At 35.6% G+C, this 72,089-nt stretch overlaps 3 protein-coding genes across 5 annotated transcripts; 1 reads left to right on the top strand and 2 right to left on the bottom strand.

Moving 5' to 3' along the window:
• Window positions 1-30,651: 30,651 nt before the first annotated feature.
• Window positions 30,652-34,222, top strand: LOC113321621 (polyamine oxidase 1-like). Its single transcript, XM_026569521.1, has 10 exons — window positions 30,652-30,694; window positions 30,785-31,034; window positions 31,125-31,212; window positions 31,310-31,391; window positions 31,483-31,637; window positions 31,839-31,985; window positions 32,676-32,825; window positions 33,362-33,616; window positions 33,693-33,774; window positions 33,897-34,222. Exons 1-10 carry the CDS (start codon window positions 30,652-30,654, stop codon window positions 34,139-34,141), a joined length of 1,497 nt encoding a protein of 498 aa, XP_026425306.1. The 3' UTR covers window positions 34,142-34,222.
• Window positions 34,223-35,632: 1,410 nt separating this feature from the next.
• LOC113321620 (insulin-degrading enzyme-like 1, peroxisomal) lies at window positions 35,633-48,468 on the bottom strand. 3 transcript variants are annotated; one of them, XR_003346806.1, is made up of 27 exons: window positions 48,238-48,468; window positions 48,067-48,142; window positions 47,600-47,667; window positions 46,745-46,836; window positions 46,573-46,646; window positions 46,430-46,473; window positions 46,220-46,271; window positions 45,877-45,999; window positions 45,686-45,798; window positions 45,360-45,522; window positions 44,020-44,112; window positions 43,770-43,855; window positions 43,586-43,672; window positions 42,390-42,493; window positions 41,283-41,385; window positions 41,068-41,163; window positions 40,789-40,978; window positions 40,523-40,584; window positions 39,594-39,698; window positions 39,075-39,276; window positions 38,769-38,977; window positions 38,269-38,393; window positions 38,136-38,187; window positions 37,956-38,042; window positions 37,753-37,875; window positions 36,424-36,771; window positions 35,633-35,918 (listed from the first exon to the last, which is right to left on the bottom strand). XR_003346806.1 is itself a non-coding variant. In XM_026569520.1 (26 exons), the coding sequence occupies exons 1-26, from the start codon at window positions 48,358-48,360 to the stop codon at window positions 36,517-36,519; spliced, it is 2,907 nt and encodes a 968-aa protein (XP_026425305.1). In that variant the 5' UTR covers window positions 48,361-48,468; the 3' UTR covers window positions 36,199-36,516. The 3 variants fall into 3 exon arrangements, 1 of the variants encoding a protein (XP_026425305.1); XR_003346805.1 differs by lacking the exon at window positions 35,633-35,918 and adding an exon at window positions 35,939-36,250; XM_026569520.1 differs by lacking the exon at window positions 35,633-35,918 and having other exon boundaries at window positions 36,199-36,771.
• Window positions 48,469-55,741: 7,273 nt separating this feature from the next.
• On the bottom strand, window positions 55,742-56,810 carry LOC113324351. The gene is made up of 3 exons (XM_026572668.1): window positions 56,560-56,810; window positions 56,294-56,461; window positions 55,742-56,141 (listed from the first exon to the last, which is right to left on the bottom strand). Exons 1-3 carry the CDS (start codon window positions 56,808-56,810, stop codon window positions 55,742-55,744), a joined length of 819 nt encoding a protein of 272 aa, XP_026428453.1.
• Window positions 56,811-72,089: the final 15,279 nt, after the last annotated feature.

The raw sequence follows: 72,089 nt of genomic DNA, 5'->3' as shown, positions 1-72,089 counted from the left end.
TCAATTCACAAATGTCGTTGTTGACATTATAATAACAAAGCTAATACTCCCCCTAAAGGTAAGATAGGTAGATTTTATCAATCTGCACGTATTTGTTATTCCTTTGTAGTTCATATAGCTACAAGTATCATAAGATATGCTACTCCCCCTTAGCTTATGCCTTACTCTTTCGTTAGATAAACGTTTAAGCACCAATTTCCTTTCCCTTAGTGATACCAATCAATATAAATCAATACCAGTATCACTTGTTTACTCCACATATTTCTCCCCCTTTTGTCACAAAATGACAAAGGTACGGGAAAATAAAGGACAAACTAAAGGAACTTACAAATCTCAAAATAGACATGCAAACCTATAAGAGTTAAGCACGAGGGTTACACACACCATTTTTGATAACCAATATCAAAACCGAAACTACAAAGTAATTTTGTTTTGAGATGTTACGAACGAAACAATTGCCCGAAGAAATTTTCCCTAATAGTTTAGCAATCCAAAAATCGACTAAGCACCTTAGTTCCTTTGCTAAACCGATTGTACAAATACAGTCGCTTGTTCGATAAGACCAAAATAAACATCACTCTATTTTTCTCATCAGGTTCTAATTATCCATATAACTTAGACCTTTAACTTTTAAAGAAGACAAGTACTAGGTTAGTTAACTAGCATTCCTTGTTCAGGCATTCGATTAGACTTGAATAACCGCCACCTCCACTTTGCTAAGTCTAACTAAGATCAGAGTTAACTTAGTTTCTCTTATCCGGAATTGAATTGGACTAAACAATTCATCCCGTAAACCTTTTCTTTCGTTAAGCCATAAAAAATTCATACAAACCAAATAAATCAACTTGCATAATTATTTACGTCAACTGGAAGCAATTGAAACAACATAGACATTAAAGCACCGCAATTGCACCGAAATTTTGTAAGCCTAAACAATTGATACCAAACAATAAAGCAAGATAACAATAGTTTTCTTAACCGGAAACAATTGAATTACACACATATCCATACACAAATAATGGAATAAAACATCAATTGTACCGAAAATTTTGTTAAGCAAAAGTAATAAATATACGCAATAAACTCATGATTTTCTTAAACAGGAAAACGATTAACTAACAAAGCCATTACCTCAAATTTTGCATCCTCTTCTCCAATATGTTTGCATCTTCTTCCATGGAGAATTGATATACAAATATCATTATGTTTTCATCCTTATGAAAAACAAAAGAATAACAACAACCAACCTTTACCAGAGAAAGATTGAAAACCGGTTTTAACTATTGCAAGCAAAAGTTGAAACCACATATGCTTTTATGCTAAACCAAACGATTCAACATATTGTGACTTTTTCACATATTGTTTCAATCAGAACCCTTCATGATCCTTTGATAAAGCCTACCAACATGGGCTAGAACTTAATCCTGCTAAACCAAAAAGTCACCCAAACCATAAGGGTTCACAACATATGAGATCGAATATCAAGGTTAAAAAAACAGAAATCAAACATCCCATACACATACATAGCAATAAGATAAAGCATTCAAGCACATGCTATGTAAATCAAGAACTATCACAAGAAAAATTATAAATCAAATAATTTTAATCATAATAAGATAGTTTTATTCATAATAGACTTTATTGAAAGAAATCAAAAACTATTGTCTATTTTCCTATTTCTCAGTTCTTGTGAAGATTGCTTTAAAAAACTAGATTCAAATTATTTTGAGCACTTCCCTTTTCAGCTGACGAATTGTTTATCTCAATCAGTTGAGAATGATGATTAGCTAGTACTTCTTTTGAATCCTTTATCATCAGCTCATAATATCTAATGCAACCTTTAACAGAAAGAATCTGTTTTCTTAGAGAATTTTGAGAGTTATCATGAAGACAAACATCATGAGTTTTAGTCATAACTGATGCACAAAGTGCTAAATCATCAAGAGATGATCCTTCTTTTACGGATTTCTCCATTGAAATAAAATAGTCTTCTTTCAGACACGAAGAAGGTATATAAGATGGGAGAAAATCAAGGAATAATTTGGTTTATGGAAACTGAAACTATTTTTTCCAAAATTAAAGATATATATTATTTTTCACTAAAGAAACAGATATGAACAACTTGCCCATATTTATGCTTCCTCACAATCAGAATTTTGGGCAACAAGTGAGGATGCATGATTCAACACAATCAGTCTGTGTTGAGGTGAGAATTATTCTCACCATAGTTAACAAAGACATCCTTAGGATGGCTTGTAAACACAATAGACTGTGTTTCCTTTTGTTCTTTCGTTCTCTTGTAATTGCAAGAGTTTGCAATTTCCCTTTTAGATCTCATAAAATTATCAGTCTTCTTTATCCCCTTGCAAAGTGCTTTGATAAGTTTATTTCCAAGGAAGATTGCGGTGTGATTATTTCTGTCACATGAAGAACTTATCAAGTTATCAGAAATATTAGTTTCTGATTCTCTTGGTTTTTCACCCAATTTTTCTTCTTCAGATTTTACCATACGGGTTTTATCTGAAAGGAATTTCAAAAGGTTTTCAAGAACCTGGCTTAACCTTTTATTTTCCTTAATATCCAACTCAAGCTTCTCTAGGAGTTGATTAGACTCACATGATTCATCATTGTTAGAGTTGGCAAGAAGTGCATTACAATCAGATATTTATTCATTGGATTCTTCCTCAAGAATACCATCAAGAATGGAGACATACGCCTTGTTGCACTTCTGAGTTATTCTGATGGAACAATGTTTTGTTATATGTCCGAATCTACGGCACTTGAAGCATTGTACATCATCATTACCCTTTTTATGGAAAAGCAATAATGTATCAGGAACATGCTTACCAAAAGATAAGATGTCCTTAATTCGTCGCGCTAGAAGCACAATAGTTGAGTCAAGTTCTTTTTCAACAGGTACCTTGTCCTCTTGGCAACGTTTCTCAGTTTGATTCTTCAGCAGAATTTCTCTACCAAAGATCTTTAACTTCCCTACAAGAGAGCTTTGGGAAAGTATAGAAACATCATTTCCTTCTATTGTGGCATGTTTCTTAGACTCGTATATGGATGGTAACGATCTGAGAATTTTGCATACTATTTCCTTTTCAGGTATGGACTTTCCTAGGAAGAAAGATGCATTAACAATCTCATAAAGTTTAGAGTTAAACTCCGCTAAAGTATCGTTATCATCCATTTTGAGGTGTTTCCATTAAGATGAAAGGGAAAGAAGTCTAGCTTCTTTTTCAGATTCATCTCCTCCGAATACAGTTTCAAGAATATCCCATGCTTCTTTAGAACTTTTACAAGTCAGCACATGAGGTAGAAGGTCATGGCTAACTGCGTGTATAATGACATTCAATCCATCAGAATTCTGCTTTGCAAGAATCCTTTCTTCATGAGTATAAAACGCTAAACGTTTGAACTGTGTTTCCGAATAATCCATCGGTTGTTGATATCCGTCTTCGATTAATAGCCAAGTATTAAAATCTCGGGATTGAAGAAAAGCTTTCATAGCAGAATTCCATAATGGGTAGTTTGTCCCATTAAATATTGGCGGTACGTTAATTGAAGTCGATTCATGAGAATTCGAGTTCATTCTTATAGTTTGGATCGCACCAAACACAGATTGTTAGATCTTTTCGTGTTTGCCTGCTCTGATACCAATTGAAGAGACGAGGGTACCCAAATATACCTCAATCTAATACTTTTCCACCTATAAGTCCTTTCTCCAAAAGTGATTGTCTATGGACTGAGTCGAGACAATACAACTAATCGGTTCACACTAAATGTGATCATCTATGGATAAGAGATCCAGACAATACACCAATGAAGTATGTTTACTTGATAAGAGGTTCGTACTTAACCAAACACAATAGGATTACTATCAATTAAATAGGAATTAACGTCTGTGTATTTTACTTCTAATTATAATAAAAAAAATTATAATTGCGGAAATAGAAAAGTAAAAGACACAGCAAGATTTTGTTAACGAGGAAACCGCAAATGCAATAAAACCCTGGGACCTTGTACAGAATTGAATGTTCTCAGGATTAAGCCGCTATACAAAATCAAACCAACTTCGTATAGTTGAGACCGAGCAACTAAACCTATAGTTCACCTAGTTCCGTATGTATTCCCACGATTCTAACTTGTAATAAGTCACGTACTTAGAACAATTCCTTTGGTTCATATTCCAAAAAGTAAAGGAACATCAAATTTGTTTGGTATCAACTATTTTCAACCAAGTGATGTGAGTTCGACAAAAGGCTCTTCCGTTTATCACAATAAACTCCTTTGTCAGGTCCTTAGATCTATCTACTAACAATTACCGAGGTAATCATCCAGATTTTGCAATCAATACTTTGAATCACAAAGAAACGTACTGATTCCGATCTACTCAACTAATCAATCCAATCTACCACAAGGATAGACTGATTATAGTTGGATCCTCTTTAACCGAAACAAGTATTGTGCACACCAAAGATTATGAACCCAAATCAGAAATCTTCAAAGTCTTCTTTGTCTTCAAATCTTCTTAGATCTTCAATAAACACCTGCAAACAATCAACTTGAATATCTTGTGATCAATCACGCACAGAACGGAGTCTGTTAACAATGGATTATCACAAGACGTCTTCAGAACTACAAACAATCTAAATATCCCCGTCGAAACTTCGACCTAGTTTGAGTGAATCTTATATCAAAAGAGAAGATTCTCAAGCATAAACAAACTAGGTGTAATCAAAGTTCAACAAACGTTAGTCAATCAAATCAATCGAAAACTAATAATAAACCGTAATTATCTAGTTTCCCACCAACGATACTAATAGAGCTTCTCAATCCCAAAGAAGTCTTTAAACCGAGCGGCCGTAAGAGATTCCGCCTAATTAGGTTACTTTCTTCTCCGAATAGGCGGCTCCACTAGTAACAACACAACTAGGTAGGTTTGCTGGCTCTGAGGATTAGTTTGCTAGAAATGCAAACTTTGGTATTTATAGACCAAAGAAGTTTGGACACCAAGGAATTTCTAAAACCGAAAATATTCTCAAGATTTGCAATATATTCCATATTCGGTTTCCATAATTCCTGGAAATGCTTTGTCCAAACATTGTGAAAAAGAGGGGGTCTAACAACCTCACTCAATATTTCGATTAGCAATCTGTATGGACAAACTCCAATATACTTTCTAGAGAATCAACTAGACAGTCAGACTCAATCTAGATAAAAGTATATCAAAGAGTTAATATCTCAATCTCTAGATTTGATCTTTACTCATGCAAATGAAAATCTGCGAGTCTTTATCAAATACTAGAGAGATAAACTTGGATGGTACCCAAGACCAATATCCAAGTGTCAATCAATTTAAATCAACAACCAAAGGTTGGATATTCTAATTGATTGATCTTAACGTACAAACTGTGATATTTCAATTATATAACAAAATATAACGCGGAATAGAAATAACACAGACTCCGGAAATTTTGTTAACGAGGAAACCGCAAATGCAGAAAAACCCCGAGACCTAGTCCAGATTGAAAACAAGCACTGTATTAAGCCGCTACAGACACTAGCCTACTACAAACTAACTTCGGTCTGGACTGTAGTTGAACCCTAATCAATCTAATACTGATTCAAAGTACAGTTGCGCTCCTTAAGTCTCTGATCCCAACAGGATGCTACGTACTTGATTCCCTTAGTTGATCTCACCCACAACCAAGAGTTGCTACGACCCAAAGTCGAAGACTTTAATAAACAAATCTGTATCACACAAAAAAGTATACGATGATAGATAAATCTGTCTCCCACAGATAAACCTAAGAGTTTTGTTCCGTCTTTTGATAAAATCAAGGTGAACAGGAACCAATCGATAACCAGGACTTATATTCCCGAAAAATAGCCTATAATTATCAATCACCTCACAATAATCTAAATCGTATGGTAGCGAAACTAGATATTGCGGAATCACAAACGATGAGACGAAGGTGTTTGTGATTTCTTTTTATCTTGCCCTATCAGAGATATAACTTAAGTCAATTACTCAATTGAACTTGTACGATAGAAAATGGTAAGATCAGATCGCTCAACTACAAGAGAAGTATTTTCGTCTGGCTTCACAATCCCAATGAAGTCTTTCAGTCGTTAACATACAGGGTCTCGAGAAGAAACCTACGGTTAAAGGAGAAACGACTCTAGCAAAACCAACTAGTATCACATAGGAGGTTTGGGGATAGTTTTTCCAGTTACTAGATGTCTCCTTTATATAGTTTTCAAATCAGGGTTTGCAATCTAAGTTACCTTGGTAACAAAGCATTTAATATTCACCGTTAGATGAAAAACCTGATTTAACCAAGCTAATATCTTTCAACCGTTAGATCAAAACTTAGCTTGTCACACACAAATGAAATGTATTTCATTTAGGTTTGAGTAACCCTACCTAAACGTGTACACTTAGTTGGTTCGCAAATAGTTTACCAATGGTTATCCATATGAGAACTTTCATATTAACCGTATTCATCTTCTTCACAACTAGTTCAAATGACTTCAAAAGAACTAGTTGAAGAGTTGTTCAATTGCTTAGGTCTTTATGAATAGACACAATTGAAGCAAAATCGGTTTGATTCACTTGAATCAATTCATGAACAATGTAGCCACGGTTTGGAAAGATTGCATTCCTTATTGATTTATTGTTTAAGTTCATGAACTTCCGATTTGAGAAATATAACCAGCTTGGGTACGCGTACGGGTACGTGTACCATAGATACCGGATTTGAGTTTAGAAACTCAGCAGAAATTTTCGGTCGAAAACTTCCGTGGGTACGCGTACCTAAGGTGACTGGTTTAACATTTTGCAAACTTACAAACTCAGCAGAACTTTTCGGTTCGAAAATTTCCGCTGGTACTGTACGGGTACGCGTACCCAACCTGTCTCCTTCACCGATATCGTATGCACACATATACACACACTTGTTTTCCGGCACATGGATTTATACACTAATGTGCGAACACACTATATATGCTTATATCCATAGTTGGTTACGTAATCTCAACTTTACATTTCAATGATTTAAACATTCTTCTATAATGTTATAAAAGTCGTTATTCACAACTATCGTTATCAAAGCTATTTTCAAGATTGAAACGTCATCATGACTTTCGTCACGGGTTAAGATGAAAAGTGGTTAAAGCGAAATCTTACCAACACATATTTCGAGAAAAAGATAGGCGAGTAAACTCGGCTCGAAATAGAAAATGTGTATGTATGAAAACTATCATACTTATACGACTTTGTCTCAAGAATAGGAGATAGAGAGATAGACTTTTGAGTGATAGATAAGTTCAAGTCTCCATATACCTTTTAGTCGGATGAAGTTCCACTGGTTCCTTGAGTAGTTCTTCGTCTTCGTAAGATGATCATCGTGGAGTCTGAAGCTCAACTACACTTAACTATCCTAGTCCGAGACTCAGCTATAAGTAGTCTAGAAATCAAGACATATAGTTTTGACAACTAAACTTGAAAAACATGCTTGAGATAGAAACGCATGCGAGTTCGACCGAGCAATGCTCTAACACATTGACCGAAAATCTCTTAGAAAATCTCTAATTAGTAAATGCACATTACCAATTTTCATTTTCCAAAAATAAAATTAAAAACCTTAATTAAAAGATTCTCAATTTATTTTTCGATCCGGGATTTTCTTTTAGCTATTAAGGAATATCTTTGAATAATAAAAGATAAGTGTTACTGTACATGTTCAAAGTATGTCGACATCTTTACTCTGTAAGTCCTCTTTCATACTTACAATCTTGAAACCGATTTTTCACACTTCCAAACGAGTTTAGAATTGGTTCATCTGACTTTCAAGAACTATGTGATTGATTGAGAATACTCAATCACAAATCATGGGTTTCACGGTTCTACCAAAACAAGTTTCGGTTCTACCTTCATGTAAATACTGTGCATAGTCACACTAGCTTTCCAAAAATTCGGTTGACTAGGTACTAGGATCGGTTCCCCATATACTTATGGTAACTACTTGTATTTACTGCACATGTCCATAAGATCGATTCCCCTTTCACTAAAACCTGTTGCACATGTTCATAGGATTGGTTCCCTCATCTACTAAAAACGTGTTGCAACTCTTACAAGGATCGATTCCCCTTTTGTGATATGTTGCACCTCTTCATAGGATCGGTTCCCCTTTGCCTAGAGTTGGTCATACCAATAACACTAAATCGATCATACCATCTCAGGTGATTACTTAAGATCGGTTTCACTAATAAAAGTCATACCAATACAAAAGTCAGGACTTGTGAATAGTTTTACCTAGAACATAAACAAGTCATGAGCGGTTATACTAATCACACATATTGGTAGTTCAAAATATATGTAATAATAACATTACCAATAAGCCTAGCGATTTCCCTTTCGATTCACGAAACAAGTTCATGAATTTACTTACTTTAAACTAATGTAAAACATTGTTTCCTAGGATGAAATCTTCACCTCATACCCGTACATAATTACAATAGCATTCAAACGATTATGTCGATGTCTTATATACGAAGTTCAAAAGATAAGGATTATACTTCGTATTGTATTCCTTAATACTACGTCTAGCTAGAGTATAATTCATGCTTCGCAGTTATGTTTTCAATATGCACGACTTGAAAGATACGTTAGGGAATGAAACATTTCAAGTCAAATATCACTAACCTCAAGTCTTCACTGACTAGAGTGTAATCATTATACTTCGTATTGTATTCCTTATACTTCGATGATGTTGTCGTCGTATATCCTTACTTCTTCACTTCTTCAAGTCTTCGCAATACTTGTAATATCTCATATCCTAATACTTTCAAGCTAACCTATACGAAGTTGACTCTAGTACATAATCAAACGACTCTTTAAATGAGTTTTGGTTCACTAAAATATGACAATCAAACTTGACATACCAACGCTTGGTGGGTTTAACCGAGCTGTGCTCTAACAGTTTTGATTAACTAAACTATATAACAAGCTTGACATACCAAAACTTGTGAATTTGACCGAGTACGGCTCTAATAAATCATAAGTTATCTTCAATAAATCAAACTTGTTTATTATATGGTCCTTATCTTATGATATAAGGCCATTCAAGTTTGTTTGAAGATTTGACTATCGCAGATTTAGTGATTCAGTATATGTGGAATATATTTATTAATTTAATCTTCGTTAGTAGACTCCACTCTGCGCGGTTGATCAATAGAGGAATCAATTTTTTTTGCAGGAGTTACTTTGAATATTTAAATTATAGATTGAAGATTTGAAGTCTTTTCTTTTTGGTTTTGATCTTGGTTTCTGTATTTACTTAATTCTCTGGGATTAACAAGTGGTTTACTTACTAAACGTAAGACTTGTGAGATCTAACAGCTTATCTATGATAATTAGATAGGTGCGCTTATCAAGATTGGTCACCTTTATAATCATTATATTGGTTTGATCTCTTGACCAAATAGTTTTAAACGGAAGATATTTACTCTACTTCATCGCTGGTCGAACTCCTGATTTGGGTGATTAAGATGTGTGTTGGTTGTTAAACAGTTGAGTCCTTTGCTGTTTCGGGATAGATCCAAAAGAAGATTGGCAGAGTGATCTATTATTGGTCGCGAAAGTCTTCAAAGCAGTAAAGTGACTCAAGATAATGGGCTCTGTCTTTGGATTCAATGCATTGACCGGATTGGTTATAAGCGCAGGAGTATTGAGGAAATTGAGTAGCTAGGGTATTAGATTTCTCGGTATCAACTACATGAAGTTGCGGGTCTGATTTTTGTGTAGCGGCTTAATTCTGAGAGTATTCAAAACTAGACTAGGTCTCGGGGATTTTCTGCCTTTGCATCTTTTATGTTAACAAAACGGTTGTTTGTGTGCTTTTATTATATTTGCAGTAAAGTTACTTTACTTGTAAAAGCATCATGCTAATACTCGTATGCTTTAAGGCCATTGAATTGAAAGGGTATAATCGATACTATTGTTCTTTAAAAACGTATTAATTCTGAATAACATCACCTACAAGCTCTCCGTGCATACGAAGTTGTGATATTTTACAAGCATCCAAAAGCGTGGATCGCATCTCGGCATCAAGGGAAGATAAGTTAGGGTATACTCATATAAACTTACAACAGTATAAACATAAGAACTTGTACTCCAAACGGGTATATCTATAAGATCATTCTGATGCCTCAATGAATTAGAGTTCTATGCATCTTTTATAGGGAGAAATAGAGAATGTTCACCTTTAAGTTGGAATTCCTACTTTATATTTTTTATATATTTGAAAATTGATAAACGCCACATTTTTAACCCGAAGTGTTGGAAGAACACAGTTCTGTGATTATGTCGTTTCTCGTATTAGGATGATTAATCAAATTTGATAGTTGTTCATTTTCCCATTTATCAACAATGATAGATTTGTTATAAATAAATAAATAAATAAACGGCTGCTCCAAGAGAAGTTTGGAATCCAAACTTGTGCATCCTTCCAAAATTGGTGTGCACATTCCGACTTCACTTATTGGTTAAGAAAATCTCAAAACCCGCCCATGTTCTCGGCTATACTATACTTTTATTTTTCTACCGGAACCCCCTTTTTCAATGTTCGATTAAATTGAACTCACCGTTCTTGAACATTCATCATCAGAACAACTAAAAATTCAAGATCAAAAACCAATCAAAATCTTAAAACAAAAGTAATTTGGGATTACATCAAATGCATCCGATTATTTTGTAATATTCTTTTAAGTGTGCGTTTGGCACCGATAGGGTGGAGCCGAGTTGGGGGAGGTAGTTGGAGGAGGTCGTCCAATTTAGTAGGATTTGGCATAACATTTTGAGGAGAGATTTTAATTTCATATCATTCCATTTTCCTTCACCCGATGGAAAAACTTTTCCTGGACTCATCGTTCCATTAACAATTTAGAACTGTCAAAATCTTAGGGTCTCCTCTAATTTGAATTTTGAATCTGGGTTTTGATTCAGTTTTTATTTCTGATAAAAAAATTAATCAGTGGTTAACTTCATCGAATCAAATTAATTTCCTTCTAAATGTTCACAACTTTCACTAAATCTCCACAAATCCACCAAGAACAACAATTATTTGTATGGGATGTGTAGAAAGAAAATTTCCCGGTGCCTGTGAAGTATCAAAATGGCATGAAAAGAATGCAACAAAAGAAAGCAAGCCACCCACATATAGCTAGATTATGTGCAGAAAGCGGGACGATCAATTAAAGCTAGACAAAAAAAAAAGAAAAAAATCTTAATGCGTGAAGGGGAAGAGCTTTGAGTTGCAGAGGAAGAATGAGGAGTTATAAGAAAAAAGGAATTAAAAAATAAATTATAAAAATAAAAGTACGAAAATGCTATTTGGCCAGCCGTTTAACAGCTACATGACAGCTGATTTTCACGTGGCAACCAATTTGGCAGAAAGAGATTGATTTTTTTGTTGCCATGTCAATGGAAAGAAAACAAGAAAAAGTTTAAGTAACCATCTTCTATCTTCGCTGATCATTTCCTTTCTCAGAACTTACATCTTTAATCTTTCTACTATGAACAAAATTTTGCTCATTAACAACTATGAATCAAACTGATTTCCACCGTCTTCCTTTTTCTTCCCTGATGATTATATTTTACCTCAACCATGCATATCAAATTTCAGTGGGAAAATTAGGGTAAACTTTTGCTAACCCTTAATCTATTCAAAAATCTTTCAGTTGTAGTCGACAAAGGTTTAATTAGACCCAATCTACACTAAATTGATTTGTTTATTGAAACTCCATTGCATAATCAGGATGTGTTTTATTTACTTGGAATAGCTTATGATTTGAATTGCATTGGCTTCTTGGTTGATTTTAGAAATTTTCGGTTAATATAAGAGGATCGTTAACCTCTGAAGAAGAATTTTAATCTATGAAAAACTTACCTCTGCGAAAAATATGTGATGTCTTCTCAAGTTCTAATAGATATCTAGCTTCTCAAAATATGTGATAGTTAATACGTGAAGGCATAAGACTCAAAATTAGAGCAAGAAGATATATGGTTCGAAGATCTAAACCGTATATAGACGATTCGATTGAAAAGTAAAAGCCCAAACAAAAGATTAAAAGTTCTTTCAAATTCAGATTCAAATGATAAATTTGGTATTTTTTTTAATTAATTATTTTTAATGACGTGTTTATGAGGAGTAATCACTTTAATCGCCACATCGAATGCCACGTAAGATCAGTTGTTATTCGGCTGTCAACCCGTTGTTCACCTAGCAGGGTTGATAAAAGTAAAGCGTAAAACAAGAGTGTTTCTAAAGTCTAAACCAATCAGAGCTTCTCCAATGGTTAATGATTTTATTTGATTTGGTACTATCGGAAAATATAACAAGCTCCATTATTCCTAGGCTAGTTGATACATAACAGTGGTTAATGATTTTAATGGTTAATGATCACCAATGGTTAATGATTTTATTTGATCACCAAGAACTTTTTTTTTCTCCTATCGAAGGATATTATACAACCAAATCTGTACTAAAAATGATTATAATTGTATGGCGATCATATTATTCTTTGATGGTTGTGTTAATTCTTGTGTTAATTCTGTTCGCGGAAACATTGAAAAATGCTGGCTTGACTTATGAATAAGCACATCAATCACAAACATACGACAGAAAAACCAAAATTAGTTTTATTAATTCCATAATAATTTGTAAGACTGATTATCTTCCCCTTGCAGACACTTGATTGCGTCACCTGCTAATGTGTATATGTGAACGATTTCCAGAGCCTGATCAATAAATAAAAGTTATGTTACCGTATCACCTTCTATCTTTTTCTCTCTATCTAGAGCTTAAAAATGGGGAAGAAAGGATGAGAAGAAGAAAGAAATTATGGAAATAATGATATTAGTTTTAAAATAATCCTTTTATTAATGGCATTTTTAATTAAAAAATGCTGATTAGGATGGATAGACATCCTCTTAGTGAACTATGAAATAAGAGGTTGAGCAATAGGATGTCTACATAAAACACGCCATGTCATCTACATGTTAGTTAGAGAGGTTAGGGTTGGAGATACATTTTAGGAAAAATAAAAGTGTATCCTATATGGATGAAGACATTTTACTCACACACATTCCATTGGAGAAGCTCTTATAGAAGACGGAATGTGCACCCCGGTTTTAGAGGGGTGCACATATTTGGACTCAGAATTTTCAATCTATTAACTAAAGTAAAAATAAAAGACTAGCTTTAAAATTGCATGCATTTTTAGGGGCCACTCAAAAAGAATTAGTGGCCAACAATTTATACCCAGCCAAGGGCACTAGTTAAGGGATACCCTATAGGACATTGAAGTTACCTAAATGCCCTTCAAGTAAAAAGAAAATAAAAACCAAATCAAAAACATTTCAACCCATTTGAACTAATCTTCTTCTGCTCTTCTCCCGATCGTGGAGGAAAAAAAATTTCCCCTCGTTCTTCAATTCAACTCATCGTCGTCGTGAATCGTAAAATTAAAACATTGTCGATTCTTTTTTCAACGATGTCTTCAAAATATAAACTCAAAAGAGCTCGGACGAAAAACGTAGTTCGCGGTGTGGATCCAAATATTGGAATTGCAGCAAGAAACAAAGAAATTGTTGCTGAAATGACGAAGAACACGAAGCCGCGGATGTAGTTGGTGGTGGCGGTTCTGATAGTCAAACACTCCGGCAACTTCAGATGGCCCCAATTAGGTAAGCTTTCATCAATTTCTGGGTTTATGTTGCTTTAGTTCGACGAATCGCTAAAAAACATATCTAGGGTTTTCTGAATTTTACCAGATTCGGGGGATATGTATGTATCTTAAACATCCGAATATAGTCGTGTTCTTCATTTCTGAAGAACATCGATAGTATTCGGGAGATAGTTGTATAGGTTTACTCCCGAATACGTTAGGTCATTTCTTCCTGTAACTTTAGATGGACATATTCGGAGGTTAAGTTTCATTTTTACTTCCGAATATATTGATGTAGGGACATAATATTCGGATATTCACTTACTACCGAATATATACAAAATCCCATTTTGGGGCAAGTATATATTCGGAAGGGAAACGTATGTGATATACTTTCAATTATAAAATGTTCAAACTGAAAACATTTTGGGGCCAGATTATATTCGGTAGAAAATATTATTATTTACGTCCGATTATATAGGCTGTAAAACTTAGAGTTTCCTGAACTCCAATTGATGCATATTCGGTAGACAATATTATGGATAACCGTTAGAATGTTTTGTATTCGGGAAAAATGTTTTTGTTGTTTCTGCCGAATGTTCACATTCGGGTTTTGTGTCTTTACTTTATCTTCTGATTGTCTAGTTTGTAAAACTATTGTTCTTTATTATGTTGTTTAGGCAAAGTCGAGCTAAGCAACCTGACTTAGGGACTCGTGTAAAAGGAACTAAGAAAGTGTCGGCTAGTGCTAGGAGAGAAAGGAGTGCTAAGGGAAATTCAAGTGCTCAAGAAGTTGTGGAACCAAGTGTTCGACAAGGCACTCAAGAAGGTGTACAAACAAGTGCTCCAAAAGGCACTCAAGAAGATCAAGAAACAAGTGCTCCACGAGGCACTATACAAGGTGAAGATACAAGTGCTCCACAAGGCACTCAAGAAGGTCAAGAAGCAAGTGCTCCACAAGGCACTATACAAGGTCAAGATACAAGTGCTCCACAAGGCACTTAAGATGAAATTGTTCCAGTTCCAAGAGTACAAGAAGGAGGACAACCAAGTGGTACCAAAAAAGGCAAAAAGGGAGGAGAAGTTGAAAATAAGGATATTGCTAAGAAAGCATCACATCTTGTCCCTAATCACTTGAAGGTGAGGATAATCCCAAAGGTGTAATCTTTGGGCTACCGGAGGATGGAGGAAAATTGTTATTTGGATACAAAGACTCCTGGGCCAGAGAGATATACGAAATCGAGGTAATAATAATCATATCCTTTTTATTATCGTAATAGTTGTATTAAGGGTTTTTTTATTTACTCTAAACATTTTTCGTGTGTTTAATAGTATCATCAAGATGTTGTTCATCTACTCAAACCCACCGCCGCATCAACAAAAATGCTTGAGTAGCCTTTGAAAGGTGAATGTGAGAGGTTCCAGAGGATTATAGACAACTCGGGGTTGTCTACTGCTGTCGAGAACTCATTGTTGGAACATGACAGTGTGGATACATCTGCGTTCGTGGAGAGATTGTATCCTGAGACTGACACCTTCCACATGCCTTTTGGGGAAATGACGATTACCCCGGATGATGTTGTGCAGATTCTTAACCTCCCTGTCCAAGGCACAACTGTGAAGTTGAACTACACAAAGCAGTTAAGTTGGACACAAATTTATGCTCTAACTAAAAAGTGCTTAGGTTGGGATGATGAGCCATCAAGAGTTGAGTTCCTGAGGCATCCAACTTACAGAACTAGACATATCAACATTAACCAATTGATGAATATGTACCGAGGCACCTTGGATAAAAAAGAAAAGGGAAAATTAACTGATGAGCAGGTTGAGCATGCGGACACAGCCTATCTCCTTTGTATATTGGGATGTGTTATTTTTCTCAATACTACTGGAAACTGGATCTACGCCAACCTTATACAACTTCTTGATCCTCTCCATGAAGTCGGTGACTAATCTTGGGGAATGACATGCCATGCATACTTGATGGAAGAGTTGAGAAAGGCGTCGAGGCGAGCAATCAGCCAAGTTGGAGGGAACGTGGCTCTATTGCAGGTTCTTATCATCTCGATTACTCCATCAATAATTATGCTTATTCGGTAGAAAATATGATTAACAACTTAGAGTTTTTTGAAATCCAAAAAATGAATATTCGGTAGAAAGCATATATTTTGGTCTTCCGAATATGTATAATCGTTAAAGAATTTTCCCCTTTCCCTCTGAATATTATGTATTCGGGAATGCATATTTACAATTGTCGTCCGATTATACAAGGTGAACAACTCAGACTCTCCTGTGTCTAAATGTTGTATATTCGGTAGGTTTATTTTTTGTGTGTCTTCTGAATATCGGGTATTCGGAAGTACATGTTTACATTTTGCTTCCGATTATTTAGGGTGAACAACTTAGACTCTCATGTGTCCAAATGTTTCATATTCGGTAGGTAAATGTTTTCTTGTATCTCCGAACACCATGTATTCGGAACAATAATAATTCATTTTTCATCCGATTATATAGGGTTCAAAATAGAGTTTCCTGAACTACAATTGGTGCATATTCGGTAGACAATACATATGATAATCCTCTGAATGTGTTGTATTCGTTGTTATAGTTTTGTTTATATTCAGCATCAATGTGTATACCTATTCTTCAGATTATGTACAATATTGTTAGATTCATTTTCCAAATACTTGTTTTTTATGTATACAGGCATGGATCTATGACCACTTCCCTATCCTAAAGTTGGCCAGCGAGAACCCGAGGTGGCGCAATGGTACTCCTAGAGGAAAAAAATGGATCTTCAAAGACAACCGTTCTAAGTCAAAAGAGAAGCAGTTAGTTCGTATGAGGGAGATTTTGGAAAAAATGAAGGCTTCAGATTTATGCTTTGATCCATACAAGAAAGACCGAGCTAATGGACATATAAACGGTCGGTCGGACTTGTCCCTTTATTTTGGACCGTTGTGGAACCCCACAGGGTATGTGATGTACAACCCATCAAGGGTGATGCGTAAAAACGGTTATGTCCAACAACTACCAATGGAAGCTATCAATGATCAATGCCGATTGGAGTTGGAAAAATACGCTTCTAGTGGTAACTCTATGACGATAGTTCACTCCGGCCCACCTTCCGTTATTGAACATTGGGATAACAAGCCAAGTTTCATTATCAAATGTGGTAGACCTGTCGCCCGAGGTGATGAAAATTCTCCAAGCTATTTTAGTTGGTATAGGAAGGTATCCCATCCTTTTGTTATCCGTAAACTTAAATCAAAGCCTACTTCTGCAGCGACCACTTATAGTTGTATCATCAAACAAAAACCAAGTGGTTATGATAGACTGGTGCGTATTCTTATGTTCTTTTCATTCAATATTATGGTTATATATCTTAGGTAATAACCGTTCGATGTAATGTCATGTATAAAAACAGGTGAATAGGTTCAGGCGTGTTTCCAAGATGTTAATTGCATGCATCAAGAGTGGACAGTCCGTGCCAGTTGAAAAGGTAAAATAGGCCAGAGACCTAATTGATAATATTGATAATGAAGATTATGCAACTCAGATTGGGGAGCAAAAGAAACCAGTAAAAAAGAGTCTTAAAAGAACTCGACCTTCATCGAGCGTTGAAGCTCAAACTGAAGGTGCTCAAGATGAAAGTGCTGAAGCTGAAGGTCGTCGTAAAACCCGTGCAGGTCTTGGAGGTAAACATGGTCGTAAAGTCCAAGGAAAGAAATAAATTGCAATGGTTTAAGTTAGATGTGTTTTATAGTTTGTGCTGGATTATGTGGTTTGGATCGGATTGTAAGTTCTTAGATTATGTTTATGGTTTGTGAATGACTAGTTTTATGGATTATGAATGGTGTTTTAGTTATCTTTATGATTTTATAGACGATTTATAGTGGAGTAAAATATAACAGCATGAAACCGTTTGAATGTTGAATCACAATCGGGCGATTATGCACTATATTTTTCTCCCGAATTTGTCTAATTGACAAAATCGGAAGGTTACCAAAAGATATATCTCCCGAGTATTACAAGTGCAAAACCAGAAAATTTTAGGTTTTTCGAAATTTCTGATTTTTGGGCCACCGTATATTCGGGAGTTTATGTATATGACTTAACTTCCGAATGTGACGGGTTCAAAACCAACCATGCCATGGCTCTAGGTGGTTCTAAAGGCCGTTATAGAAGGTTAGCCAACACACATTCGGAGATTTATGCGAAAGATATATCTCCCGACTATTACAAGTGCAAAACCAGAAAATTTTAGGTTTTTCGAAATTTCTGATTTTTGGGCCACCGTATATTCGAGAGTTTATGTATATTACATATCTTTTGAATGTGACAGGTCCAAAACCAACCATGCCATGGTTCTAGGTGGTTCTAAAGGCCGTTATAGAAGGTTAGCTAACACACATTCGGAAATTTATGCAAAAGATATATCTCCCGAATAATACAAGTGCAAAACCAGAAAATTTTAGGTTTTTCGAAATTTTTGATTTTTGGGCCACCGTATATTCGGGAGTTTATGTATATTACATATCTTCCGAATGTGACAGGTTCAAAACCAACCATGACATGGCTCTAGGTGGTTCCAAAGGCCGTTATAGAAGGTTAGACAACACACATTTGAGGATTTATGCAAAAGATATATCTCCCGAATATTATAAGTGCAAACCAAAAAAATTTAGGTTTTTCAAAATTTCTGATATTTGCGCCACCTTATATTCATAAGTTTATGTATATGACTTAACTTCCCGATTATGAAATTTGAAAGATATATATCATCCGAAAGTATGTCAGTATTGATCGTAAAGCGTACGTTGAATCCGTACGCTCTTTTACACCTCACCTCAATGGCCATTTTTTCGGGAAAAAAAGCCGTTGGGACTCTAATCTATAAAAGGAGGGTAACCCCTTCTCGTTTATGCACCGTACTAATATTATTGAGGTGAAAATAAAAGTCAAAAACCTTTTCAATGGCAAGTCCATCATCAATCGACCACACACTTCGAAGATGCAAGCGAACAACTACATCAATTGCAGCAATGGAAGAAAAGATACAAAAAAGAAACAAACAACAAAAAAAAAAATAAACCATCGTCAGTGGCAACGAAGGAGGAAGAAGAGGAAATCAAGGCAAAGAACTGAGGTCAAGAACAATTCCAACTAAGAGAAAGATTAAAACAAATTGAGGAAGAGACCGAATGGATAAAAAATTATTATATTGTAAAAGATCTACCCGAAGAACATCAGGATGAGAGTATATTTTGGATTAATGTTTCATTGGGTCATTTTGTTGGTAAGTATAAGAAGCCACACCATAATTATGAACCAGCCCATGTTTCTTCAAGGGTGCATCATGTTATGAAGTACAACCTTATTCTTGCTAGGCACAGAGACAACAGGTTTGCGGCACAAGATGCTTATACCAAGTGGAGAGGAGAGTCGTTACCACGTTTAGAAGCCGCGTTGATTGTTGCATCTCGGATTGGGAAAAAAAGAATAACATGTGATGTTTGAGTGTTTTAATTTTCTAAATTTTAATGTTAATCGGAGGTTTGTTGATATATTTATTCTCCGAGTGTTATTAATCGGTAGGAAGTGTTATAATATTTGTGTTCCGATTACATAATTTAAAAAATAAATAAAAATAGACGTGCCTCGAAATACCCACCAAATTGGTGATAGGTATTAATATTTTCTACAGAATATTTGTATTGAAGACTCTGAGTTCAAAATATATGTAATCGAAGTTGTTCCTCTCTTTACTAAACGCCGGATTACTGTATTCGGAAGGAATGTTGGTATACATATCAACCATTTATAGTGCATTATTGATACAGTGACACCTCATCTAAACGGCCATATTTTCAAAAAAAAAAAAGTTGGGACTCTAATCTATATAAGGAGGGTAACCCTTGTCATTTAGGCACCAAACTACACATATCTACTCTTGTGTATGCTACAAGAAAATCTTTCATCCTCTACTATTTCTAATTCATTTTATATCTCATATTCCAATCATGGAAACCTATGACACAGATGAAGATTTGGCAATTGTAAAAACATGGTACCACGAAACAAGACGTGAAGATGTTATAGCCGGAAGGTTAACACCCGAAATCTTTTGGGGGAGAGTGTATAACAAATATGTGCGAGCATATGGAAATCCAAAGCAAAGATCCCTCCAACAAGTTCATGATTGTTTTCGAGTTATCCAAAAAAGGGTAAATGATTACATAATGATACAAAAGAGGATCTTTAACACTAGTCACTTAAGCTTGTCAGTCCAACAATTTGTAAGTATTTGCATACTTGTTTTACAAAAGACCGGGTGGCTCTAGGTGGTTCCATAGGCCGTTATAGAAGGTTAGCCAATACACATTCGGAGATTTATGCAAAAGATATATCTCCCAAATATTATAAGTGCAAAACCAGAAAATTTTAGGTTTATCGAAATTTCTGATTTTTGGGCTACTGTATATTCGGGAGTTTATGTATATTACATATCTTCCGAATGTGACAGGTTCAAAACCAACCGTGACATGGCTCTAGGTGGTTCCAAAGGCCGTTATAGAAGGTTAGCCAACACACATTCGAAGATTTATGCAAAATATATATCTCCCGAATAATACAAGTGCAAAACCAGAAAATTTTAGGTTTTTCGAAATTTCTGATTTTTGGGCCACCGTATATTCGGAAGTTATGTATATGACTTAACTTCCAGATTATGAAATTCGAAATATATATATATATATATATATATATATATCATCAGAATGTAGGTCATTATTGATACTAAAGCGTACGTTTGAATCCGTACGCTCGTGTTACACCTCACCTTAACGGCCATTCTTTTAAAAAAAAAAGAGCTGTTGGGACTCTAATCTATAAAAGGAAGGTAACCCCTTATCGTTTATGCAACATACTAATATTATTGAAGTGAAAATCAAAGTGAAAAACCTTTTTCAATGGCAAGTCCATCATCAATACCACATACTTCAAAGATGCAAGCGAACAACTACATCAATTGCAGCAATGGAAGAAGAGATACAAAAAAGAAACAAAAAGCCAAAAAAAATTAGACCATCGTCAGTGGCAACGAAGGAGAAAGAAGAGGAAATCAAGGCAAAGAAACGAGGTCAAGAACAATTCCAACTAAGAGAAAAATTAAAACAAGTTGAGGAAGAAACCGAATGGATAAAAAATTATTACATTGTGAAAGATCTACCCAAAGAACATTAGGATAAGCGTATATTTTAAGTTAGCGTCTCACTGGGTACTTTTATTGGTAAATACAAGAAGCCACGCCATAATCATGAACCAGACCATTTTTCTTCAATGGTGCATCATGTTATGAAATTGTGCACCGAGTACAACCTTATTCTTGTTAGGCACAGAGACGACAGGTTTGTCGTACAAGATGCTTATACCAAGTGGAGAGAAGAGTCGTTTCTACATTTCGAAGCCGCGTTGATTGTTGCATCTCGGAGTGGGAAAAAAGAATAACATATGATATTTGAATGTTTTAATTTTCAAAATTTTAATGTTAATCGGAGGTTTGGTGAAATATTTATTCTCCGAATATTATTAATCGGGAGGAAGTGTTATAATATTTGTGTTCCGATTACATAATTTCAAAAAATAAATAAATAGTCATGCCTCGAAATACCCACCAAATCGGTAGATAGGTATTAATATTTTCTACCGAATATTTATATTGAAGACTCTGAGTTCAAGATATATATAATCGGATTTGTTCCTCTCTTAACTAAACGTTCGATTACTATATTCGAAGGGAATGTTGGTATACATATCAACCGATTGTAGTGCATTACTGATACGAAAGCGTACGTTGTATCCGTACACTCGTGTGACACCTCATCTAAACGGTCATATTTTCAAAAAAAAAAAAAAAAGCCATTGAGACTCTAATCTATATAAGGAGGGTCACCCCTTCACATTTAAACACCAAACTGCACATTTCTACTCTTGTGTATGCTACAAGAAGATCTTTCATCCTCTACTATTTTTAATTCATTTTATATCTCGTACTACAATCATGGAAGCTTATGACGCAGATGAAGATTTGGCAATTGTAAAAACATGGTACCACGAAACAAGACGTGAAGATGTCATAGCCGGAAGGTTAACACCTGAAATATTTTAGGGGAGAGTGTATAGCAAATATATGCGAGAATATGGAAATCCAAAGCAAAGATCCCTCCAACAAGTTCATGATCGTTTCCGAGTTATCCAAAAAGAGGTAAATGATTACATAACGATACAAAAGAGGATCTTTAACGCTAGCCTCTTATGCTTGTCAGTTCAACAATTTGTAAGTATTTGCATACTTGTTTTACAAAAGACCAGGTGGTTCTTGGTGGTTCCAAAGGACGTTATAGAAGGTTAGCCAACACACATTCGGAGATTTATGCAAAAGATATATCTCCCGAATGTTACAAGTGCAAAACCAGAAAATTTTAGGTTTTTTGAAATTTCTGATTTTTGGGCCACCGTATATTCGGGAGTTTATGTATATTACATATCTTCCGAATGTGACAGGTTCAAAACCAACCATGGCATAGATCTAGGTGGTTCCAAATGCCGTTATAGAAGGTTATCCAACACACATTCGGAGATTTATGCAAAAGATATATCTCCCGAATATTACAAGTGCAAAACCAGAAAATTTTAGGTTTTTCGAAATTTCTGATTTTTGGGCCACCGTATATTCAGAGGTTTATGTATATGACTTAACTTACCGATTATGAAATTCGAAAGATATATATCATCCGAATGCAGGTCATTATAACACTAAATCATACGTTGAATCCGTACGCTTGTGTTACACCTCACCTCAACGGCCATTTTTTCAAAAGAAAAGAGCCGTTGGGACTCTAATCTATAAAAGGAGAGTAATGCCTTCTCATTTATGCACCATACTAATATTAATGAGGTGAAAATAAAAGTGAAAAACCTTTTCAATGGAAAGTCCATCATCAATCGACAACATACTTCGAAGATGCAAGCGAACAAATACATCAATTGCATCAATGGAAGAAGAGATACAAAAAAGAAACAAACAACCAAAAAAAAATTAGACCATCGTCAGTGGAAACGAAGGAGGAAGAATAGGAAATGAAGGAAAATAAACGAGGTCAAGAATTCTTACTAAGAGAAATATTAAAACAAGTTGAGGAAGAGACCGAATGGATAAAACATTATTACATTGTGAAAGATCTACCCGAAAAACATCAGGATGAGAGTATATTTTGGGTTAACGTCTCACTGGGTCCTTTTGTTGGTAAGTACAAGAAGTCATGCCATAATTATGAACCAACCCATGTTTCTTCAATGGTGCATCATGTTATGAAATTGTGCACCGGGTACAACCTTATTCTTGCTAGGCACAGAGACGACAGGTTTTCCGTACAAGATGCTTATACCAAGTGGAGAGGAAATTTGTTTCTACATTTCGAAGTCGCGTTGATTGTTGCATCTCGGACTGGGAAAAAAGAATAACATCTGATGTTTTAATGTTTTATTTTTCAAAATGTTAATGTTAATTGGAGGTTTGGTGAAATATTTATTCTCTGAATGTTATTAATCGGGAGGAAGTGTTATAATATTTGTGTTCCGATTACATAATTTCAAAAAAATAAAATAATCGTGCCTCCAAATACCCACCAAATCGGTAGATAGGTATTAATATTTTCTACCAAATATTTGTATTGAAGACTGAGTTCAAAATATATTAATCGGATTTGTTCCTCTCTTAACTAAACGTCCGATTACTATATTCGGAGGGAAAGTTGGTATACATATCACCCGATTGTAGTGCATTATTGATACGAAAGCGTACGTTGTATCCGTACACTCGTGTGAAACCTCATTTAAACGGCCATATTTTCAACAAAAAAAAAGAAAAAAAAAAAGAGTCATCGGGACTCTAATCTATATAAGGAGGGTAACCCCTACTCATTTATGCACCAAACTACACATATCTATTCTTGTGTATGCTACAAGAAGATCTTTCATCCTCTACTATTTCTAATTCATTTTATATCTCGTACTACAATCATGGAAGCTTATGACGCAGATGAAGATTTGGCAATTGTAAAAACATGGTACCACGAAACAAGACGTGAAGATGTCATAGCCGGAAGGTTAACACCTGAAATATTTTAGGGGAGAGTGTATAGCAAATATATGCGAGAATATGGAAATCCAAAGCAAAGATCCCTCCAACAAGTTCATGATCGTTTCCGAGTTATCCAAAAAGAGGTAAATGATTACATAACGATACAAAAGAGGATCTTTAACGCTAGCCTCTTATGCTTGTCAGTTCAACAATTTGTAAGTATTTGCATACTTGTTTTACAAAAGACCAGGTGGTTCTTGGTGGTTCCAAAGGACGTTATAGAAGGTTAGCCAACACACATTCGGAGATTTATGCAAAAGATATATCTCCCGAATGTTACAAGTGCAAAACCAGAAAATTTTAGGTTTTTTGAAATTTCTGATTTTTGGGCCACCGTATATTCGGGAGTTTATGTATATTACATATCTTCCGAATGTGACAGGTTCAAAACCAACCATTCCATGGCTCTAGGTGGTTCCAAAGGCCATTATAGAAGGTTAGACAACACACATTCAGAGATTTATGTAAAAGATATATCTCCCGAATATTACAAGTGAAAACCCAGAAAATTTTAGGTTTTTCGAAATTTCTGTTTTTTGGGCCACCGTATATTCAGAAGTTTTAACTTCCCGATTATGAAATTCGAAAGATATATATCATCCGAATATAGGTCATTATTGATACTAAAGCGTACATTGAATCCGTACGCTCGTGTTACACCTTACCTCAACGACCATCTTTTCAAAAAAAAAAAAAAAACGTTGGGACTCTAATTTATAAAAGGAGGGTAACCCATTCTCATTTATTCACCATACTAATATTATTGAGGTGAAACTAAAAGTGAAAAACCTTTTCAATGGCGAGTCCATCATTAATCGACCACATACTTCGAAGATGCAAGCGAACAACTACATCAATTACAACAATGGAAGAAGAGATATAAAAAAGAAACAAACAACCAAAAAAAATTAGACCATTGTCAGTGGCAACGAAGTAGGAAGAAGAAGAAATCAAGGCAAAGAAACGAGGTCAAGAACAATTCCAACTAAGAGAAAGATTAAAACAAGTTGAGGAAGAGACTGAATGGATAAAAAATTATTACATTGTGAAAGTTCTACCCAAAGAACATCAGGATGAAAGTATATTTTGGATTAACGTTTCACTCGGTCCTTTTTTTGGTAAGTACAAGAAGCCACGCCATAATTATGAACCAGCCCATGTTTCTTCAATGGTGCATCATGTTATGAAATTTTGCACCGTGTACAACCTTATTCTTGCTAGGCACAGGGACGACAGGTTTAATTGCTTGGAGTGAAATCTAATTGCTTTCAAAATGGATGAATATCATTGATGTCAATCACTTCAACATACCTACCCAACTTTTAACGACACTGGAGTCCAATACCTATCATATCCTTGCAAACACAAACCGTATTCTCGTCATCGTAAGCTTTATATAACTTCCGTTGTTTCATCATGTGAATTATTGCCCATATTGAAACTTTATGAACAATGCCCCTTAGAAGCAATCTTTCTTTATCATGTTCCATTGGGAATTGGTGTACACTAAATTGCATACATTTCCTAATCTTTATGAGATCAGGATTGGTATATTCATGGATTGCTTCTTGGATCGACACAACTCCATTTTGACCACCAATTAGTATTTTCTTTAATCGTCCGTGAGACCCTTCCACAATACTTTTCGCCTCGTTCTTGAAGTTTCTATATTCATATGTCCATGCAAACACAACCCTCTCCTTAAGAGGTAACCATTGTGTTTTACAATACTCAACGTGTTTTGGGTAGTTCGTGCCATATTCATCCTCAAATTTCTTCAAGTTATCTTCATAAATTTCCTCGGTCATCGACCAAATGATCTTGTCCCATGCTTTCATGAATATTTTCCAAATTATTCCATCCTCCTTCCACTTTTCTTCAAATAACCTTTTTTCTTCCTCGCATTCTTCCACGATTAATTTACTAATGCGCTCATCCTCTTCCTTTTACCTCTTGGTACCCTTCCTTGGTTTTTTAGCTTGGAAATGATGATGTCAATTGGATTTTAGGTTGCATTGAATGTGCCACATACATTGCAAGTTTTGGACTTCCGGAAACACTACTGCTATTGCATGCATTAAGGCTTGATCGTTATCCGTTACAATAACCCTTGAAAAATTATCACCGTTATAAATAGACCTCAATGTATCCAACATCCAGATGAAACTCACATTTTTCTCATGATCCAGTAAACCCCATGCAACCGTAAACGTGTTTTTGTCCGAAGTGTGGCAAGCAATTTTCAACAACGGCATGTTATATTTGTTTGTCTTATAAGTAGTATCTATCAACAAAATTTGATGAAAGCATTGAGCCAATTGGATCATTTCGGGATGTGCCAAGAAAATACGAACCACTTTACCATCCTTTTCTTCCCTTCTCAAGGTGTAGTCGTGTAACTCCGCTAACCACTCTGATTGTTGCATGATCGTTCTACTATCCCATTCCATCCTTTTTAGCTAGGGCCGCCTTAATTGTAGACAAAGAAGACAAGTTGTCGGGGTCGTCCGCCTTTATTTTACTTAAGATCGCACTCGCTTTTTGGATCCCGCATAGATCTCACCGTCTCCATTTGATGTGGTTTTAACTTGGCAACCATTACATGTCCAATTAGAGTGTCGGGATCATCATGGTTGTGACAACCATTATCAACTTTATACATTTTATACTCTTTACCTTCACTACCTTCGGGATTATAGAAGACAATCTTAAATGGGCATCCTATCTTCTTTGTATTGCTTCGGTATTTCCTATTCGTCTTACTGCGTACTTACAATTCTTTTCCTCCTGACTCTTTCGCGTCCCACCTCGCTCACAAATCATTTCAAATCGAGTGTCACTCACATGATTGTTTTGAACTACCACGGACATGTTCTCTTTTGTCATGTTCATAAGCCGCTTTTTTGCCTCCTCCTTACTTCCAAATGACTAAACGTGCATAAAACAAAACAATCTAATAAGCATAAGCATTTGACATACAAAATTTGAAAAAAAAAAAGAAAAAAAAAATAGTAATGAGTATACCATGCGTAGTATAGGGAAATATCGGGCCTCAAATAGAAATCATCAACAAACGCTACAACGGGCTGCATACGGAAGCAACAAGTTATATTACAATATTCAGAGGTTATTAACTAAGTTTTACTACCGAATATCCTACATTCAGTAGAAAATTGTTTACCACAAACAACCTATTTATATCTAAAAATATAGACAGTTTACTGAGTATAAAAATGACATAATCGGACGCCAAAATTTATAAAACAACTACCGAATATTATGCGTCGGAAGATAACATCATTAATAAACCTACGATTTTCAAAGATGAGGAAATTTTATTTTGGGGCCAATGATATATTCGGTAATTAGATAAATTTATATTACTACCAATTGTAAAAGATAAGAATACTGAGTTTTGTAATTTTGGAGGAATTCGTTTTCGGGGCCATTCGGAAGTAAATACCAATGTGGGGGTTTTCGCATATTCGGTAGTAATGTATTTCTTGGAACTACTGAATGTAGATATTTGGTACTCAGTATGCTATATTCGGCAGATAGTTCGAGACATTATCTACCGATTCTGGGTAGTTCATGGCATTCAATGCATGCAAAAATCGATTTTTTTGGTTTCGAAACGCATACAAACGCATACAAAGTGGGTACTTGAGTTTCTTAACACAATACATGTGTGTTAGATGCATCGTTAGCTTCGATATCAGGTGATTCTCCGTTTTCTTCCATGAAAGCGTCGTCTATGTTTTCCTCTTCACAAAAGTTTGGATCATTCAACATATAACCCAAATCGTCTTCTCTAAACGGTCGTGAACCTTCAACATCATGTTCTTCGCCATGATTCTCAACTTCTTCTTCATATCCATCCATTTTTGTAGTGAAAAAATGGGTTTTCCCTTTTTTCCTTCACCTTCTTCTCTATGTAACTCTAATAACTCAAAAATGAAAAAAAAAATCATTCTAAAACTTCACCGACAACATTCACACGTTTAGGTGATATTTTGTCTACCGAATGTATTCGGAGGATACAAATCATATATTATCTCCCGATTATGTAAGGAAAATTTGGCCATTATAAATTACGCGAGATAAGGACTGACTACAATTTATGTTTGGATGACCCTTTTTATTTTATTATTGGCCCCTAAATTCTTTTGAGTGGCCCCTAAAAATGCTAGGTTAAAATTAAGTAGTTTATTTGAAAGAAGGTGCTGTTTTTGAACCTTTGTGTTTTGGCCTTTGTGCACATTCCAACAAACAACTCATTAAAAAACATGGAGATTTTATTGCTGGAGGCTGGAGCGTTATTGTAAATTTTTGCTACATCAACCACTCACTGAAAAAACATGGAGATTTTACAGAAGGCTTATATTACCTTGTCCTCTCGACAAGCATTCAAACCCGAAATGAAAAACAAGACAATTTTGAGTCTTGTCATCCGCATATAAGGCTGGTGTGTGAATAGAATCTTTTCTGGCCTCATTGGTCATCAATTCACCATACTTAAAATACAACTAACGAAGGAAATCTAAGTGGGAATAGAATTTTAGAAAGGACTTGTATGGGATAAAAAAGAAATTGAGAAGGTCTATGCGGACAGGTCAATAGATTCAATTGTGATTGGAAGTTAAATGATCATGTTATCACCATTATGGTTGTTCATATTCAAACAAACTGCTGCAATATATTCAATTAGTTCACAAATGATCATGGGAACATTCTCTTTAGTTGACTATAAGGTCTGGTATCAATGACTAATTGTTCAATCTATTGGACAAGAAAGACTCCATGATCTTCGCACAGAATGCAAAGAAAGAAATAAAGAAAGCTTAATTGGGGTATACCCAAACTAATTGGGGTATACCTAATAAGACAAAAATCGGGTCATTTTGAAATAAAACAGGCTATTCCTTAACCTTATATTTTCTAAATGACTAATATATCCTTGTTTAATTAACACAAAAAATTCTGATTAGGTTAATTAATTAATTGAGTTTAGATGAATTAATTAAGTAGATTAAAACTTATGAATTTAAGTTATCAAATTTTGTTTTTGATTGAACTCATGTGGGAAGATTTTTGATGAGAAAAATTTGTTTTGAGAATTTTTTTTGCCACGAAAATGAAAACATACTACCCAAACACTTCTAAAAAGGGGATTGCAAAGCTAATGTATGAAATCATACTCAAAATTAAAGAAGAAATCAACACTTTCGGTTCTGAAACTATGAAAAGTCGGCAGGGTCGACGAACGAAGAACATGCCGACTATATCTGACCGGCAAGGTCTACAGATGAATAACATGCCGTCTTTATCCGGCCGGCAAGGTCGGTGAATGAAGAAGATGCCGACTTTATTATTTTTGACACACATGAGACTGTTGTAAATGCTTCACTAGTCGGCATCTTATTGATTTTTTACCTTGCCGGCTACCTTATAGTCGGCAAGGTCGACAAAAAATACCAAGCCGACTATAGGATTGTTTGACATACAGAGAAAGGTGTTACAAATGCATAATTAGTCGGCAAGGTTTTAATTTCATAAGTTTAGTCGGCAAGGTATAAGGATGAATACCGTGTCGACCCTGTAAATATTACTTTCATAAACAAAACTCTTTAAAAAGTCGGCATGCTATTCATCTTATAACCTTGCCGACTAAAAATAATATATTGAAAAGTCGGCATGTTGTTCATCCTATAAGCTTGCCGACTAAAAATAAATATGAAAAGTCGGCATGCTCGACAAACAAATACCATGCCGACTGTGTAACTACAATTCAACAATTTCAAATTTTCTGATCTAATTGTCACTCAAATAACAAAACAAAGTACTGGAATGAATTTGAAAGGATTAATCGACAATAAAAAAAAATCATAATCGACGATATTTTTTCATTTGAAAATGATAAAATATAGAGTAGGAGAAAGGAATTGATCATTAGATTGATGATGAAGGAGAATGAAAGAAATTAATAAGGTTTTGATCTAAAACCCAAAAGGGGTGGTTTTGGTTATTATTAGGAGAAGGGTAATTACGTAAATTTACTCATATTAGACACCCCTTAACCCTCTATTATGGTTGGGAACAAAATGAGTATACCCTAATTAATCTGGGTATACCCTAATCAAGCCAGGAAAGAAAACAGAAAATTGGTTAAAAAAAATCAAAATCAACAATTCCTGGGTGGAAAGGACATTTAGATTTTGATACTGTTTAAATGGACAAAAATGTGAAAATAGCCAGGATGTAAACAGTTTCATCCTACCCATTTTTAAATACCTTTTCTTATTTTTAATTTATATTAGGATGCATTCAGTTTCATCCTTGCTATTTTTTAAGTTTAAGTCAGGATGAATCCAGTTTCATCCTTGCTATTTTTTTGGTGTCCATTTCACCCATAATAATTTTTACTCGTCCATTTGAACCATGTTTTAAAAATATTTGGACAAATAACCCGTTTTCGGGAAAGAAAAGCACTGAAGGCAAAAAGAATTTACTCAACTTTGGATGACAAATTATGTGCTCGTTTGACTACTCCACTACATAGGTTTTGTCTCAAGTCATCAAATCCAGTTTCTAGCCAATCATCAAGTTCAAACAACCCAAACCTAAAAGCCAACAGAAAAGAAGTATATAAAAAGATCTAGTTCCCTCTTTCTATAGTCACTCTTGCCCTTGTCTCGTATTCATACCTGTAAATGGGTTGCCACTCGGTAATAATCATCGGAGCTGGTATTTCAGGTGAGAATTCACAAACTACGTGTCAGATTCCGGCAAGAAAAACTAAAACTTCCATACTAATTTTTATTTTACTTTTCTAATTATCGTTAGGTATATCGGCAGCAAAAGTATTAGCTGAGAATGGAGTAACTGATATAGTGATTCTAGAGGCTTCGGATCGTATCGGTGGAAGAATACGTATGGAAGAATTCGGAGATATTGCGATAGAGATTGGCGCTGGTTGGGTTGCTGGTGTTGGCGGGAAAACTTCAAATCCTGTTTGGGAACTCGCTAATCAATCTTCTCTTCGTACTTGCTTTTCTGATTATAGTAACGCCCGCTACAATATCTATGATCAGAGGTTCATCACTCATTAACAACCATTTGAATTTCTTCATTCCCATTTTGATCAAATAAAACGGCCTAACTCGGCTATGATAATAATTTTCAGCGGAAAGATAATTCCAAGAGAATTAGCTGCTGCCTCGTACCACAGAGCGGTTAATTCAGCGATTCAAGAGCTTAAAAATCTCGGCAATGTTTTCTGAAATCCCGTGGTAAAATTTCATTAAAGAATACGATGATCAGAATTTTCTAAATGAAATGACATTTTCAGTATTATTAGTTTGAACAGAGATTGTCGTTATTTGTTTCAGGTCACCAAAGACACCGATAGATCTAGCCATAGATTTTGTTCTCCATGATTTTGAGATGGCAGGTGAGGTTAAATCAAATTTTCTTTGATTTTGGCCGTAATTCTAATTTATTATAAGAAACTGAGGTTTTCTATTTTGATTCGAATGGTCCAGAAGTGGAACCAATATCAACTTATGTAGAATATGGAGATGAAGAGTTTCTAGTAGCTGATGAAAGAGGATACGAGTTCTTGGTCTATAAAATGGCAGAAAGTTTTCTTTCCACTTGTCAAGGGAAAATTGTTGATAATCGTCTTAAACTGAATAAGGTAAAATGATATGAACATAGATCCTTTTATCTTTCTTTTTTTTTCATATCATTTTCCCTGCATTTCAACAAATTACTTATTTTTTTTTTCAAAAAATTACTTTTATTGGAAGCACTTAGAAAAATTACTGACCCCTACTGAACTTATGAAAAGGGATTATAATTGTTTTTGTCGTTGCATATGCAATTCTGTTAAGAACAGGTCGTTCGAGAAATAATACAAGGCTCGAGCAATGGCATTACGGTGAAAGCTGAAGATGGATGTGTTTACAAGGCTCAATATGTTACTCTGTCCGTTAGTGTTGGTGTTCTCCAAAGCGATCTCATCACTTTCCATCCCCCATTACCGGTAAGCTGTAGTCTCTAATATATCATTTACACCGTCATTCCAAAGAAAAATCCATACGGAGTTTTTTTTTATTTTTTTGTTTTTGTGTAGGGAAATAAGCGGATGCTACCCTTGTCCAAGTTATATTTCATAAAAAATGGATCTTTCATTTTTATGTGTTTCCTAAATTTGTAAAAGATAAAATTGAAAGACACGTACGTATTATACTACGAAGAGTTGATCATTATTTCATACTAGTAGTGGTCGGAGTATTTAACAATAAAAATGAATAAAGTAACCATTTTATCAAGCAGATATTAGTTGTTTTGAAAAAAATAAATAGGTGTTTTATCAACCAATTTTAATTCTAATGGTTGGTTGCTTCCAATTAATCAATGTTTATGAACGAGGCATAATTTAAGGGAATTGTCAGCTAATAATCCAAGATCTACCTAGCTAGGTTTGATTATGTCTTGTTCTCAACATCTGATACGATGCGATGTTGACCCTAATGCTTACGTGCGGATTAATGCATGGGTGGCTTGTCAATCTGGCACAAAACACCACCAGATTCTAATTTTCCTAACATCCAAGATTTAAGTGTTTTTCATACTCCAGTTAAGTATATTAACTTGAAACATCACACTGCTCGGTGCTCATCTTGTTTGGCTGTTTAATTAATGTTTGCTGGCCTGGAAATAATGGATGAAGGAATGGAAAACAGAAGCGATAATGAAATGTGAGGTAATAGTGTACACAAAGATATTCCTAAAGTTCCCCTACAAGTTCTGGTCATGCAAACATGGTAAAGAGTTTTTCCTTTACGCACACGAGAAGCGCGGATATTATACGTTTTGGCAGGTTAGTCCATCTGTTAACTCGACTTGAGAATCATATAGCAAATCACGTTAAGTTTGAAGTTTTAACGTCAGAATAAATTAAAATCTCTAGCCAAAAAAAAAAAAGTGCAGGTGCACACTGCTGGATAATGTGTCGCTTTAATTTGACTTGGAAGTCTGGAATTCTAAATCGAATAACTTGTTACCAGAGTGACATTATTGAGTGCATAACATACATGGTTACACACAGATATTCAACAATATTAATATCACCATAATTTAGGCATATCTAGCACATATTAATTTCCATAATTTAATCTGTCAATCATCTCCATCTTTTACTAATAAAAAACGATTGCCGATGCATTCTATACTATATACTGTACGTCTAGTAAATAAAATATATTATCAGTTTTCTCGACAGAACTTTTTATGTGCCAGAGACTTGTATATTGCAAACTAATCCATGTATCCGTAGAACGTAGCCTACTTACTGTATAATTACGTAAATCACGTTGAAAAATTGTCTATAATGTCGTGATTATGATCACCAAACAGCATATGGAAAATGCATACCCAGGATCGAACATCCTGGTTGTAACATTAACAAACGAGGAGTCGAAACGTGTAGAATCACAATCAGACATGGCTACGTTGAACGAGGTGATGGCTGTACTTAGGAATATGTTCGGATCTGACATCCCTACGGCCACTCAAATATTTGTTCCTCGTTGGTGGAATAATCGGTTTCAGCGTGGTAGCTACAGCGATTACCTCATTCTTTCTAAGCACCAAGACTTCATCCACATTAAGGTACATATTACATATCTATACCAACTTGTCTTATTTATTTATGTTTATCAAAATGTGGTCTGCATCTTTCTTCCAGGCACCGGTGGGACGCATATTCTTTACCGGAGAACACACGAGCGAGAAGTTCAATGGTTATGCCCATGGTGGATACCTATCTGGTGAGATTTATGTCTGTATGCTTGCCAGCTTTCAAGCAACGAATGTATGTGGCAAAGGGACAAATATTTTTTTGCCAAAAAACAAGTGCTAATGGAATTATTTGATGTTTGAATGAAAACAGGAATTGAAACAAGCAAGATGTTATTGGATGAGATGAGAAGAGTGGAGGAAGATCATATTGATATGGAGAGCCAGAGGAATTTCTTGTTAGATCCCTTGATAGCTTTGACCGAGTCATTGACTTTAACCAGTACGGGAGCCGTATCTGACTTACAGAAATGGGATGATATCAGTACTGTTGCTACTAGTCGACTATTTCTCAACAAAAGTACGTCGTCACCTGTAACTCAAGAAGCTATAAAATGACTTTTCTGCAAGTTCCACCACTTAGAAATAGAGAAAATGTGAAGACTATCCCATTTATGCTCCACTCCCTGACGACAAAGAAGCGGGGCGTCAACTTGAGCAGCTCTTACCGACTACGCGCAGTTGAAAATGACTACCAGTAATAAATTGATTAATCTTGTAAAAAAATGGAAAAGAGGAAACTGCTATTAAGAAAGGCAGGATAACTTGGGTTCCAGCTAATTATGGTTGGGACGAGCATCCAAAAGGTGAAAACACGAACAAGATTACGAATGATTTACCACACCACTAATGGGATTCCTTTGCAATAGTGATACCGTTTTTCTTTCATTCCAAAGCCTTAATTAAGAATCGTAAGAACTACCAGTTTTACTTCCATGGAAGCATTAGCTATAAAGTCTTAATTTGAGATGGAGATACATATCTTCTGCATACTGGTGTGGTGACAATTGTGAAACAATGAGACCCTAAAGCCCTGCATGGTGTTCTATGAGTTCGGATAAATTTGCGGGTACCGTAACCTACAAATTTTAGATAAATTTTTTTGCATTTCAAAAAATCTTGGCCTTATCAAGTAACCCGTTATAAGGACGGCATGGTTTATTAGAAGGGCAGCATTCTAATAGGACAAAAAGGGTCATTACATGATCATTCAAGGTGTCCTTTATCAAAAAAATTGATAACCTAGTTTAATGATGATAATCAAGTTTAATTTTATATTAACTCAAAATCAAAACAAAATCAGATTTTAGAGTTTAAAAAAAAATGGAGATGGTAGAGAAGTTTTAACCCACAGTGAAGGTCAATCTCAATCAATCGAAGAAATTAACCAACAAAGTGGAAACCCAATGCCTGAAAATGACCAGGTATATTTCCAAATTAGTCTCAACTAGCTTTTTGTTGCTCAAATACGTAAAAAAAAATCAATTTCTTACATTTTCAGAGCTAATTACGGTTGGCATTTTGCTCGTAACCAACCGTAATTCATAGTTACGGTTCGTAAAAGATGGATTAGCAACCGTAACTGGTTAAATTTGGGAAAAACCCAATTGTAAAACCAGTTACGATTCCAACCAAATGTTCGATTCCAACCGTAACTGAGTTACGGTTGATAAATAAAAATGGTTACCAACCGTAACTGAAGAAAAATTCTCAGATATAAGAACATACGGTTGGTAATTGAACTATTACCAACCATAACAACATCAAATTCTCCAGCTACGGTTCGTAATAGAGTTAAAATCAACCGTAACTCACATAAACCCAAAAATTTGAATTTCAATTTTCACCTAAAACCCTAATTTCACCTAAAACCCTAATTTCTGATAGAAATTAAACTTAAATCCAACAAAATAAACTAAACCCTAACTGGGTTTTTCATAACATATCTTATATAAGTCATTATACTTGATTAATTTTCGAATCGCTGATTAATCGAAGACGATGAAATTTTGAGTTTTAATGGAGGTTACGGTGGATGGGAGGAGAAGAGAAGAAGAAAGAAAACATATTTTCAATTTAGCTTTGATTTAGGTTAAAACATGGGGAAGGTAATCTAGACAATTTACAAAACCATTTGGACACCTCCTAACCAACTAGAGGGACACTATTACCACACTGCCGCCCCTCTAATAAACCATGCCGCCCCTGTAACAAGATACCTTATCAAACAGCTGTGAAGCAAGCCAACAGCTTCTACGAATCCAATATTTTTATTTAAAATGTCCTTACTTATACTCCAATACCAGCTATAATGAAGCCAGTAGGGGTTGTTTCCCTGCAAGAAGGTATGTGAATGCTCACCTGAACTTCCCATCCAAAAACTCAGCCAGATACAGCAGCACAGAAGAAAAGGGACAACATATATAAAAAAGCATGATAAAATTGTCACAAAGTCCGACATTGTCTTCTATGCATTAGAAGGGCAGCTGACACCTTTCAGGCATAAAAAGCGGTTGAAAAATCTGCTTCGTTTCAAGTTAAACTGATTTGTGATGAAGTAGGAATAATGTCCCTGCAAGAAGGAATTAGGAAGTAGCAACATCTACGCCACCATAAAAAACTAATTAACTCCATTTTGTGCAAAATATTTACCGAGAATCTCATTTCCTGAGCAATAAGGAAAACAACTTAGATGTATCACCAGAATTTAAAATAAAGAGAACGCATGAATCAAGTACGTTGCGAACGCATGTGTCAATCCCATTGGTTAATGCAAATTGAGAAAGATAAAAATAAAAATTGCGTATAAAAAAGAACAAATGAAAAGGAGAACCACTCACTATATCATCTATTGATATCCATTTTGTACTGCCCCAGTAACTTCCCGGCATGTGCTATCATCCCCAAAGACAGCAGGTTCAGACCACCTACATTTATAATTTCATAAGACCACTGCCTCCCTTAAAGGAACCATATAGAGGCTGTGACCTCCTGAAGCTGAATATATCCTCGATTAAGACAGATTGAGGATTCGAGGATATTTCTTTAGTAGACGCTTCATAATTGCCGGAATGTGAACCCCCATATACTTGTACCGATAGCGTCTTTTTCACCGGTGCACCCACTTTAATGTATTCATTAAAAAAATCTATTAACTCCTGCTGCCTTAAGTTCTTCAATGCTGCAATCTGATTCATTAAAATCAGGAAACGTTTAGCATGCTAGCATATGAATCGAACACAGACGTCATAGAGTATACCCTTCCTGACCAAAATGCATTTTTGGAACTTGGAAAGGTGTACAACATAATAGTGGTTTGACATTAGAAGATATAAAATCAAGCTTGAGTTCTCCAAGATTACATCATGCAAATGCAATAGCAGAACCATATGTTTGAGCAAATTATACTGAAGTTCGAGGCGTCAATATTTTATTATCAGATGTGGAAAATGCCTTAGTTTTATGAAATCAACGGACATGGTTTATGCCTTAGCTTACCCCAACATGTTTGGGACTAAAGGCTTAGTTGCAGTAGCAGTAGTATAGCAGGATATTGATCTAGTTTGTAGACTAGATACTAATCAGAAGGTAACGTTTGAAAATTTCCAATTGCATGTATCCGTTGATCAGCATAAAGGCAATCTAATTTTATCAATTGCATTCAAGTTTTCACAAAATACAAAGCTCAGCTTACTATTGGGAAGACTTTCCCACATTACGGGTTTCTGGAATCAAAGCAAAAATACCTTTGCTTCAGCAAGAAAAAGAATGAAATTTGCTTCAACTAAACATCTGAAAAGTTTATGATCTCAGGAAGATAAGGAATGAATACTTCAAATAAACATCTGAGATTTTCGATCTAAAACAACATGATCAATTATTGGAACAATTTTATAATTTATATAGAACAACATGATTGGTTCTAGCTGGAAACTACTACAAAACATACGTGCCAGCAGCATAAACACTTTCTGAATAGACTGAACTGGTTTTGGGTTGTTTTTAGGATTGTACAAATTATTGTAAGCAATTAATTCCAGTAACACTGTAACCAAACATATCTGGAGAACTAAAAGCGCAATCATCGTTTTTTACAGAATGGTTTCATACCGACTTCTCCTCTAGTTATTTGCATGTCAGTTCATCAATAAGAGAAGGAAAAGTCTTACCTCGATCTCTCTCCTGTCAAATTTTAGAGTGCCATCAAAAATCTCTCTCCAAAAGAATGAAGTTTCTTCGCTTAAATTTTTGTGCTTTTCAAGCTTCATATCAATCAGTGCATTTACATTACTCTGTAACAAAATCAAATCAGTACATTAAGAAATACGCATTTAACTCCAGAGGTTTCAGTTTTCATCAGCATTACTCTTACCATGAATTCATCAGCAGGCATCTCATAAAGTTTACTCTCAAACTCCTCGAGGAATGATTCGACTCTCAAATCAATCTGCCCAGGATCCTGCCAAGCTCAACAAAATAAGTTTCTTTTTCAGACACAGAAGAACTTCAAGCATATTCCAAGAAGCAGCACCATATGGTGAGTTTTAAGTACCTTCGCTGTTGATTGAACAATAAATTGCAGTCCTCGGATGCCAGAATCATTCCTACATGCATGTAAAGAATATTAAAACATAAGTGAAATAATGCATGGGAGAAAATTAAAGACAGAAAAGCCCTTGACAAACCTCTGCATAAGCACTGTTATGTATCCAAGTTGCTCAACTGAGCGAAGCTGGTGGAACACTGGTTGCTTTGCAATAAGAGCAAAAAGCTGAAGTTTCACATTCAACATCGTACTATCCTGGTGAACCTGCAACAAGCCACAAATCAAATTAGGTCTGACATCGTACAAAAAGGTACATTGTACATATTGACATATAAAATATTATTCAATGTAACACTTGTTACATGAATACACCATGAAATAGTTGTTTCAAACCATCAAGATCACACATTCTTCAAGTACTTGTACTGATCTTTATCTTATATAGAGTTACATTCCTAATTATAATTATAAAGATAACAAACAGTAAATAGATCGGAGTGGTCATACACATAACTTAGAGCGGAAAATACAGCAAGTCAACAACTGACCCATCAGATATTTAGATCAACTATGAAATTCTTCGTCAAACACGTAAAGGTGGGTAAAATAATAATAATACAAATGCAAATGCAAATTTACCTGAATATAGTGGACCAAGGCAGAATTCTCATCACTTGGGTTTAAAACTTCCGCCGGATAGAAGTGACTAATCCCACTTTCAAGCTTAACGATTCGATTTGTCAAATGCTCGGAAGGGAAAAGAGGTCTTGCTATGGGTTGGAGACCCTTGAAAAAGATGTCTTCAATATGGATGACCATTTCCTCTGCTTCCTTTGGTTCAATGTTTCCTAATGGCAAACGGAAAAGTGTATATAATATAATATGTCAAGATGTCAGATTTGTAATATCTGATCAATAATGCTGAATCAAGATAAATATGTGAACCTGCTGCATAACACTCTACAAAGGCTTTCGAGAGAAGCATAGTTGAAAACTTGGCAAGATCAGCAGCTTCCAGATGAGGAATAACTTCTAGCTGTTCGGTCCAAGGCCACGATGCATCCGCCAAAATCAATGAACAGTAATACATAGCTTGCTGATACGGCTGCTGAAACTTGTAATTTTGGTACTCCTTTAAAACAGTTTCCTGATCGACAAAAAAAGGGGATAAAGAATCTAATCAGGGGCTGCAATTCAGGGGGTTGGCCTGAGTTATTAACCCAGTTTAGATCATATAGTTATGTGATCTTTATTTCTGATGCGGCTAAGAAGTTAGTAGTCATCAGTTAAATCAGTAAACCATCATTTACGATATTCACATTACGCACTATTACTTCCCACGGGATTCGTCTGGTTCATTAGAGAACAAGTTCTTCTTGCTGACTCTAACGTAGGTGCTCATCTGGAAATGTGGATTACATCAATTACGCATACAAAGAATCTGATGCTAGTTTAACTGTTTACCTTAATTACAGCAAATCTTTCCGGCTTTACTTTGAACTCCTGTATCTGCTCAATTATTTTGTCCACTAAGATCCTCATTTTGTGATTATAACCAGTCACAATAACCTGACCAGCAACCAATATGTCAGGACAAAAATAAGTTATTACTTAATAAGTTAAATTTTAAAATGCTGGTACGCAATGTCAAATTTGTGAGCATCCAGCTCAAACCAATTGACATTTTAACAGAGAAGTACAGCATCACTATATTCAAGTTTAACTAGGCTCCGGTAGCCCAGGCCGACTATAATACATGATTGGGAACAGTTTGCTCAACGAGTAGTTGTATGTTTGAGATGGGCTAGTGCACATGAAGAAAATGAAGCTGAGTTGCTACGGAAACATGTAATATTACCAGTAATACGCCTACTTCGATACCATGTCAATTTTTTGCACGGCCAACTCAAAATCATTATGCTAAAGTGATCAATGTGGGACTACTTTCCACAGGCACAAAATATTCCATGGATTGAAAGCATCGCTGAAGTGCTAGCTAGCAAAGATGGTTTATCATATTAAGAGATCAGTTAAATGAGTTTTAACCTTGAGAGTATTGTCCTCTTATGCATGTAATTCAGCAAACACCAAGCCACCACTAAGGTGAACCCCAAAAAAGTAGATCATATTATAAACGGAGTTGATTATCTTTCAAACTAAATTTGTCACCCATCTTCCTTAAGGGGTCAAAGAGGGCTAACTGTCCATTACTAGTTCTATCTTATGTTGGGATAAACTCTCGTCTTATCATCGTGAAATATTCATAATAGAAGGCTAAACCAAAAAGATGGCAAATAAGAAGTTGACTTGACTAGCAAATTGTCCATTACAGTGAAAGACATTTTCTTGTGTGATTTAAAAACACAAAAATGTGTTAAAGATTAATGCTTAACCTGAAACCCAGTATCAGTGCTGTTTATCCCATAGTACAGACCAGCAACCTGAGCATCATAAGCTGAAAAACACAAAAAAAATGTAAGTTAAGTTCTCCTTGAGTTAAAAAGAGTCACAGGAGAACTACATTAGCATTGGCAGATGAAGAACTAAACTGTAAAGACAAATTTTAAAAGACGAGCCCCCCACTGTCTCAAGGAAGAACCACGGCTTAGATCAATTTTATAGTTTTGCCCAATATAAACTATTTCAGAATATAGCTCACCATATTCGTTCAAGTAGTCCATTACTAATCGTGTGAAAACATCAGTAAGAACCACAGCTTCTGGGGTGTGGCTTGTATATGGACAATTGAAATCTATCTTAACATGAGCCTTGGGAGTGAAAAACATGGTATCAGGCTTATACCATAACTTGGAATATGATGATTTCCTTAACAAAACTGGAAATTTAACCTGAATAAAGCCAGTCACGCGTTAGTAAAATGAGGATAGATTGTTTAAGTATAGGGAAAAACACATAATAGAGTGGTGATAGATCCAACCTTTTCCGTCAAATCCTTAATTGATAAATCAGTTGGGATGAACACATTAGGTGCTGGAAGATGTAGGTTTTGATTGGGAGCTGCAGAAATCCATTGCTACAGAAGATACAGATATAAAGGACAGTTTCAGAATGTGCTAGGCGGAAAATGGATGATGAAAAAAGTAAGAAAAACGTCCTGCACTATAAAGATACAGATAACATCCAGCAACTGACCTGTATCGCTGAACTATTAATATTCTCGAGGGAATAGCCAGTTCCATACCAAGGCTCAACCTTGTCTGTTTGTCCTTCAAAAATTTTTGATTCCCAAAATATTCTGTCAAGAAGCAAATCACTGTTAATCTTAACTAAAAATGGGACCAGCAAAATATGTCAGTGCAAAGGCAAACAAGGAGTAGCAACAAGAGATCAATAGTAAGAGACTGAAAATTTTCCGATTTAAAAAAAAAAAAAGAGCGCAGAAGTACCAAAAGATAAAAGAATCATAGAAATTAGAAACCCATATTGCAGTAACTGATGCAGGGCATGATTCTGATAATTCAGCTGGGACACTTTAAACGAAGTAGTTAACATGTGGTAGGCTTCTTGTAGCTAAATTAGTCAATTCTGTGTGGTCAGATTGATGCTTGCTTTCTGTTTGTGCTCTTGTTAGGGGTATATAAACCACTAAGTCCAATAAAAAGAAAAGAACTTATTACATTAGTGTATCAGTCAACCGGCAAACTTAGGAGGAGTTGTGTGTGTTACATAGGACCTTTTGCCATGATTTCAGGCATTTAAGATGGTCTGGATACTAGTTAATAATGAAAAAAAAAAATTTGTTTCCTTTTTCTCCTGCTTATTCGTCTTTTAATTTTTAAGGTTAGAGTTCCTGCATTATAGTTATCAGGAGCAGCTTACAACTAGTTTGATCCTAATAATTCCCTTGCTATATTGGCTAGTCAGCTGCATTGATGAAATGAATCCAAGGGAAAACAAGAAATACAGAGATGGACTCTGGTAGGGCCCATCACGGTGGTTATGCCTTGTGGGTCAGAACTTCTTTCCCAAGGCAACCCAGTTGGGTAAGCTGGTGCAGTTAAAGATTTATTGGAGATGTAGAATTTGATATGTATACCACGTGATGTGACCCAAACAAATTAGTTACCCTACTGAAAACATTGCTTGTTCTGTCAGTAGAGTAATTTCAGTTACAGGAACGTCCGGCTATCGTTTCAAGTATACTGATCAAATCAAGATATCAAGTGTCCGTAAAAATTAACAGCAATATGAGAAAAACTACGTAATTAAAAGGTGATTGGAACATTAGCGACCACTTACCTTACATTTTCTGGAGTTAGCTCATCAAGTATCATCTGTATAATGCTTGAGCTGAAGTTAGAAGGCAATGAAGAACCTACTAGCCAGTCTTTTGCGGGATATAGCTGAAAAAACATATTTGGTGAAACCATCATTAGGATCTATTTACTTACGTTAAGTGGTAAACCAAATCACATGCGTACTCTAACACATGGACTTCTATGTATGGAGGGGTATTTCCAGTACAAAAGATGCAGAGAATGACGGTTAATGGGGTTACAATACCTGAGTTTGTCACTGCTAGTAAACATGATTTAAGAAAAAAGATGAATCTTAAGTGAACCAAAAGATATCAGAACGAGAGCAACACATGTGTAAAGCGAATCAAAAAAACAATATAATAAATGACATAAAGGTAGAAATAAGTTCAAACCAAAAGATGTAAATACTAAAACAACAAAAATTAATTTGGGATAAAACTAGAAAGATGTCGTCATCTTTGTAGCTCGAGCCCATGTTTAAATTAAATTGGAAATATCCGGAAGAAAACAAAACTTAAGCGAAAGAAAAAAGAAGAGCTAATCAACGAATTATGTTGGTACATTATGAGGTTAAACAACATTACTCTATCTAGTAAAATCATCAACTAGAGTTAAAAGAGGTCCTTTGGAAGAGAGACAATACATCATAGCATGTAAGAGTTTCGCATAGTCATTAGTTGTTCAACATAGAAGCTTGTTTTAATTAATGGACCTTTTGTCAATGTTCTTACTCTGGACATCATTATCGCTTGCGCAATTCTTAGTTAGCACGTCTAAGATGTTACAAAACCAATTGTTACTTCATGAGTCACCAATATCTTACTTCGGTGATATAATAGTTATGGCTTCATCAAATAAATGATTAACACGGACCCAGAACTAACACTGAATGTTATTCAACTTCTATATTTATAATATATCAATATATATTACAAGCAGATTCCAAGCTATTAATTTATGCTTCTATAAAGAAAATCAAATTTCTTCTTTTAGACAGGTACAAACAGCAAGAGGAGCCAAATGGAACACACAAAAGGCCAGGCTAGGGAGTAATAGCGGAACAAGTTCAAAATAAAGTAAATACATTTGCACACACAAATGAAGCCGGTGAATAGAAGGGCAGAAGAAAATGCTAAGTCTACAACAATAAATATAAGTAAGCTTATGATGACTTACCTGCATGTTTGATGAAACTTTTGCCACATAATTGATAGGACGAGTTTTATCTTGATAATGGAACGCAGTCTCACAGAAGGCAGAGAGCTTAACACCAAATTACATTATCTTATCAGTTATAATGTGAGAATACCAAAGAGAATAACAGATAATATAAGTTAACATGGTTTTCAAATTCATATACCTCATCAAAAATCCATTTACTAACACCAGATTGTTGTAAAAGGATAACATATTTGAACAACAATCCAACAATATCTTCCATATGCTCTGTCATTCAGTTCACAAAAGCGATATCAGAGTCTAAATTTAAATATGATTATTTTTATTTTTTCTAGATTCTTCTACTCATAATGAATTACAAAACCAAGAAAAAGTTTGTAAAAGCTGTGATCATGAGGACTTAATGCAGAAACATACGTGAAGGCACTAACCATTGCCAGAATCAGTAAGATCAATGTTTACTTTAAAGAACGCATAATCGTTACTCGAATCATCTTCACCTGCGGACAAACCCGTTGCCCAACCTACATGTTTGTGCAGAAATAAGATTAGAGAGATGGATAAAAGAAAAAGAAAAAGATTAACGAGATCAGAGTCTATAAATAGTCAGTAACCTACTATATGAAGGAAATAAAAGAAATTAGGAATATAAACTACAATTCAAAACACATAGTAACAGAAATATAAAAATGAATAAATTTGGTCAATAGTTTTAGAATAGATGTTAGAAAACACGCATTAGCTCTCTGTACTTGTAGGTACAAGGATGCTTGGAAAAAAAGAGTAACAGAAGAAAAGATGCCATAGAAATTATCCACAAAAATGTCAAACAATAATCCTTATGTTAAAAAATACTATAAATAACTCATAATAATTCTTATTTTAATGTAGCAATCATCAATTGACAGAACTATTAATGTAAAAACTATTATGTAAAAACTTAACGAATGACAACTTATCAATTTACAAAACCAATCAAGCTACTTGTTACACAAAATTAGGTTTCAGCTTGAAGGTATCAAGGGAGGATGCATCAAACAATCAACATATCTAAAGACCAAAGAGATGAAGATTAAAAGCATTCTCGACGTTATATCTGTATCACGAATGAAAAACAATCCTACCCAATAATCTGACCAAGGCTTTAGCAAAGAATGAAACTGTGCGCAGATAATGGCAGCATCAATAACACAGTATTGGAGCCAAAAAGATAGGTGTGGTTAGAGGAGAATATTGGCACAATCAAGCAAAGAAAGAAGAATTGTGATACAAGGAGAAGATGGAAAAAGACTGATAGATTTATGGTTTTATATTAACATATCTCACTTCATTTATGGTTCGACTTCAATGATCTCTGAACACCATGAGTAATTAAAAAGTTAGGCAACAACTTAGTACTCAAGTTTTTGTAGGTGATGGTACTCAAGAGAGTATTTTAACAGAGGAATTAGCAAAATCTCACAGATCTGGGAGTTCCGGCATGACCTAAGGATCCAATCAGCTACAAGTCATACTATCAAACAACTAAAGGGTATAAGGCAGACAGCCCAACTCGACTAGTTCTACTCTGGTGTCAGCCTGAACCACAACTCTGTAGTGGAAAAAGAAGAGAAAACTACGAAGGACTAAGTATATAATATGAGTACAAAAATGAGTAGTTGCTACCTAAGCCATGAACTTCTATAGCACACTGGGAGCATTCAACCAGGTAACTAAAACCCTGAGGAATAGTTTACACATCAAAATATTTACGAGTTACACAGAATCTCACCTAGTGTTTTCAAGATGCAAAACAAAGATCCTTCTCCTTCATGGCCAATCAGGTGACCCAGATACCTACATGGGGCTTCTTTATAATGGAGGATGCTTGGAGTGATAGGCCATACAATTTTTAATTTGTGACCTTGCTTTATGGGGATAGCTTTAACAAGAATCTGAAAAAGATAAAGGTAGAGAAGAAACGCAATAAGAAGTAGTATTTTTAAACTTGAATTGCACAACCATGATAAATGCTCATCGACATACACAAATTTCAAAAACAAGTTCGTCTAGTGTTTGAAATGGGAGTAGAGTTGTGTAGTTAACGTTCATAAGTACCTGAACATGTTCAGCCTTACAAGGCTGACCCGAAAAATGGAAACAATTTTTATCAGTATTGCGAATTTCTTTGAATTTCTGATCCACCAGACTTTGTAGGTCATCAAGATTCTCTGTTAATCATTCATGCTTTATAAGTGGTAACAAAAAAGGTTACCATTAATATCAAATGGTTATGAAGTACAACTTACTTTTTCCATATATGACCAAACGCATGATGTTAGAAGAATAGTGTTCTTCATAGAATTTAATAAGCTCATTTCTTGTATCCAGCCCTTTTTGTTTTGGACGAACCTCTAATGTATCCCAATTCCCTACAGTTGTAACATACTATTGCATAAATAATAGGATAAACGATGACTACCAGAACTAATCAAGGACAATAAAAAGAAAGTAATGTATCATTTTGTCTACAAGTGAACCTCAACCTCTTGGGAAAACAGAACAATAACAATTAAAAGACTGCATGCCTTCACCGATCCATGACATTTAAAATGAAATAAACTCCACTAGTTGGGGATTGTAAATGCTTACCTGTACCAAATTTATGATACGGGTGACCTTCTGTAGATAGATGCTGCTGAAGCTGAAAAACCAAATATATACAGAAGAAGCAGTAAGGGAGTGTGTTTTGCCACAGTAACAGTGCTAGTCTGATAGAACCGAAAACTACAATAGAATAAGCGATTCATATCAAAGCGATTGCAACCGTAGGCAGTCATCAGTCATCATAGTTCTTAATACCTGAGTCATTCTCCATGCATCTGACAATAAATTCTTCTGATTTTCTGGATTAGAGGAAAAAATAGAACTGTTACTGCTTGAGCATATTCAAAATAACACGAAAACATCGCACTGCATGCATTCTTTCGCAAAACGTAACTCACCAGAATCCACTGCTTTTATTTCCCTTGTGGTAGCATCAGCAGACATCAAAGGTTTAATAAAGAACTGAGCGAACCTAATCAAACAGAAATACAATGTTCAGTCTCAGAAAATGTAAGTAGATAGAAGAGGGGTGGGAATGGCAATTGCCAGGAAAAATTAACAGAATGGTACCTATCAAGAGCTTCTTCAAAAGAGTCTGTATTGACATCAAAAAAGTAGTTAGTATGCTCAGTGGATGTGTAAGCATTCGTAGAGCCTCCATGCTGATCATCACAGAGATATCACATCGTTAAAAGATTGAAATAATAAAATACCTTTAATACCCAGAGTTCCTGGAAATTTAGCATAATACACACAACAATAATTTATTAGATTTTCAGAAAAAATATTTCTCTTTCGAATGCTATGGGCATCCTTTTATATGCGGATGTAGTATTAAGTACAAACCGCTAGTGAGTATCGTGAAACCTTATTCATCAAATTACAGAAAGCATCATACAGACTATCATTATTAAGTTTCAAACAAGATCCATGATCTAACAACTGGTAAATAGTCTTTTTCATCAGTTGCCTTTACAAACAAGTGATGAGACCAATTGTTAAACGCAGTAATACCTACATGGTGGATCGTTTTACGCAAATTGGATAGAACAGCAAAATAACAATTCACAAACAAATTTCAGTTCTGAACTTACGTACATTCACAACGGAAGCACGCAATATATTTCTAATACAAATAGGATATAGTTATGGCAAGTCGAACTCATTTTTAAAGTGCAGTAAATCTTAAAATATTTCAAAGTATGCCGATTGAAGTCATTTTGTTTACATATGATAAGGATACGACTAATCCTAAATTATGGTAAACAAGATAAGATGCTCAACAGCCCCTTTTTTGTTAACGAGGAAACAGCAAATGCAGAAAAACCCTGAGACCTAATAGGTGCACACGAAGATAATCCCATCTAGACAAAAAAAAAAAATTAAAGAAGGAAAAACTGAAAGCACGTAATCTCTTTAAAATACCTCCGTAATGTACTTTGAATAACTGTCTTCCACTGGATATTTTTCGCTTGCATAAAACAGCATATGCTCTGCAAAACATTTCACCACAAATAAGAAACAGAAAAATGGTAAATGAAAAGAATTGTTGACAATAAAGAATTGTTGACTATACGGGCATTGACACTTGGTACATGTAACTAAGACAAAACTTTCCACAACTAATTAATGTATCTTCATCTATTAGGATTTTAGGATCATTACACGGAGAAATAAACAAAAAGGTGAATCCACGATATTACAAATTCATACAAAAGCTGCAAATTAGCAATCATATTTTATATCTACATAATTCGAAATTCCGAATTCAATTTGACATCTTTTACTCTATTTTTCTACTTAAAATCCACCTTAACTGAAAAACTTAAGCAAACGACACCTAATATGGAAATACATAAAAATAGCAAGCGATTTCCAATTCAGGAACTTACCTAGAAAGTGGGCAAGACCTTCAAGACCTTCAGGATCACTAAAGTAACCCACACCAACAGACATAGATGCAGCACACTGAAATATTTTACAGAAGCAATCAAAAATTAATTATATGAATCAGAAGATTGGAAACTTGAGAAATCGATTTAGAAAGAGGGAAAAAAGAAAACCTTATCAGTTTCAGGATCACTAATGAGAAGAACTTCGAGAGAGTTAGGGAGAACGATTCTTCGGTACTCTCTGTTGTCTGTATGAGGCTTAGTAATTGCTCCATCTGTAATTCCAACCGCCATTCTTTTCTTCTTCTCTGGTTTTAAGTTTTTTTCTCTCTCACTTGTGCTTTGCGTTGCTTCAACTCTTTCAAGAACGACGTCAATTTATTTATTTATGCATAAACTGAATTAGATTTTGCATCTCTTTTTGGGGTTTTCTTAAAATACGAGAAACCTAAAACAGTAAGGCCTTGATATTACACGTGTGACATGGGATATGGAAAGGAAAATTTGATGTTTGGTCCTAAGCCCATTAAGTTAGTTATAGTAGGGTCCAACCGGGTTTTAGACTTATCATTAGGTCCATAGTTATTTGAAACAAGCAAAATGACCGGTTTACTCTAGAACTAAACATGTGTGAAATCAACCACCTTCTTGCGGTTTTTCTTTCCCGTACAACCACCTTCTTGGGGTTTTTAGACTTCACATTCAGAGATTTTCAAAGAGAAAAATTTTTCTCTTCACACAGAGAATAGAAACCCAAAATTCATTTAGAGAATAGTTTCCCTACAAGAAAATTCATTCAGAGAATAGTTTGCAAACAACGATTCTGATTCACAAGAATAGAGAAAAACCCTAAAACCTATATTCTCTTCCGATAATGGTTAAAACAAGAAAAATCACAAGAACAATCCAAGAAGAAGAAACAATAATGGATGATAGCACTGCTCCTAGAACATCAGAAGACGATTCAAGAATTTCAAGACGAAAATCAAAGAGGAAAAAGAGTAAAAAGCTTGAAACACCGAAATCGAAGAAAAAAACTTCAAAAAGTTCATCGGACGATGAATATATAGATGTACTAAAAAGAAAACGAAGAAAACCGAGTAACACCGCACCAATTCAGAAAAAGGTACTATTTCTAACACTTTCAGTATATTTTTTGTTTCTGGGACATAGATCCACCAGTACATATTAGAAGTACTGATCAAAAATTTATGAAAACCTATCAGAGTTTACATGCAACTTCTACTTTGTGTTTCTAGCACTTAGAATTGGCAGTACATAACTATAAAACGGTAGAATAAGAATCAAGAGTGATATGCAATATGTTTCATTTTATTTCTGATACATATAGCCAGCAGTACATATATCAAATACTGAGGTTTTTTCTTAATTAGGTTGTTTTTTGGCAGTACATAAGTCCAGTAGTGAATGGGTAACATTGTTTATCTATTTACCACTGTTTGTGTTTCTGGCACATAATTGGCAGTACATAACTAAAAAACTGAGACATTGTAGTGTTTATGTACTCTAAATTCATCAGTTTCTTTGTTTATGTGATAATGAGCTTTGGATATGAAGTACATAAGGCCAATAGTGATTGATTGTGTTTCTGAGATGATGAATGTGTAGTCCATAAATGTTGTACTGAAATAAAACCAATTAAATTTTGCAGGTAAGGTTGTGCCAAAATCTGTTAGGAAGTTGTATAGGTCTGGTTTCACAGCATTACATAGCCTGGTTGCCAGAATGAAGGCGAGTAAATATACTTTGAGTGAAGCCACATTGGAAAAGATAGCCGAATCTTCTTATGGACAGATGTTTTTGATGTTCTGGCACACTAAGTACTCAGAAAGTCATTGGGAAAAGTTGGAAGGTGCAGTGAAAAAGTACTTGAAGTGTTACAAAAGGGGTCGAGTCAAGAATGAGCTCACATTTGAGTTTGTTAGAAGAGGTGAAACACACATTATCACGTCGACACCAGAAAAAATGGGTGTAATGTTTGGAATGCCAAGAATGGCAGGAAGAAGAACTGATGACACCTTTTTGATGGGAGGTGGTGGATGGAGGCAGAAACCATTCTACATTAGACACTTTGGTGATAGCAACACGGTTACAAGACCAATGCTACAAGATGCCATCTTGAAACTGCTCAAGCGTACTGGAATCAAGAATTGTAAATCTGAAGGTGGCGAAGACAGTGATGATGACAATGATGAACAAGTACCCGATAGTGAAGATGATGAAGATATGGAGTACATGATACCAAAAGCAGAAACTGAACAAACAATTGAAGATATGGTTAAGCTATTATGCCTGTTTATGTGTATTACTTTGTTTTTTACAACAAAAGATGCTCATAAACTCAAAGAAAAGTACTTTGGTTTAGTTGATGATCTTGAGAAGTCAAAGAATGTATCTTGTCCTGACCTGATACATAGTTTCTTAGAGAAGAAAATCAATCAGAACTACAACACTCCTGAGGACATCACTGGTTGTGTCGTTTATTTGTTGGTATCGATCATCTAGTACAAGCTTTTTTTTTCCAAGTACATATTTACTCTACTGTCATTTAAGTTTCTGTATTTGATTATATTGATGTTATTTTTGTCATAGTTGTTGTATGCGGATCATACTCACTTGATGAAACCAGTGACCTTACCAGATGATCGATACCTTCCAAGAGCGGCAAGGTGGAACATCAAAGAAATATCTGTTGAGTTTCTAAAGGATATGGAGGCTTCGCAATACACAAAAGAAAAACAATATATATTACTAGGATAAGTTTTATTTCATTATGCTTCTTGTAGTTTTGGTTTAGGAAACAATGATGCACCAAAAAAACTGATTAAAGTTGATGAATTTAAGTATAATTATTTATGTTTTCATAAATAATTATACTTAAATGATTTGTTTTAGGTAGGACACTATCAGAAAAGCAGTTTTCTGATTGACCAAAATGATTGTCTGTGTGTCATATGCACTATTTATTTGAGTACATATATGTTATACTGATACAAAAACTGGTTATATGTGTGCGTTATATGTACTTTTCCAGTTCTCTAAAGAATTTAAGGATGAATATACTATGTATGAAAAAGAAATGTTGAATGAAATTGCTCAAAGGCTTCCAGTTGAAGACGTGCCATTGACATTAGATTGGCAAGAAAAATTCGAGGATTTGGAAGTAAAGAATGAAGATTTGAGGCTGACAATTGCAGAAAAATGGTGTGAGTTACATAGCAGGAAAGAGGACGGCCTCCCCATTGATGTGAGTATCCTAGAAGATCTTTTGAATAATATATATCACAAAGCTTACCCACCTCCACAACCAAACTCGGGAGAAGAAGAATCTAGCAGTATCTCTGAAGAAGGGCATGATGATTTGGATGACACCGTTCCATCAGCAACTACTCCCTTGGTAACATAGGCTGAATAGGAAATTCCAGATGATACCCAAGAAAAGTCGAATGAACAGGGAAATGCTACTCCAACAATGCCTGTTATGGGGGGCTCTGAAGAAAATCTCACACAGTTCGATATTGAAGTTTCACAGTTTAAAATTTGGGCTAGATATGGTTTGGAGCGAAAGGTGAAAGAGCTGCAAGAGGAAAAGAGCATGCCAGAACCATCACAAGTAAGTTATATTCTTTCTAGTATTAGTTTAGTTTGTAAAAAACTAAAACTTGTCAGTACATATCTACTATACTGAAAAACATACAAGTACATATCTGCAATACTGATTAAAAACATATCACCTTATGTTGAATAACAGACTGAAAAGGCTGAACTCCAACAAACAGCAGCGACACAAGTTCTGGGTAATATTGAAGTGGAAATTGGTTCTCTTAGAGATAGACAGGTGAGCGAATTGAACGTTACACTAGTTAGTTCAATTTTATACTTTGTCATCCTATAAAATAATACGGTTTGGCATTGCATTTATGTAGGGTGCATCGCTTGAAGAAATGTTGCCGAATATGCAGTTTATGCCTTTGGTTTGTGAGCTGCCGAGTCTCAAAGAACTGCATACCGTGCCGATGGAGAAACTGATTGACCTGGCCATCCATGGGAAGGGTATTTATACCGATGAGTACTCAAAATATCTACAAGCTGAAATTATGGGAGATCCTTATCCATCCTTAGGAATTCTTAGTCTGGAGTACCCATCGACTGGTAGTTTACCAAGCTTGGAAAAAATGGAATCTTCTCAAATCTTCGACAAATTTTATGCTAAAGATCTGGATCCTCCATCACAAGTTTCAAGACCAACTTTTGACTTGGGTTTAGGACCAAGTGATCAAAATGGAGAAGAGGTGCAGCAGCCTGCAATTGATCTAGGTGCACCTGATCCACCTCAAATCCATCTTGCAGCTGCGCCTGCGCATAATGAAGCTCCAGTTGCTAGAGGAGCATCAGATCAAGCTCAAACGGATCCCTCGGATGAGCAAGCTCAAATCGATACTGCACCTACACTTAATGAAGCCTCTGCAATTGTTTTAGCTGCAGCTGAACAAGCTCGTTTGAAAGCTGATCTTCAGCAACCTGAACAAGAAGTATGAACATGTTATAAACCTAGTACATATATCCTTCTGATACATATAACCAGCAGTACGTATATCAATTTTTGGTCAAATAGTTCGTAGTCTGATTTGTTTCAAATGCAGGGAACAAGGAAACCTTGGGATCCCATTCCATTCAATGAAGTAGAAAGGAAGAAGAAAATGAAGAATGACAGAAAGCAACACCTACTAAACAATTAGAGAGTCTTGTAAGTACCTAAATCTACTTCTGTTTAATGAATTTATGTTTTTTTTTAATGATGCTTTTAGCATATGTACTAATGCTGCCGATTCTCAAACAGAAGTATCCAGTTTTAGATGCTGAAAAGGCAGAGGAAGCTCGACTGAAGAAGAATATGAGCGCCGAAAAAGCTAATGCATATGCTGAGACTCTCCAACTTCTTTCTGAGCTACAGAAGGTAATTATAATTACCAAAAAAGTGAAAAGTAACAACTTTATCAATACTTAATGGACCACTTATGTTACATATGTTCAGTAACATGGGAAAACCCAACAGTACATATGTTATGTACTCAGTGAAACTAAAAGTACATAACTTCTGTACTGAAAAGAATCCGACAATACATATGTTCTATTCTGTTCATTTTTTTTTTGCTTTTTTAGTCTCTCATTTGTTTTTTTTACGTTTATGGTATATTGAAGGATAACGAACTTGGAGTTAGTCAAACATCAGAGGAAGATGACGTAACACTTGCCAAGAGACTCGAAGATAGGCTGGCTACAAAGAGTAATGAAGTCAAACCAATAGCGAAGTCGACTACATCAGTCATGGACAAGGAGAAGAAAAAGCCGACTATCTCAGCCAAGGAGAAGAAACTTACTCCAAAAATCACATACACCCCTCAGAAGCCAGTAACTCGGAGCCACCCGCAGAAAAGAGTTGATCCTGAGTTTGCTAGTGGCAAAGGACTGTCGGGACCTAAAATGCGAAAAAAAAGTCCAGAACTGAAAACCCAGTTGAAAAAGATTGCCCAACAGAGAAAGTTCAGAAAAAGGATGGCGAGAATGTGAGAAAGAGAAAAGCTAAAGGTGATCCAAATCTGCAAGAACTTACTAAAAAAGTGAAGAATGCACGCAAGTTGTTGAGCCTAAGGAAATCTCCGTTCTATAAGGATTTGAGTTCACAACAAAGAGCGCTTCTCTCTCCTTTTTTTGACAAAGCTACCTCAATGTGAGTCTCTCTTGGATAGGTCCCTTTCATTTTAACAAAACTTTATGTACTTCGTTTAGAATCAAACTTATAATTGATTTGGATTATTTGAATTTGCAGCAACAGTGCTTGGAAAGCTCCTGCTGTGATTGGTCATCACATATTATCTGCAGAGACATTTGAAGATCTGCTACATAACAGGGCTTTAGAGGGAGATCTTATAAATTACTGGCAATACCAACTGAAAAAAGCATATCATAATGAGCAACCGGTGAATGGACAGAGAAAGTACATTCCAGTACTCCACATTGATCCAACAGGCTGGGTATGTTTTCCAATTTATCTCGATAAACAACATGCATCATGTCTTTGTAAAGTGCAGTGCATATCTCTGATACTGTTTTACATTGAATCCGAATTCATGCTTATTTGTTATATATTGAGAATTTGAATAGCATATCTGCGAAACTAAAACGAAACAATTTTTTTTTGATGTTGTAACAAATATTATGCTTTCATATATGTGTTTTACACTATAATTTTCAGTACATATTTACTACACTGATAAATTTAATTCTTTTTCAGTTTTATTTAAGTGACCCAGTACATCAAGTAGCAGCAAACACTGCTGTCTTCTTACCCATCAGGAATATGGAGGAAGGAACCAGGAAGATTATTATTCCAATGTCACACCAAAACGTGCATTGGACGCTTCTTGTGTATGAATGCGAGAAAGGCGAATTCTTCCACTACAACACTTGGGAAGCTGTATCCAAAAACGAGTGTCTCGATAATGCTAATCTTATGGCAGAATACTGCTTGTTAGCAATTAATGAACGCTTGTCGAGCCTGCGCCTTCCACTTGTAAACAGAGTAAAGATGATTAGTTACCCAACACCTCAACAGGGAGACTATCCAGATTGTGCAATATATATCATGCACATCATGAAGAAAGTTGCAAAGGAGGAAGTAATTGATGGAGTGCGAATGAGCTTGGGAGACCCAGAAGAACTAAAGGACAAAATACATAAGAAGAGGATCTCTTTAGCATGCGACATACTCTCAGCAACATCTCCTCCTGAGGAGAGCTGGAATATTCATGCTCCAAAAGGTTTTTAAGACAGTGCTTATATGAATTAGGACTGCATAGTAGAAGTTATCATAGAGAACATATTCAGAGTTTGCTAGTTTGTTTTAGACAATATCAAAGTTTAGTAATTATTCTTATTTATTTTGATAACAATTGTTCTCGAAACTATGGTGTTTGTGTTTAATCTATGTACAGTTGTTTGGCTTTATAAAAATGTTGACATGTTGGATGGTAAAAGTCCATAGTATGAAGTGTTTTGGTGTGTCTTATGTAACATAGACCAGCTATTAGATTCAATTGAAGAATATGACTCTCTAAATTTGTTAATCATGATGGGGAGAACATGAATCTCAGAGCTGGTCTCTTTGTTTGGTGTGTCTTAATTGAACACACAGTACATAATAGTTGTGCTCAGAAAGTCTTGAACAACCAGCCATAATGGCCTAGAAGAACTTAGGGTACATAATAGATGTACTCCAAAAATCCTGAACAGCCACAATGACCTGGAAGAAACACATAGTACATACTCACTGTAATATTTATGTAGTACATAGGTGTGACATATTGTAACATTTTTCAGAGTGCACCTTGAAAAAAATTTCATCCAGATAGTTGTTCATTACAAAGTAGATAACAAATCACTATTAAAACAAACTTGGAAATCAACCTGAAAAACCAATAATATTGAAAGTGGATAATGCAGTACAAAGTACCATTAAAAGAGTCTTAAATGAGCACAAAGTACCTTGTCCCAGAAAGATATCAAACAGTACATAATTTCAGCACTCTAAAAAAAGCGAACAAAAGTGTTTAAAATGATGCGCAAAACAGAATCTGCATTGTGACCAATAGAACTAATAGAGGGTCTGAACTAAACTCATGGTATGGAGGAATGACAGTGCACGTTGCCTTGTTGTGGTGAGTTTTTTCTTCAGTTGGAACAACGGACGACTTCTAGCTTTCTCCATGCATTCTGATACGATTTCCTTTGGCCTACCTGGGTGGAACTCGTGGATGGGTGGAAAAATAGTATCCTCTAGCAGATACTGCTCTGGCCTGTTGTAGTTGGGGATTGGTCTGATAGCAATTGAATATAGCTGCTGAAAATTTGTAACTTTGAAGTAGTCTTCGATATAATCTACGTATCGATCACCCTTGGCAGAAATAGGTGTTGTAGCATGAGAGCATGGAAAACCATAAACACGCCATCTTTGGCAGGTGCAAGTCTTGTTCAGCAGATCAACAATGTGAAACCTGCAGATGCGTAAAAAGCTTTTCAGCACAAATAACTTAAAAGCAGTACATATATGCAGCACTGCAAACAAATACAAAAAAACAAAACATATGATTCACTCCTACATGTATGCTATAGTACAGTAAAAGTTGTTTTATGGGATAAAGCTAACCTAGGTGAATGAATCTCATACTCATACGCAGATGACTGAGTAACATTCCAAACTCGACCAATTTGAATATGTTCTTTAAGTAACGCCTCGTAGGTAGGAGTGAGCTTCTCTGGGTCCATCAAAAGACTCATTTCGCGACATTCATTCATCAACTCCATAACGCGTAACCTATGAACGGAACAAAAAGAACACCTGTAATAAATTTTGAACAAAAAAAAATGAACCAAAAACAAAGAAAACACCAACAAAAAAACACACACACAAACCTGATCATGTCAACGAGGGCGCAGGCAGGCAACCTCTTTTCTTTCCGAATCCAATTATTGAAGGACTCAACAACGCTTGATGTAGTCTGACCAAATCTACAGCCAGTGAAGAACGCGTTGGACCAATGTTCCCTAGGCATATTGCGGCAATACTCAGCAACCCCAGGCCTTCCCATTAACTCCATTTCCATTAGTGCTTCTTCATATCTTGCTGGTGTGAGAGCATAAGTTGCTTTTTTGAGACAAGCCATAACTTCTTTGTACTTCTCGTCCGATTTCCTGATTGGTAAGTTTCCTTGCAAGTGGTAGTATCAATAGCCATGATGGGAAGTAGGAAAGTGTTTAGGAATAGCCCTCAACAATCCTTCATGACGATCAGACATAAAGGTGATAGGACGGTCATCAACAATGTTGCTAAGATTGCACATAAACCAATCCCAATTGTCAACATCCTCTCCTGGGACCAATGCAAAGGCTAGCGGATAAAAACCTGCAAAAAACAAACAGTACATATATTATATACTGTCACTAAATATGTTGTTATATTAATAGATGTCACATATATTATGTACTGGAAAATAGACTAAGAATTTCCAGTACATAATAGACATATTGTACTCAAAAAAAGGTCTTATGCTTACATATATGAATTAGTGTGTGTTAGACACAATAACTTTTCAGTACATAAATGGTATACTCAAAAAGTTCCAACGATTAAAAGCAGTGAATAACTTGTAAACAATAACAATTAAAACGTAACAAAGATCACTTTCCTTGATTCCCATTCAGACAAGTAGCAGCCATAAGGGTACCTCTAAATCTCCAGGTCAGAAAAGTTGCATCAACAAAAATCATTGGTCGACAAAGTCTATAACCTTCAATACAAGCGCCTATTGCAATGAATAACCTTTCAAATGTCTGAGTTGCATGGTTAAACTGAAAATCCACATAAGAGCCAGGATTTGTTTCTTTCAATGAATTCACCCACCAAACCAGATCAGAGTAAGACTTTACATCATTCCCAAAAATTTCATGGTGTGACCGTTCCAAACCATGATATGCATGGTGATATTTGATATTAACACCAGCACCAACTTTTATATAATCTTCAATTTCGCGAGGCTTGATAAGTGGGTTGTGCATCACACGATCATGAATAAGGTTGTGTACCAGCTTCTTCGATACTTTAGGACTTCTCAACTTCACACCAGCTCCACAAGTGTGCCTCCCAACATACTTTTTTATCCTAAAAACATCGCAAGTAGAATCAATAGCAACTGCATGGATCATCCAAGTGCATGGGACTTTACTGCATTTCATTGTGAACCTTTCACGATCATTCTTCACCTTTGTTACGCGATACCCAGTCTTCAAACAATACTTTTGACAGGCTAACCGAACAGCATCAACACCACCACGAAAAAGCTTGTTCGGATCATCAAAAACATTCTCCCACCCATCGGACAGAAGAGGTTTAACAATTTATTTTCCATCAGTTTCATAACTATCTCTATATGCCCTAATCAGTTCTGAATTGTTTTCGATATCGCTGAATGTAGAGGAACTACATCCACCAGCAGAAAGAAAATCCACATGCAGCTCAAAGAACGCCGATTTCTTTGAAAAATGCAAGGCAGCGAGACCATGAAGTTGAAAGTCATCAATCACAGGCACTTTGACACCATTCTCAACATAAGTGATGAAAATCTCAGAAGGGTTCAAGGTTCTCCAGTTTTCACAAATAAGAAATTTCAGGTCATCAATACTAGACTTAAAAGTAACCAGGTGAGCAAAATGATGATGATTATAATAAATGTATGCATAGCAGTAGGTATTTGGATTGGAACACTCTGCATCAGACATGTTTTGAACCTGCAAATGTGACAAAGATGTAACAGTATTAAAATACAGTATTTCACATACGTACTGATGGGTCAAACTAAAAAAAGTGAGAGATCTATGCAAGAAACAGATTCTAAGAGCAGTTTCTATGAGTATGCCATATATGTACTGCAGATTCATGAACTACAAAATCAACTGCATGACAAAGAATAATTAAGAATCTAGGAGAAACAGCAGAATCGAAGCACGTAATACGGTATTTCACATACGTACTGATGGTTCAAACTAAAAAAAAGTGAGAGATCTATGCAAGAAACAGAATCCAAGAGCATAAACAATGAGTATGTCATATATGTACTGCTGGATAATACGATCTGAAAGTGAAAACAAACCTGATTTTGAAAACAAAATATAAATATAATCAAATCGAAAGCTAAAATAATCTAAAAACTTAACAATCTAACCAAATAACTGAATAAATACGAACAAGATTCATAAAAAACAAACAGAACACAACCGATCTCCATGATCCAAAATTCAAATCTTAAACATGATTCAAAAACTGTAGCAGAAACAATGAGTATGTCATACATGTACTACTGGATAATACGATCTGAAAGTGAAAACAAATATGATTTTGAAAAGAAAACAGAAAGATAATCAAAGCGAAAGCTAAAATAAGCTAAAAACTTAACAATCTAACCAAATAACTGAATAAATACGAACAAGACTCATAAAAAACAAAAAGAACACAACCGATCTCCATGAAACTGTAGCAGAAAGAAGAAAATAGAAAAGATTAAGCAACATACCTGTTAAAATCACTAAAGAAATCGTCAGAAACCCTAGTCCAAACGCGAGAAGAAGAAAGAGAGCAGAAACCCGGATGTGAATTCGCTGGTATCTTTTTTTAGAAACTTGAAATAGGTTGCTTAAATATGAGATTGGAAGGGTAGTTTAGGTATTTGAAAATTTCACATGATTTGTCCCGCACGTGTACAGGACCTGGGATTAAAAAATTGGGTCTATTTTTATGTTTTCTTTTTATTATGGACCTCTAGTTACTAGGATTTAGTGGGTGGACCTGCCACTAACTAGTATCACTATAATAGTACCTATTGGTAATTCCTAGATATGGAAATTTATTGAGATTGCGAGATAAGAGATGGGACTTTCGTTAACGAATCCAAATATGTAGGCACTTGCCTGCTTTCCGAAACTTTTTGCTGGGTTTGGATGCAATTTAAGAAGTTGCTTTTTAACTTCTATAAGTAGATATTCATAAAGTTAAAATGGGTGAGTGAATTGGTAGAACCGATCTTAAGTCAGGTTATGTATCTTGGTATGACCAATCACAATTCACTTATGATTGGTATGACCATTCCTGGTATTAGTGTAACCGATACTAAGTAATCACCATGGGATGGTATGATGGATCCTTGTAATTGATGTGACCGATCCTGGTAACTGGTGTGACCGATCACATGTAGGTATCATATTTAGGTATAACCAATCCGAACCCATGTATGTGACTTGGAAGGACCGATCACAACTAACCATTGTGATTTGGTATAACCAATCACATAGTAGTCTTGGAATATAGGAAAACCAATTCTAAACTTGTTTGGAAGTGTGGTATAACCGATTCCACAAACGCAAATCCATGTAAATGTGAAATAAGGATTTGCGGTGAAAAGATGTAAACATACTTTGAACACGAGCAGTAACTCTTATCATTTATTGTTCAAAGATATTCATTGTTACTCAAGGTAATCCCGTGCCGAAATAAATTAAGAATCTTTTAATTAAGGTTTTTGATTTTATATGCATTAAATAGCTCTAGAAAATAAAAATTAGTAATGTGCATTTACTAATTGGAAATTTTCTATCAAGAGATTTCGGAAATTTTGGACAAGCATTTATTGGAATTAGGAAAACCGAATTTTGTCATTCATTGCATATCTTGAGAATATTTTCCTTGGTACCCAAACATCCTTGGTCTATAAATACCTAAGTTTCCATTGCTAGTAAACTATCCTAACAGCCAGGCAAATTCATTTCTTGTTGTTTCTGGTGGAGCCGTCTATTCGGAGAGGAAAGTATCCTAATTAGGTGAAATCTTTTACGACCGCTCGCTTAAAGACTTTTTTGGGATCAAGAAGCTCTACGAGTACCGTTGGTGGGAAACTAGATAATTGCAGTGTTATTAGTTTTCAATTTGATTTGATTGACTAACGGTTGTTGAAATTTTAATTGCACCTAGTTTGTTTATGCTTGAGAATCTTCTCTTCTGATATAAGATTCACTCAAACTAGATCGAAGTATCGACGGGATCTTTAGAACGATTGTTAGATCTAAATACATCTTGTGATAATCTATTGTTAACAGACTCCGTTTTTTGTGTGATTGATCACAAGAGATTCAAGTGGCGTTGTGCAGGTTTTGAAGACGAAGAAGATTTCCTATTCGTTTTTGTATCTTGTGAATTGTGTGCACAAACCTTGATCGGGTGGGATCCAACTAGAATCAGTTTATCTGATTGATTAGTTGCGTGAGATCTGCATACTCTATATTTCTCTTTGAGATGTATATTGATTAAGTGTGAATCTAAACTTGACTACTTCAATAGTTATTGGATAGATTGATCTAACCAAACAAAGGAGTTTATTAGATTAAACATAAGAACCTTTGTCAACGACTTATCTATATCTTGTATCAAGACTGATTAGAGTGGTTACCAAACAGATTCTTCCTTTGATGCTTGGAATATGATCCAAAAGACTTGTTATTCACGTGCGTGACTCTAGAAGTCGAAGGCGTAGGGACACTGAGGGAACTCTAGATGTCGAAGGCGTAGGGATACCGAGGGAACTAAGTATCTAGGGTTAGTGTGCTTGGTATCAACTATATGAAGTTGGTGTTGGATTTTGTATAGCGGTTTAATTCTGAGAGTACGGTATTCAAAACTGGACTAGGTCCCGGGTTTTCTACATTTGCGGTTACCTCGTTAACAAATTTTGTTGTGTCATTTACTTTTTTTATTCCGCAATTATAATTTCTTTATTATAATTAAAATTAAATTACACTTGTACGTTAACTTCGAATTATTTGATAGTGATCCTATAGAGTTCGGTGATTTCCGAACCTATTATCAAGTAACACACTTTGTTGTTGTACTGTCTTGATCTTATTAGTCAATCACACAAGTTATCTTGTTGTTGTATTGTCTCGATCTCTTATCCATAGACGATCACACGAAGTGTGAACCGAATTGTCGTATTGTCTCAACTCTGTCCATAGACGATCACATTCGGTAGAGGACTTATGGGTTGAAACAGTGGTGTATTTTGGTACCCTCGTCTTTTCATGGAGCAATCTAAAAGATCTTCAACAACAGCTATATGATCTTCAACAACCAAACACTAATGGAAATGATAACACACAATTAGTTCAAGAGGTGGAGAAGGAGATTGAAGAATGGCACAAGCGTGGAGAAGTTTTTTACAGACAAAAATCCAGAGAGTCTTACTTCCATGAAGTCGATCAAAATATAAAACATTTCCATCTGCAAGCAAACAAAAGAAGATCGAGGAATAGAATCGAATCTCTGAAACAACAAGATGGTAGTTGGTGTAGTGGAAAAAACCAGCTGGAAACTCTGTTGACTAAACATTTTAATGGGATAATGACAACTTCTAACCCTCCAGATGATGCTGAATTATTAAACCTCCTCCCTCCATGCATTACTTAGGATGATAATAACTTTTTTACAAGAATACCAGATGAAGCTGAAATTCATAATACTCTCAAGCAAATGCATCCATGGAAAGCTCCAGGTCCGGATGGCTTTCCTCCATGTTTCTTTCAAGCCAATTTTAGTGTAGTCAAAGATGATATTATTCAGATGGTGCAATCTTTTTTCAGGACAGAAAGAATGCTTATTAAGATAAATAAGACAAATCTTTTTCTCATCCCAAAGTGTAAGCTTCCTCAAACACCATGGGATTATAGACCGATTGCATTATACAATTATACTTACAAATTTATTTCTAAAATCAAGGATAATAAATTGAAGTTGCCGTTAGAAAAGATCATCTCACCCATACAAGATGCTTACGTAGCAAGGAGGCAGATAGGAGATAACATTACTCTTACCCATGAGTTAATTCATTGCATGAAGAGGAAAAGGACTAAGAAACATTATATGCATCTTAAACTTAACATGTCAAAAGCTTTTGATCGATTTGAGTGGACATTTCTTAACATTTTTGAACTATGTGTAGCTTCCATGAGTTAGTGTCTTGATCTATTAATTCTGCCACCTTAATAAAATCTTGTGTGATATCCATCTCCACATCTAAGACTGGAGGAGATTGTTTTCCAATAATCCAGTTATCAGTCCATGTTGAAATGTTTTTACCATCTCCAATTAACTAGAAACTGCGATCTTTAAGAAACTTCATACTTCCTTGTATGCTTTGCCAAGCCCATGTTGAATTTCTCTTATTTTTTTCATGCAATCCTGAAGTACGTGGGAAATATATTTCCTTCAAAGCTTTAGCCCATAACTTGTATTTATTTTGAAGTAATCTCCATGCTTCCTTAGCTAGTAGAGCTGAGTTGAAAGACCTTAGATCTCTAAAACCCATTCCTCCATCTTGTTTGTTCTTACTAATTGCTGGCCAAGAGGTAAAGAAGAAACTTTTCGAGTCGTGATTCCCCACCAAAAATTACTCTGCACTGCCTCTAACTCCTTGATTGTAGAATCTGGGAGCTTGAAAATACCCATATGATGAGAGAGCATTGTATCAAGCACATGTTTCACTAACACAGATCTCCCACTTTGGTTAATATTTTTTCCTCTCCATCTCGTTATTCTATTTTTGTGTTGACAACTAAACTGGAAAAAGAAGTTGTTTTCTTTCTATTTAAGAACAATGGTATACCAAGTATTTGTCATCTAGATCCATCTTTTTCATCTTCAAACTTCTTAATAGAATCTTGCAATGTCTTGGGTGTGGATGTTTTGAGAAGAAAAACTGCAGATTTGTGGAAGTTAATCTGTTGACCTGATATGTCACTGAATGCTTTGATCACCTGAAGTAGATTAGTAGCATTTTGAATATCAGCCCTTGTAAAGATAATACAATCATCCACAAAGAGCAAGTGACTGACTTGAGGAGATTTACTTGAGATCTTGATTCCTTGTATTTTGCCATCCATTTCAGCCTTGGTGAGAGCACGTGTGAAAACCTCCATAATCAGCAGAAGTAAGTACGGGGATATTGGATCACCCTGCCGTATCCCACGAGATGGCTTGAAAAGTTTACATGGAACTCCATTTAGAAGGACCTGTATTTCCGAAGTACTACCACATTCTTGAATTAAATCACACCACTTATTGCTAAAACCCAACTTTTGCATAATATTGTTCAGAAATGTCCACTCAAATCGATCAAAAGCTTTTGACATGTTAAGTTTAAGATGCGTATAATGTTTCTTAGTCCCTTTCCTCTTCATGCAATGAATTAACTCATGGGTAAGAGTAATGTTATCTCCTATCTGCCTCCCTGGTACGTAAGCATCCTGTATGGGCGAGATGATCTTTTCTAACTGCAACTTCAATTTATTATCCTTGATTTTAGAAATAAATTTGTAAGTATAATTGTATAATGCAATCGGTCTATAATCCCATGGTTTTTGAGGAAGCTTACACTTTGGGATGAGACAAAGATTTGTCTTATTTATCTTAATAAGCATTCTTTCTGTCCTGAAAAAAGATTGCACCATCTGAATAATATCATCTTTGACTACACTAAAATTGGCTTGAAAGAAACATGGAGGAAAGCCATCCGGACCTGGAGCTTTCCATGGATGCATTTGCTTGAGAGTATTATGAATTTCAGCTTCATCTGGTATTCTTGTAAAAAAGTTATTATCATCCTAAGTAATGCATGGAGGGAGGAGGTTTAATAATTCAGCATCATCTGGAGGGTTAGAAGTTGTCATTATCCCATTAAAATGTTTAGTCAACAGAGTTTCCAGCTGGTTTTTTCCACTACACCAACTACCATCTTGTTGTTTCAGAGATTCGATTCTATTCCTCGATCTTCTTTTGTTTGCTTGCAGATGGAAATGTTTTATATTTTGATCGACTTCATGGAAGTAAGACTCTCTGGATTTTTGTCTGTAAAAAACTTCTCCACGCTTGTGCCATTCTTCAATCTCCTTCTCCACCTCTAGAACTAATTGTGTGTTATCATTTCTATTAGTGTTTGGCTGTTGAAGATCATATAGCTGTTGTTGAAGATCTTTTAGATTGCTCCATGAAAAGACGAGGGTACCAAAATACACCACTGTTTCAACCCATAAGTCCTCTACCGAATGTGATCGTCTATGGACAGAGTTGAGACAATACGACAATTCGGTTCACACTTCGTGTGATCGTCTATGGATAAGAGATCGAGACAATACAACAACAAGATAACTTGTGTGATTGACTAATAAGATCAAGACAGTACAACAACAAAGTGTGTTACTTGATAATAGGTTCGGAAATCACCGAACTCTATAGGATCACTATCAAATAATTCGAAGTTAACGTACAAGTGTAATTTAATTTTAATTATAATAAAGAAATTATAATTGCGGAATAAAAAAAGTAAATGACACAACAAAATTTGTTAACGAGGTAACCGCAAATGCAGAAAACCCCCGGGACCTAGTCCAGTTTTGAATACCGTACTCTCATAATTAAACCGCTATACAAAATCTAACACCAACTTTGTATAGTTGATACCAAGCACACTAACCCTAGATACTTAGTTTCCTCGGTATCCCTACGCCTTCGACTTCTAGAGTTCCCTCAGTGTCCCTACGCCTTCGACTTCTAGAGTCACGCACGTGAATAACAAGTCTTTTGGATCATATTCCAAGCATCAAAGGAAGAATATGTTTGGTAACCACTATAATCAATCTTGATACAAGATATAGATGAGTCATTGACAAAGGTTTTTAGAGATCTAAGGTCTTTAAACTCAACTCTACTAGCTAAGGAAGCATGGAGATTACTTCAGAATAAATACAAGTTATGGGCTAAAGCTTTGAAGGAAAGATATTTCCCACGTACTTCAGGATTGCATGAAAAAAATAAGAGAAATTCAACATGGGCTTGGCAAAGCATACAAGGAAGTATGAAGTTTCTTAAAGATCGCAGTTTCTGGTTAATTGGAGATGGTAAAAACATTTCAACATGGACTGATAACTGGATTATTGGAAAACATTCTCCTCCAGTCTTAGATGTGGAGATGGATATCACACAAGATTTTATTAAGGTGGCAGAATTAATAGATCAAGACACTAACTCATGGAAGCTACACATAGTTCAACAGATCTTCAGTACAGATGATGCAGAGAAGATACTGCAAAATAGAATTCCAATATGGGAAAAGACATATTGGTATGGACATTAACGATAAATGGATACTTCATGGTTAAGTCAGCATATAGGAAAATCATTGCTCTAAAGGAGGGTGAAGTTGTAGATGATGAAGAAACTGTTGTCTTCTGGAAGAAGTTGTGGAATATTCCAACTCTTCCGAGGGTCAAACACTTCTTATGTAAGTGTTTAGTCGTTATAGTTCCATCTAATAAGAGGATGGCTAGAATTGTGAACCATAGAGGAGAACAGTGTGCAGTTTGTAATACTATAATTGAAACAACCAAACATATACTCTGGGAATGCTCATTTGCGAGAGTTGTGTAGTATATTGTCCCAGGTGCAAGAAGAACTATGGTAAATGCTACTACTACAGCGCAAGACTGGATTAAAAGCTGGTTCTCCAATGATTTTAACAATCTAGTGGATGACTGGGTTGTTACTATGGCTAACACGGATTGGTAAATATGGAAATCTAGATGTAGAACTGTTTTTTATAACATAAAACCTAATCCTGTTGAAGTGGTTAGAACCATTCAAGTTTTGAATGATTTGTCTGGAAAAAGTATGCTGAAGAAGATTCAACATAATACGACTGTGGTGCAGATCCAACCTGATAGATGGAAACCACCTGACAACCCATATTATTCTTTTTGTTGTGATGCCTATTTTGAGCTTGTAAACCCAGTACCTTATGTTGAATGGGGACTAATCTTTCTTAATTTTGCAGGACAATTCATCGAAGCGAGATGCAACCATGAGAATGGAGTCTTAAGTGCAAAAACATCAGAATGTAGAGGACTTTTACACGCAATGAAACATGTAGAATATCTATACGTACATTTTTCATGCTTAAAATGAATGCGTAATTAGTAATCAAAGCAGTTGAGGGAGAGATCCATGCAATTGCTTGGGAAAATCAGTCTATGATACTGGACATGAAATATATGCTAGGAGCTCATCCAAACTGGGTTTGCAAATGTATTATTAGGAAAATAAATAGGCCTGCAGATAAAGTGGCCAAGCATGCTAGGATTTACTTTGTTTCTTCCACTTGGTTTACATATCCTCAAGGACATAAATCTATGGCTGTTATTTTCTTGGTAAAAAGTAATTATCCAACTAATTACAACAAATATTTCTGGTTTAACAAATTTAAATTCTCTTTATTCCTGAAACTCTTTTTTTTTTAAAGTATAAACGCTTCTATGTCAGAGCGTCGAAGAAAAAGGGACTCAGACTCTGGCAACAAAAAATCTAGCCTCTGAAAATAATTGAAGAACCGAAAGTTAGTGAAGAATCGAAAGTGAAGTTAGTTTCATTTAATAAATTTTATTTTTCTCAGAATTTTATTACTAAATTTTGAATGCTTTTCCCGTATGGGTTTTATTGTAAAGGTTGTTTTCCTCCTACGTTTGCATTAGGTAGGTTGAATCAATCTCATTGTATTGCGAACATATATGATGCCCGATTTAGGGTTTATTATTTGTGACTTTTGATCTGTTGATATAGAGTTTGGGTTAAAAAATTCAAATCGTTGTTTGATGTTTAGTTAAATATTGTACATCATAATGACTTTGGGTTGAAATGGATTCTTCTTCCTCATTTGATTCACTGATTTGTAGAAAGCACAGGTGGTAATGCAGGTGATGACATTAATGAAAACGGTGAAGAAGACTGCAAAGTCCTTGACAAAAATGACTTGGTATATGTAGTTGTTCATATCCATAAAATTCGCTCATTTATGTTATTGGCAACAATATGTGGTTAATTTTTGTCGTTCATTTTAAGCTTTGATAGGCTACTACATCAGTTTCACCCTTAAGTGGTTATAGTCTTGGTCTGGCCACCCTGTTTATTAAAATGCCCAGCTGAGATTACAAGGTAGCCTGTCAACCCCTTCAACTTTAAAGAGTTTTCTGATTGGCGTTGAATCTCCTATGGAGTAAAAATCTATCTATTTTTCGGCTAAAATTTATTTAAGCTTCTTATATTGATATTTCAAGGTTAAATTCAACATTCGGGAGAGTTACTAAAATTCATGTGCTTACTATTTATTCTTTACATTAAGATGAACTTACAGAGTTACTACCTCAATAGCCAAGTAATTAATTATTGGGTATGAATAGTTTCAACTTCATCATTCATTGATTTGGTTTTGGTTCCGACGGTTCCTGATTCGAGAAGGGTTCAGAGAAAAAATTGGGGAAGCATAAATGAGGACCTAACGCTCTTTCTTAAGTGTTAACTTTCTAAAGATCATACAAAACATGAGGGTTGACATAGAATATCAGGATAATGAGGAATTTGAATAACACTTACAACAGGTATGTCCTCCAAATATGTTGATTGTTTTTTTTTTGAGGTATTATTTAAAGGAAAAAATTTGCTATTTAAAGATTTTGCATTTCACTAATCATGCCATGTTGGACGATTTAAAACCCCAACAACTCGGTTTCTTCATATTGTGATATATATCATTCATGTATATATGAGCTCTTATACCAATTTGAAAATGAAAACATATCATTCATTAATATAAGAAGATTTACGCAGGTGGGGGAGAATGCTGAAAATTAACAATACTGGATAGATGTTGTCAATGCCTAAATGCATGGTTATGTAAGATCTTATATCCTGTTATTGAAAAAATAAACATCCCAAATCCAACTTATGTTACCAGTAGAACAATTTTGTCTTCTGGAAACGATGATGTGATTGTCGCGTAATTATGTTACACAATATGACACCGATAAGCAGCATGTGTAACGGCAGCAAGCTAAGCATTGAGATGTGCGTAGAATAGTAATCGTGGAAATGATGTGGTTTTTATACCATATACACTACAAACACCATCTCCTTCAGATGTGGTGATTTCCAATTAGGTTGGCCTTTGCAGTGACCATAACTCATGGCTTCAGACTATGAAATACGCAGGTATTGATTTCAGAAGCCCAGTTCATGGCCATAAGCAACTTTATGTGGGTCTATCTAGATGCACAAGCGCTGGAAAAATTGGTGTTATCCCTCGCAACAAGGGTACTGAAACAGCTAATGTTGACTATAGTTATGATCAGGACTGGACTGGATTTAATACATATGTGGATTTGCAACTATTTAAACGTGATTGTGATTTTATTTTTACATCCAACCATATAGTAAGTATGCTCGGTACGCTTGAAAAGTGTAATGAGTTTCCATTTGCCAGCTTTGGGTTGCCTTCCTTCAAATAATAAATAAATAACAGTGTTGCTTGAATGGCTAATGCCATGTACATTGATGGGTTAATCGTGTATAACTTGGTGTTTTTTTCTTGGGAGTTGACACGAGGTTTATCAATTGTGGATTAACTTACATCTGTATGTCCTTTAGCATGAATAAAAAACCTAACAATCAACGGATTTTTGTTGTTGTCGAACTTACAGCTAATACTCTATGACATGTAGGCCTTACTTCTTTTAATCATAAATACTTCATCTGATTCTAAAAAAGAGACACTGTCATCTTTTTTAAAACGGAGGAAGTATATGAGATATATCCACTGAAAATCAGCCATTTCGGGATGAATTTTCAATAATATTATATTTTGAGGATCGAGAATACGACTTAGACATGGATATCCAATATTTTGGATGGACTCCAACAACATCAAAATAAATGGCAAATAGGAAGTATGGGTGATTGTTTAAGTGGGTTCACCATCGGAAGTGATTACCAGGGAGTGGGGTGGAATGTCATACCAGCTTACCATTTGCCTAGCGACAAGCGTCAGGTAAAGAGAATTGAACAATATTGCCTAAACATTATTTGGAAGAAAAATAATTACCCAAAAAATATAAGGCTCGGGCCGTTACGGAAGATTGCATATTCATTAATAAAGTTTTTGAATTTATGGAGAGTTTTACGTTTGGTTTTGGAGTTATATTGCAGTACTTCATCCCAGAGCCACCATGTGGTTTTGAAGTTTTATTACAATACTTCATCCCAAAGTCACCATGAAAGTTCACTCGTGAAAGCTCATTATCTGAGAGGATCTTAGGTGTGTTCGAAAATCATCAAGGGTTTCCTCACATGTTAGAGCATAACTCGGTTGAACCCACCAAGTGTTGGTATGTCAAGTTTGGTTTTCATATTTTAGTATCAAAACTCATCTAGAGTCGCTTGATTAAATACTAGAGTCAACTTCATTTAGGTTAGACTAGAAAGTCTAGGAATGTTGAGGCATACAAGTATTACTCCGAAGACCTGAATAATGAGAAGAAGTAACGACTACAACGACAACATTATCCTTCTGTTTTGGGGTAAAAACTGATTCTGCTGTTTTTGGTAAATTTTGGTGTGTTAATGAGAAACGAATTCAAACCCTAAAAAAATGCACTGCACGGGAGTACTTTTAGATTCGAGAGATCAATCTATAAGACTATGGCCTAAACCAAGAAATGGTCGTTCCATATTCAATTCGGTCACAAAATGAAGGAGAAGGGTTGATCTTAGGGAGGGAAGCGAAGAAGGTGTTTGAGATCAGAATGTTGAATTATGAAGGTATGGTTGTTTTATGACTTGTATCAGAAAATGGTTTATATCTACTTGTGTTGATAACACTTGTGTCCCCTTTTGTCGAAATAGATTGACAACCTATTTATACAAGTCACTGAGCGCACCCTGATCTCGTAGGAAGTGGAGGAGATTAAGTAATGGAGTAGTGGGGTTGTGTAAGAGGTGGTGATCATCACGTTTCCATTATGAGGGAATACTGGTCACACCTTCACCCACTAGTCTCATCGTTGTTAACCGTCCGTCCTTTCCTGACACTTTCTCATAGTGGGCGCATTGCACGCTGCGTGCTGTAAACCGCCAGACCAATACCCCAATGAGCATCCCCCAGTTTGTGACATTTTTGATGTCTCGAGTAAATTGGTCAAGTCGTGGGACTTTCCGTAAAGAATAGCATGCGGCGCTATTAGGTTAAGTAACTAAGTTATTTGTGAAGCCGATATTCATAAAATATCGTATGTATTCGATGCACGTAAAGCATCGCTTTTAAGAAAGCAACTCAAAATAATCGTGCATGGAGCATCGTTGTTGTAGAGTTTGTCTAAATTAGTCGTGAGTCGATTGTCTTAAAAAGAAGAGCGTGACTAGATACCTTTGGGCGCTCGTTTGGTAGCTCTAGGGGTGAGCTACTGCTTGGTAGATCGTTCCCTGTAGGCGAGTGGTGGATGGTAGCCATTCTAAAATCCTACCGGTTGATCTAAATCAGATCCGGATCGCTCAAATCGGCTAGCCAAGTTGAGTGGCCGAGACGATTTGCGGCAGTTAAAGACTGTTGTTGAAGCAGCGCGAAGAGCCACCTTTGGGAGATTGTTTGAGATCGCACGAGTGAGTTGTAGCTCGGCCGATCGCTCCTTACGGGAGGGGGTGGCCGGTGATCATAGCAGCACCCCATCGATCATATAGTACTCGATCTAAGCCGTCCGACCAAGCTAGCGAAGTTGGAATGACGCGATGGTTTTGCGACAGCTGCTTGCTATCATTGATTTAGGGTTTGGAAGCCGTGCGGACAACCACAGTTTGGCTAATCGAATCAAAGCGCTGGGAGCTAATTTGAACAGGCCGATCGTCCATGTGCAAAGACAGGCCGGTTGTGAGCATGCTGACATCTCCTGGGCCATCTAAAATTAGATCTAAGCCACTCGATTCGGCTGGCGAAGATGGGTGGTCATGATCGATTTGCGACAGTAGCATACTGCCACAAATATAAATTAGGGTTTTAAAACGGTCGCGTCCACCCCATGTTCGATCGAACGGTTTGATGCGTCATTGACTTCCCATGAGTAAGTCGATCGACCGGGAATGAAATTGGGCCGACGGTGAACGCATTGGCATCTCTTTGATCGTGTGAGACGCGATCTAGGCTGTCCAACTTGGCTGGCTAAGTTGGAGGATGTGATGATTTGCGATAATTGTATGTTGTCGCAACCCAAATTAGGATTTTGGAATAGCACGTTCGCCCTAGTTTGGGCAAACGATTTGACGCCCTCTAGACTTGCCGCTGGCAGGTCGATCGAACAAGGGAGAAGTTAGGCCGCCAATGGGTATGCTGGCGCCTCTTTGATCATTCCATGGAAGATCTTAGCCGTCCAACTAGGCTGGCTAAGTTGGACGGTCATGATGTATTTGAGACTGTCTTTGTCGGTCTTAGCTCCTTTGAGATTATTTTTTCAAATAACGCGAACACCCATATTAGGGT

The sequence above is a fragment of the Papaver somniferum genome, chromosome 11, assembly GCF_003573695.1.
Source record: "Papaver somniferum cultivar HN1 chromosome 11, ASM357369v1, whole genome shotgun sequence".
In the NCBI taxonomy this organism is placed as follows: Eukaryota; Viridiplantae; Streptophyta; class Magnoliopsida; order Ranunculales; family Papaveraceae; genus Papaver; species Papaver somniferum.
Note: the sequence above shows the minus strand (reverse complement) of the source record. Positions and strands in the feature narration are given on the sequence as shown.

What these genes read in the sequence shown, in the direction of transcription:
- LOC113324351 (XM_026572668.1), bottom strand. Translation starts at nt 56,810, where the DNA reads ATGGCTTGTCTCAAAAAAGCAACTTATGCTCTCACACCAGCAAGATAT. An exon ending in GCCCTCGTTGACATGATCAG is followed by an intron (nt 56,462 to 56,559) that starts GTTTGTGTGTGT and finishes TTCCGTTCATAG; the next exon opens with GTTACGCGTTATGGAGTTGA. An exon ending in TATGAGATTCATTCACCTAG is followed by an intron (nt 56,142 to 56,293) that starts GTTAGCTTTATC and finishes ACGCATCTGCAG; the next exon opens with GTTTCACATTGTTGATCTGC.
- LOC113321621 (XM_026569521.1), top strand. Translation starts at nt 30,652, where the DNA reads ATGGGTTGCCACTCGGTAATAATCATCGGAGCTGGTATTTCAG. An exon ending in ATCGTCTTAAACTGAATAAG is followed by an intron (nt 31,638 to 31,838) that starts GTAAAATGATAT and finishes TGTTAAGAACAG; the next exon opens with GTCGTTCGAGAAATAATACA. An exon ending in AAGACTTCATCCACATTAAG is followed by an intron (nt 33,617 to 33,692) that starts GTACATATTACA and finishes TCTTTCTTCCAG; the next exon opens with GCACCGGTGGGACGCATATT.
- LOC113321620 (XM_026569520.1), bottom strand. Translation starts at nt 48,360, where the DNA reads ATGGCGGTTGGAATTACAGATGGAGCAATTACTAAGCCTCATACAGAC. An exon ending in ATTCAAAGTACATTACGGAG is followed by an intron (nt 46,837 to 47,599) that starts GTATTTTAAAGA and finishes TGTGATGATCAG; the next exon opens with CATGGAGGCTCTACGAATGC. An exon ending in TTGCATCTTGAAAACACTAG is followed by an intron (nt 44,113 to 45,359) that starts GTGAGATTCTGT and finishes ACAAACATGTAG; the next exon opens with GTTGGGCAACGGGTTTGTCC.